Source organism: Pezoporus flaviventris, unplaced genomic scaffold (assembly GCF_033815535.1).
Source record: "Pezoporus flaviventris isolate CSIRO_AGI_PZ_B2104156 unplaced genomic scaffold, CSIRO_AGI_Pfla_v1 ptg000005l, whole genome shotgun sequence".
Taxonomy (NCBI): domain Eukaryota; kingdom Metazoa; phylum Chordata; class Aves; order Psittaciformes; family Psittacidae; genus Pezoporus; species Pezoporus flaviventris.
Genome location: NW_026892553.1, coordinates 3410397 through 3473668, shown reverse-complemented (window position 1 = coordinate 3473668; position 63272 = coordinate 3410397). Strand labels below are relative to the sequence as shown.

The following is a 63272-nucleotide window of genomic DNA, read 5'->3' as shown; positions in this document are numbered from 1 at the left end:
TATGATCTTGGCTTGTTTGAAAGATGGATGCCTGGTGAAATATCCATACATTTGTATTGATTTTTTGTTTTTTTTTTTTGTTCTGTATATAGAAGGGTATTTATAATCTTGTATTAACAGAGTCATCACGAGAAATGCTTATTTCCTTCTTTAGAAGCCTGCTCAGCTATTTTTATATAAAATGTTGGTCTTCGCCTTAATTTTTTTCTTTTGTGAAGAGTTGTGCCATAGAGATTTTAACTTATCCACAGATAGTTTATGGAATTTGCTTTGACTTGTCTGCGGTCAACAACGTTGTCCTCAGATTGTTCCAAACCGTTTTCTCCTCCAGATGTGTGTCAAGGTTGTTTTGCTTTCTTAATTCCTTTTGTTACGTTTCGGAAGATACCTTTATATGCATGCGTTGGTAGATCAGGTTTTTTCCTCTGTAGTTTGGTTACAGTTTAGCGAAACCTTTCATTGAAAAACAACAAAAAAAAAGTTGAAGTACTGCTTGTACAAATGTATCTAGAATGGCCCAAACGGTCAGAGCAAAGGGCTATCGAGCATTGGTAAATTTGTCTACTAGACTCAAGGATATTTTTCTACGTCTGTCAAGTTTGGGGCTATGGAGAAATGAAATAAAGGCTGACTAACTCCTTTTCCTACATGAAGTCCTCAGTTTCTGTATTCATTACTGCCTTGTCAACAACCTTGTCATGGTATCGAGGATGGAGTTGTCGTCAGGGCTCAGCGCTGGGGCGTTCACATCCAGCTTCCCTTGGTCCCCAGTTTCCACTTTATGGAAAGGCAGTGGGAATTCCTGAAATGAAACCATTTTCCAGGTCTCTGGGCAGAACTTGGGAAGAGTCCATGCTTATGGCAGTGGAGGGCAAGGCAAACACGGCCAGGGCCTGGCTGCCGACAGTCACTGCCTTGTGCTGGAGCCATTGGCCAGCCAGTGCCTGGGCTTCACAAAGCCATTGTCACCCAGGTGCTGCTCTCAGCAGCTCACACGGCTCTCTGTGCTGGCAAAAGCAAAGCTGGGAAAGCGGCACAACCTCTGCTGTAGTGTGGGGGCAGCCTGTGAGGCCCTGCGCTTCCTGCAGGCATTCCTCGGAGCGCGTTGTTGGTTTGGAATAGAGCTGGGCCATGCTGGGGAGGGAGGCAGCGCGGTGGGGCCTGTCCATGGGGATCTGGTGGGGGGTGGATGCTCCAGGAGACTGTTCATTGGGAGTGCTTTAATTTAGCTACTGGTTTACGGAGAGGCTTTTCAGAGTTACACATCTTGCAGCCCTCCGTCCCGAAACACTTCTGACATGTCCTCCCTTTCCACACCATGAATTTATGTCTGATGAAAACAGCTCCCATTTAACATGAACAACAGCTCAGCCTAATTCAGGTGAACCATGGAGGTTGCAGTGTTTGGTGGCAGTGTTTAAAGTTATTTCCAAGACAAATACGAGCTCTCTACACTGTTATTCATCATACTGTTTTGTAGCATCACCTACCTTGAAAGTCTCCAGACGTGGCCTCTGACTTCAGCTGGCAATCACAGTCATGGGTTTGCCACACTGATGGAAACCTGACAGTGCTGGTTACTGTTGGCTTTTGGAGCAATGAATGAGTGATGAAAATACAATAACACATCTGTCCTGAAGAGCCGCAGTGTGGTACCGCGGCCCAGGGAAAGAGTACTCAAGACTAGGAGAAGAGAGAGGAAAAACAGCCACAAGAAACCCCATGTAAAAGAGGCTTTAGGACCAGACCCAGGCCACATTTAGGGTGGGTTCCTGCTGGACGTGAGACAGGGATGTGTAAGCAAGGTTCAGCTGAACCAGTGTTATCCAGAGCTGCTTTTGTTCACAAGCGCTGGCAGATGGCAGTGTAGCTTCATCCGTGTGCATCGTATGGGCACACGTGCGCTCACCTGGCTCCTTAAACCGCAGGTGTGAGTGAACCGGTTGCTGATAGGATCCTCAGTGCTCTAAAGTCAACTGAATTCACCCAAAACTTGGAGCCAAAACCACGCCCAACTTCTGAGTGATGGCGGCAGAGGAGGGGGGTAAAAACCAGAGAGAGAAGCGGACAAACGTAAGAGGAGGTGAGTCCGACCCTGAAGATGCAGTAAGGAACGGTAGGTGACTGAACTCGGGTTGAGGGGAAACCCAACCCCGGCTGTACCTGCATTGCCACCTGGTGGCGAAAACCCCAGAAATTGGGGGGGAAATGCCTTAAAGTGTGCCCACATGAAAAATAAATGTCCAAATACGGGACACGGCCCTTGGTGATGGGGAGACGGGGATCGGACTGAACGGGCAGCCTTAGCTCTGTCCGTTTAGTTACGAAAACGACACTACTGTGTGTAAAGGGATAAAGACAGAAAGGTTTGATGCAGAGTTTGGGATCCTCGACCATGCTTTCAGATCTTACTTTGGTTTTCAGTTTTCATAGGATCATCTGCAGAAGCTGGAGCATGGCACTAAAGGAACCAGATCGGTTGTGAGCTTGTTTGGGTGTTTTGTTAATGCATTGTGGACAGAACTAATAAGTAAAGAGGGCTTTCAGGACGGTGTCTGAAGAGTCTCCACGCAGGGGCTTTTGCTCAGCCAATGAAGAACAAGCAAGAATGCATCAGGTACACAAAACCTGGGGGATGTGTTTGAACCTGAAGGAAATCACTCCCAGAAATCCAAATGAAACATCCAGGGACCTGCAGCCTTCCAGCCGTGCTGTGCTCTCTCCTGGCTGAACACGGTGCTTCTGCAAGCGATGCCTGTAAAAGAACCACTCACTGTCAGAAAGAAGGTACAATACCGTCTGCACTCATCGGAGGGGTGCTGCCGGGGTGGATAAAGGGCTGAAAAACTCATGTTGGCTTCACCCAGAGGGAGTTGTTTCCACCAGGAAAGAGGCTGGAGCAGGGGATGCTCTGGTAAAAGGTGATGCAGTGTGTGCCCCTCGACCCTGATGCCAAATACTGCTCCGGGGGGGTAAAACCCCTGTGCACACCCTCGTTTGTGCCTGCTGTGAAGGCAGGATGGCTGCATCATGCCCTGCCAGCCTCGGTGAGATCCCTGCCGGGGATGCGGGTCTGTGAGGCACAGCTCTGACACCGTGTTCTGCACGGTACCATGGGCTGATGGTCATAGCCTGGGTGCACCTTCTGGTTCGGTTTCCTCCCAGAGGAGCAGGTTCGGGGGTACCAATGCTGCTCCATGAGATGAGGTGATTGATGTTTGTCAGGCTGGGGCGGCCACTCCATGCTCCTGCTGAAAAGGATGAGGGGAAATGATGATGGAATGGAAAAGGAACACAGAAAGAAGGTTTTTTTTCTGGTTATTTGCTTGCCGTTGTTTGTGTTATTTTGTTGGGAAGGGGGTTAGGGGGGCTCTGTTTGCCTGCCAGGGAGCTTTGAAATTTTTCAGACTGTCTCTACCATTTTATCTCAGGTTTTGGTTACTTTTCAGTGGAAATCGGGAAAACTCTTGGACTTCTGCTTAATGCAACATTTCCAGTTAATGGTCTGTTACCTCCTCAGAAGGGTTTCAGGCGCAGCTGACCTCCCATGCAGCGAGGGGGAAGAGGAAAGAATCACGCACTGACCCTGGCTGGAGCCTGCCCTGCCTTTCGGTCTGCAAGGCCTGGAGAACAAGACCGCAGTGTTGTTACTTGGGAACAAGGCCAGCGGTGTCATCTGCCTGCTCGCAAGGGAACCGGCCTCACTGGTGAGCGCAGGGGCCCTGTGAAAGCCCGGTCCCAGGCACGAGCACTGCCTGTTCCCTGGAGGGATGCACTGGCTTTCGTCTGTCGTGTCCATGGAATCACACCTCAGGTGATCTTCCTCCTCATCCTGCTGCTTCCTTGTTTCTCCCACGTCACCGGGTTACCCAGCAAACTCCCCCACCACGTGCACACGTCTTGCAGGGAGCAGGCGTTTGCTATTTGCTCAGCGTCTCTGCGTTCTCGTGCCTCTGTCTCTGCCTCCCCCAGCAGCCCCTCACCAGCAGTAGATGGTTTGCAGGCAGGGAGCAGTACAAGGGCAGGGCTGCCCTGTGCCCTTCATAACCACAAACAAAGGTCCCTGCAGCCGGGAAGCAGCGTCCTTTGTGTTTCTGTGCCCAGTGCGGGCCTCTGCCAGGGCTGAGCCTCTCCATGAGTTGGGGCTGGAGTATTACCTGGGATTGGGGTGGAAACCCCAAGAGGAGAGATGGAGAAGGGGAGCTTGGGGGGGAGCCTCCTCCCAGAATGGCTTCTTAATTTCAAATCAGAGGATGTTTCCTGTTTCCTGAAGATGACTTCGTTTCAGAACTGCTGAAGCCCTGTTTGAAAACTTTGTTTCTGGTTTGAGGCTGGTTTGGGTTGAAGGGACCTCAAAGCTCATCCAGCTCCAACTCCCCTGCCACAGACAGGGACACCCTGCACTAGAGCAGGCTGCTCCAAGCCCCACCCAACGTGGCCAACAGCTTGTCTGAAGAGAGGACAGCGGGTGGTGGTAGTTGTGTCTCCTGTGGACTTGCCTCGTCATCCCAAGTGACCACAAGACCAAGGCTGTGGCTGTGTAACAGCGGCTTCTTTCCCTCAGTATCTCACAGGTGATGCTGTGCGAGGTTCTTCCCCAGGAGCATCTTTCCTCCCCCTGCCTGGTGCTGTTTCCAGGCAGCCCTGGGTGCAGATGAGCCACCAGCCCCTTGCCTGGAGCAGCAGCAGCAACCGGGGTCCTGCCTGGGGCAGGTAGGGCAGGAGAGCAAGGCCAGTGGGTAAGAAGGTGATGAATACTGAAAGGAAATGGGATATAGAACAAATAAGGGAAAGTGGGGAAATGGAAGAGAGCGAAAGAGGAGGAAGCCTGTGTTTAATACCCTGTTAATACTTTCACTCTGTAATAGTTGCAAACCCATTGCAATCAAAATCCCTTAGACCTTATTTCCAATAATAGTAAGTAAATGGCTCACTGTGATCTGAACTATAAACAGATTTTATGAATTCTGCCAGAAATTTAATATTGAATTATTTCTTTATGCCCACATGTCTTTCCTGGGTTTCTTAATTCTGCCAATATTTAGCTCAGCAACCTCTCCTCTCAGCAACCCACACGCTCCCAGCCATATAATCCCATTTTTGGACCATTATTTAAGATTTCAGCATTTTTACCGAGCTGGCCAAAGAAGCAAAACTGATCTGAGAGCAATAAAACAAAGGAACACGTTCAGGTCTTGTTTGGGATCAGGTTGTTCACTCTCACATGAAATCCAGGCTGCCAAACAGCAGGGATTGAACCTAACTGTGTAAACCTGAGTGAGCCCCAGCCCCTGTTCCCCCCCGGCTTGCACTGACCCTCAACGCAGGGTCCTTATTTTAACCCTTTGTGGGGCAAATCTCCTCCGAGCCTGCCTTTTGCCTCCCCATTGAGCTCAGGACCATGAGAAAAGGATTGATACCTCTCTGCATGCTCCATGATCACACTTCAGAAATAGATGATTTTCTGAGTTTCATTTCTTTAAAGCATTGCTTCATCCAATATTTCTTCTTCTAAATCCCGGAGTGCTTGGCTGAAGTTGTCATTTCTTGCCATCTCTGCGGGGCTCTGAGATCACTCCACGCCTGCTATGATCAAGAAACAGGATGCGCACACATCACGATTTTCAGAGTATGTGTCTCTTATTGTCTGAATGACACCTAGAAAACAGTGAGAAAATAACCCTTGTTCAACAACCTGCTAGTGAAAACCCCGTTTTGTGCAAACATTCATCGCCATATCACCTTTGTAGATTGTGTTTCAACTCTTTTCCTCCCTTTCAGCTAAAGAAGCTAAGACAACAGATACTAAACCCTCCACTGTAGCTGCTTGCTCCGTGGCCCAGGGCGTCCTGCCATAGTAGGGAGCAGGAGTGGCTGGGGCTGATGGAGCTGTTTCCCCAGGACAGAGATGGGGACAGGGAGAGGGATGGGGACATCGCTGGCTGCTCGCTGCTCCCACGCTGAAGCGATGTGTTGATTCACTCTGTAATTGATTTGGGCAACTCGAGGCAATCGGTTTCCAAGATACCACATCCTTCAGATAGCTAAAAACTCGTAACTCTGGCAGTATATTATATTTAAATGTCGATGTATAATGTGTGTGTATATATATATATACACACACTCATAGGTCTCTGTGTGAATTGAGACTGCACAGACGGGCAGGGAAGCGTGTGTAGCTGTTGCATCTCACCCGAAGAGGCTGCGAGCGGTTGGTTCAGTGGGTGGCCCCTCTCTGAGTCACTGTGCAGTCAATGACTCAGCACGGCCTTAGAGGTGCCCGTTGGCTCTGCTGCGCTGGGGTGTTCGATGGGGCTCCAGTTAACATCCTGACCACGTGCAGTTATTGAAGAGCCATTTCAGGTCTTTATTCCAGGGGCAGTGAGCAGTTCCAGCTCCACAAGTACATTTTGTTTGCTGTTTCTGCGGTCCTCATCATCATCTCCCCACCTCCATGCTACTGAGGGCTGCCACATTTCACACGGGGAACGCTGCCTTTCAGCAGTGAACGCTTGGCTTCCTATGCGAAGGGGATTTCTCAGGAAGAGAGAGGAAACTCTGCTGTGAGGTCCCTTTGGCTTTCCAACAGCAAGCAGGAATGTTTAAGTATTGGTTAAACTGGTTGAATATGACGAGTCCCCAGAGCTGCACACACGGCTTTGTGAGCTGCTTTACAATGCATGAAGAGAAAACTCAGGTACATAGAGGAAGAGAGGAAAGCTCTGAAGCAGGCAGGAGCGGAGGGCATATCCGGGGAAGTGGATGGGGAGAGGGACACACGAGTGACCCCGTCTTGGACTGACTCTGCATTCACAGTGCAGTGCTGAGCAGGAACGAGGGGAAGCGCCCCAAAAGGCAGCGTTCCCAAACTCCCTGCTTTGGGCTTCAAGAGCAAGAACAATGTCTGTTTAAACCCTGAGTTTTGCTTTGTTCTGAGGCCAAGACAAGGTGTAAAATACGTTAAGAATGGAGATAAAACAAAGGCTTGGTTTTGTGTTCTCCCAAGTTTGTGACTATCATGATTTGGGTTTGAATTTGAAGTCAGGATCCATGATCAACTAAATCCTCCTTTTATCCATCTCTTGGGTGTAGATAGGAGGAGCCCGCCACAGAGCAGCTGTAAGGGAACGGAACTGAGATACCTTGGAACTCCAGGCGATAAAAATGGATTAAACTGATCAACAAAATGTGAGTACATGGACATCATGGAGAAAGATGAGCCTGTAAGCAAGGACAGCCCTGTGAGAGAGGGTCACAAATGCAGCAGATGCCAGAGACAGACACACAGGTCCTGGGGGAGAAAGGACTAATGGCAGGGAACTGGGGCCAAACTGTCACAGCCTCCTTGTTGGGGTGTGAGGGGGGCTGATGCCTGTTGATCAGATCAGAAGCAGGGTTGGAGGAGCCTCCTGAAGACGAGCATGTCACCCAGGACGGCTCCGGTTCAGTCTGGGGTGGGTTCAGCAGGAACAGGCTCCTCGGTGCGAGCCCTGGTGTGTGTGCTGCACGCCGCGCTGATGGTGCTGCCTGTAGGTGTATCAGTGGGATGAAATGACGGTTGATTTTTGGCTCAATAAGGGAAAAGAAAATGAAACTCAACCTTTCCTTTTGGTTGGTTTGGTTGGTTACAGCCTCACTGTGAGCTACATACTGTGGAATTTTCATTGACACAAGAAAGCAGTAATTTAGAAGCAGAAATTAAAATACAATCCGTTAGAAAGTCTCCTGCTCAAGGGGTTTTAAAGGCTGTTTTTACCCTTACCTAGTAATAATGTTGAGTTACTTATTGCTTTTCCTATCCTCCCCTAAAATTTTTAGGATATAACAGTTTTTCTATAAAGTATTTCTTAGGTCAAGGAAAGAGATTGTGACCTGGTTCAACTCGCGCTGTCAAGTAAACAGTCACTCCAGCGTTCTCTAGCCAGGATGTGACCTGGTGAGTCATTTACAATATAACTGTAGGCTTACAAGTGTGTGTTTTGTGTTTGTAGCGAGAGTTTTACCCCTAAGGGGCTCTTGCAAGAAGCATCTGGCATTGGTGCTGTGCTGTGGCAGTGGGGAGAAAAGCTGACCTCTTCCAGCGTAGCCCTGGGTGGAGCAGACCTTTCTCAGCGCTGTTTCTGAGGGGTTTCTGAATGTGCTGCCTGTGGATGTGATGTGTCAGAATAACCCACGTGTGCGAGCGGTGCTCCCCGAGGAGCATGAATGTCTCCAGAAACCTGAAGGGTGACGCAAAGTTTTCCCATCTCTCAGTGAAATGGATGCCAGGTGAAAGATGGGATGGACAGTCTGGAGGGAACGCAGCCGGTTCTGTAGCTCTGGGTGAGATCAGTCGTTTCTAGCAGACTTGAGAGGAAGTAAAACCCAAACTGAGAAGCCTGGCACCCTGTGGAGATAAAACAGAAGGAAGATGGTTTTACAAAGAGGGTAAAAACAAAGAAAGAGCCTGGGGCTGTGTTAGAGCTGATAAACCTGCTTGTCATTGGGGGGGGGGGAGCTAAGGATCCCCATAAAAGCTCAAACCATGATTTCCAGCTCAAAAACATTTTGAGGGAGGAAGGGCTGAGGTCCTCAGGGTGTGTGCTGATAGAAAACAACTCGGTACAAGTGGATATTTCCATAATGTTGAAGTGAAATGCACGAGCAGCTGTTCTGTCAGGTGTTTCCTAAAACGAACCACCAACCTGTGCAGATCCATCAGCCACTGTTGAGGCCATGCTTTGGTAAGGAGCTGTTTGGTTGTGCTCAGCAGCCACGGTACTTGGTAGGTGAGCTCTTATTTCCTTCCAACTGCATGGAGTATAATGAAATGTAGGTGTCACTTTGACATGCCAATAGCATTAGAAAGGCACTTCCAGAGTCTCAAAACAACCTTGGGAGAAGGCAGAGCTGTGGGGTGGAAGTTAAACAAACAAGCACACAAACACGGAATGACAATTTCCATTTCCCATGAGGTTTCCACAGCTACCGGCGGGTAAGGCAGAGCCATCAGTGTGACTATGAGGGGAGTCAGAAGGAAACGCTGAGCACTCAGTGTGATGTTTTATGGAGGAGAAATCATTTATAAAGCAAATACTCGGGGCAAATTCTTCTCCCATGCAGAAGAGATGATACAACATGTTTACCCAACTAAAATCATGCTGAACTTTGTCATGGGACTTGGGCACTGCAGAAGCCTTGTGCTGGTTCTGTGCTCAGATAAGCATCATCCTTGCTCCAAATAAAATGCCATCTCTCAATATTAAACAGGTATATGTTTTTGTCTGTAGCTGTTAATTCAGGTAGAATCACCTCTGAGTGAAAACATCTTCCATCAGGTAAGCCAAATAAGCAATACTAATAGCTGGATGGAAAACGTCTGTGGAAACATGAAATACTTCCTAACTGTCTTATAAAAATGCATTAAGCAATGAGGACTTTGTCATAACAGAAGAAATATGTTAGTTCTGTTGCTGCAAGCTTTATAATTGTGCTTAATCACCCATTGTTTGGTGATTCAAAATTTAGAAGGGTGTTTTGATTTAAATCTTTAAGAGTTCTCAGAGTTCATGTGCTTTAGAAAAGCATCATTGGAAGGCAATTGGGGCACTCTAAAATACACAGTTTAGCACTAAATCTGAAGATGCAGAGCTGCTCACCCAGCCACATGCTGCCAAAAGCCCTCACTGCTGAGCTCAGTGACAATTTTAGCTTTCGTTTAACAAGGCTGGCTTCTTTGAGTTGGCTTGAACTTCAGCCCTGTATCATCTGCCTCTGTTTATGTGCATTTATACATACTTTAAAATTTTCAAATTAATATTTCAATGTGAATATTTCAAGTATTTTAATTCTGACTCTTTCAGTGGTTCCTGTAATTACATGGTACGTCATTCATTTTTGATTTAAATATGCTTCCTTCCCACACAAACCCAGCATTATTTCTTTTTTCCTTTATGTTACTGTTAGCATATTTTAAAAGTGAATCTTATAATTTTTTTATCTTAAGAAATGAGATCCTATTCTTTAAGAGTCCTCCCCTGGTGCTTTTTGCTGTCCTTCCAAAGGCGGTACGAGATTGTGTTGGTTGCATGCAAAAAAATAACACGAGCTCCTCCTCCTCCTCCTTTTATGAGATAAAGGTTGATGCTCGGAATTACATGTTTAAAAAAAAACCCCACAGCATTTAATGAAAGCAACCCTTTATTTCCCTGGCCATAAGATAGACTGGTGGTTCTAAACTCCAGGGTATTCAGCATCCATCCATTTATGGGATGCGGTCAGGATCAGATGAGCTACATTTATGGCCCAAAAGAGGGAAGGTGCAAAACCAGCCCCAGAGCACTGTTCAGGGGTCAGCACAGAGCCTCAGACTGATGGGTTTATTGGTGCAAGTTATGTCATTATGGATTGCCTATGCTGCTAGCACAGCACCAAACCTGTATATGAAGTTACCCAAACATTAAAGAGCAACAGCGCTGCCAGGTCATTGCTATGGAATTCCGTTTTGATGCAGCCTCTGCCTTCTCCCCTTTCCCATGAAGAATGTCTGGGCAACAGCAGTATTTCAGCAGCAAGGCTCTAGATCAGCCTCCTTTCTTCTGTACTCTTTAAGTCTTGCCGTATCAGTTGTAGGGCTCAGCTGTAATTTGCTTAAACGTTGTGAAACACCGCTGCTAACTGGTGAAATGATACTCACACCAGGCTGGAGCTGCTCTTTCCTACCTTCATTAAGGTTTTCAAGGTACCCCATTCAAGCATTGTTCTTGCTGTTACTAGATTATTTGTTGCTTACTCAGCAGCGGTCTGCTGATATTCTTGTTTGCTGGGTAATAGCCATTCTTTAGAAGTCTGACCTCATTCTATTAGATGTTTCCTCCGCTGAGTGCTCGCATTTCTCACTGAATCCAATGCACAACATTAGCTATAAAAACCCTCCCATTAAAGGCGGTGTGAACTTGCCTCTCAGATGGTGTGGACTATATTTTCCCCTTATCATTAAGAAATCTGTTCAGCTGTCATTTTTTACTGCTTTCAGCTGTTCTGCCATGGCTACCAATCGATGCCTGTGACGGCTCATCATTAAAAGCAGACGCAGCTTTTTCAGTGTCAAAGTCAACTTGTTGAAAACTCTTCATAATCACTTGTCCTCATACATCTACAGGAAATGAGAAGTACAAAGAACGGGACAGTCACAAGTAAAGTCCTTTCTTAACCCAGCATTCAGCTGCCCCATGGCCCCTGTTGTTTATTAGAGCAGTAGAAGAAACACGATGATGAAATGAACTGTGAAGTGTTTTGTGGCATTCCCCTGTATGAAAGATACTGTTTAAAGATAAATTGCCATTGTAGTTGCTGCTTCAGATTTGTCCTGGGAAAGCACACTGTGACTGGGATGAATAGTTTTGACTTTGCTGGCAGTGCGGTGTTATCAGATAACATTGACAGGAGTGAGCAGTTAACTCTTGCAGAGCAGCACGTTAAATAAGCAAGTTAAGAGTCTGTATTGAATACACCAACTGAACGTAATGTGCCTTAGAGGCATGCTTCAAAGACAAGCTTGCATCTTCCCTTAGTCTTTTAAAGAAAGCAATATATGACTGTAGAGGCTTCTCAGCCTGACATCCAGCCTCGGATAGAGTTTCAAGTAAGTTCTAGTCACTTACCTGCTCATCTGCATATAATACTGTTATTTGTCTAATTGTTTCTATTCTTGTATGTTTGGTATGTAAAAATGCAGTAAAGCTATTATGCAGGAAAAGAAAAGGAAAGTAGTTGAGATGATTATTCTGTTATCAGTCATGACTAAGATGAAGAGAGATATACTAGCAAGACATTGTTCCTAAAATAGGTATCTTGCAAACAAGAAATGTCAGTCAAGTGAGGTTTAAATTAAATTCCCAGTAGCAATTACTTATAGAATGATCATGCTCCCATTGAAATTATTATTAATATTGTCACCATTTTTAATGGAAAAAGAAGTTGGGCTTCAGAAACTGCTTCTGAAACGTATCTCAGAAGGTTCTCAGCTTTTACCATGTGCTGATGTCCCGCTGACTGAACCTAAAGCTGCAAAATGCATACTTGGCTGAACGGTGGCTTTCAGCAAGACTCTTTGCACAGGACAGTATGAAAATGCGTTCAACTGAGAAATGGGCACTTGCAGGAAGTATTGAATGGCCACAAACAAGTGACCTCACTGGGAGGAGAACTGATGAAGTGAAGAAATGTGATGTGTGTTCCAAATAAAGAACTGATGAGTCAAGTTGTGCTCCAACTGGAACATAAGCAAAGTCAAGATGGCTTGAAAATAACCTTGATAATAGTGGAGAAGAAATAGCAATCAATTCAAGTAATGTTGACCCCCAGAAACTACAAGACTAGCAGTGAGCTGGGAAGGTACACTGATTTCTCTTCCTCTAGGAGTGGGGATTCTTTAAGTATTATGCTACAGCAATTATTTGAAGACCTAAACTGATATTACTGCATTCAGCGACCTACTCTCTGTTCCCAGTAATGTATCTATTACTCATGCAGTCAAGTCCTTTTATTCCACTATAAGGAAAAACAATTTCTAAATATATGATCTTAAATCAGTATCTTTATTCTGCAAGGCACAAACAGCTACCGCTGAATTATTTCTGACAGATTTAATCTTCCAGGTTGAGATATTTTTCTAAGCATGGCTCAGTATGAAGTTAATTATAATCTTCCAAAATGGGAAGAATTTTCACCTGAGATGATTAGGATACTGGTTTGAGGCATATGTGGGCTACCAGCTAAAGTTAGGAACTGGCAACATCTTCTGCTCTGTATCACTTCAGAAGTAACACCCTCTGCTGTCACAAAAACTTCCCAGAAGATTGAGATTGCGGTGATTTTGGATGCAATCAATTCCTTAAGTATTCATCATTGTTGATACATTTGCACATTGGAGCATCATGATGGTTTGTTTATTCTGTGCTTCGAGGCACAATTCACTGTGAATTCAAGCGGAATATTTGAGGCTTGGTTTCAGCGTCAAGAATGAAACAGGTTTGAAGAAATATAATGAAGCAAGTTTTGGAAAAATACAAAAGTATGTGAGATTCAGTTAAAAAAAGAAGGGATCAGTTGCTTGTGGTAGATTTGCCATCTGTTGGTGTATGCACACTGCGTAGTAACTTATTTCAGGTTTTAATTATTTTTCCTGAATTGCATTTGGCTCAGCTAACCTTAGGAGTTAATATGAGAAATACAGTTGCTTAAGTTTTCTTCAGTAGTTTTTGGAAAGAGCTGAATTACCAAAGAAATTCTTGTTGATGAGTACTTAGAATGAGGTTTGATAAAGCTGCACCTTCATGGTTTTCACTGTAAGTCATTACGTACAGGCTGGAGTATTTCTATGGCTCTCTGCTGGGCTTTTCTAAGCACAGACTCCAAAACTGTACACAAAGCCCAAGTATCCATACCCGCAGTGTAGCTTGTGGATGTAAAACAAACTCCCTCCTTGCTCGATCACTGCTTGTGCTTGTGTATCCACTCCTTGTGGTAGGCATATAATTTACTTGGAGTTGCTTGTCATTTCCCAGAAGGCTTTGATAACTAATGACTGCTTATTACTTTCCTTTCTCGTTGCAATTCGTGCATGTTATTGGTAGTTATTTTGCATTTACTTCCACATCACTAGTGAAAATGTGTAGAGAGAAACTGGAATTTCCCCACCCTTCATTTACAAGTGAGCAAACAGCCCAGGAATCTCCTGCCTGGGCAAAATAGCAGAGCACAGGAAGACGGTGAAGGTGAGATATATCCCATGCATAAAATCACAGATGATGTGGACAAGGTGATCACTCTTCCTTGCAATAGGACTAGCCTTAAGGCTAGGGAACATAGCTGAAACGAAGCAGTAGGCTCCGAGTGAGATACTTTTCTGGTAAATTTTAGTTGCGGAACTTGTGATGTTATGGTAGCTAAAATTTTAGATATTCAAGAAGGCTTGGGCAAGCCAATGGAAGAAATAGCCATCTATTACATTTAAGATACCATTCTTGGCTCATGAAACCTGAATTGCTGGAGGCTGAAAACAAATTATGGCAAAGTATTCTTAGCTACCACTTTCCCTGTTTGTATTTTCTGTATGTTCTTTGCTTTCTCGGCCAGTAGAATATTGGATCTTTAACCTGATTCTGGACATAGCTTTTCATTTGGTGATATAGAACTTCCGAGATATGTCAGTTGGCTGGTTTGCTGCATTTACTCAGTTTTTCTGGGGGAAATAAATATATAGAATCATAGAATCATAGAATCGTTAGGATTGGAAAGGACCTTAAGATCATCTAGTTCCAACCCCCTGCCGTGGGCGGGGACACCTTATGCTAAATCATATCATATTGTAGGACTTCAGAATTCAAGATGCATTTTGAAATGAACTAAAAAGCTTAGATAAAAAAGTTTAGATAAACATAAGAAATCTAGTAGGAACTTCCTTCACTGTGTCTATCTGAAATTTTTATCCCCTGCTGTCACAGCAATGTGATCAGCAGAGATAAATTCATTGTCTTTTCCATACGGCTGAGATATTTCTTTAGCTCATTTTGGACACACGTGGCAAAATTTGCTGCTAAGTTTGTCCCGTGGCTCTAAAAAAGCCCAAGAGTGTTTGCTTTGATGGTGAGAATGAAATCGTGAATATCAAGGATCTTTCTTAAGGTGTCAATCTAGGAGCATCGTCTCAAATAAGCTTCCTTTTTTATCTCTAAGTAAGCTTTTTAAAACTTGCTACAAAATATGAAAGATGTAGATGGGAAAATATAACCATAAAGCTGAGGCAGGGATGCAGTAAGAGGCTCTTCACTTGCGCTTCATGCATTCAACATGAGTACAAAAGTGATTCTTGCAGTTTCCTCTAGTCAGTGACTTCTCTTGCCTTTGTAGTGTGGGGCAAAGTATACACTAAACTGTTTAACAATATTATAACAAACAACCTTTCTATACTACATTTCTGTAAATACACACACATACACGACCTTAGCTCTATTTACATTTTTTAAATATCAGTATATACAGGATGGGATATGGACTCTCGTGTTTCTATTTCATATTCAGACTAACACAGTGTTGACTGAAGATTTTTTCCATGGTACTTTTCCATAACATAATCTGGATACATAAGTATGTTTGGCATTGTGATACTAGTTTCTAAAGTTGTGAAAATCTTGCTGTAGCATTTACCTTATTAGGACCAGTGCAATTTATTCTGTACATAGAGTATCTCCACAGCTTAACAGCCACAACTGTGCCACTGAACTTCTCTCACATCCATGTGAGAACACACTTTCCAAAGCACCTCACCCTCTGCATAAATCAGTTCCTCCTCTGGAATGATTCTGGCATAAACACAGGCATACAGACACACATTTTCAACACATCAGGACAGTTCTTTTTCCTTCTCATATGAGAACAAGTCATGCTAACAGAAGCATGCTTTGTACCCACGTAAATTCATCCACACAATAGGAAAGAGTTGTACGGGCTCTGACTGCGAAAGTGTTGTTAAATCATATTGTACAAAAGATTAAAAGTGAAATGACAATGAACTTGAATAAACTTGCTCTGAGAAATTAACTGTATCACCTCCAAAACTGCCTTCACAATCAATACTACAGTTCACAGTCTGCCTCCAACTGAATCTACAAATGGTAATTTTGTACCTGTTCCTTCCAGGTGTTTTACCACTGTAGTAAAAACAGAATAAAAAAAGACAGTCTCAGCTTGGGCACCTTCCTCAAGCTTTGCTTTTTGAATAGTTTCCTTCCTGAGATCTCGCTGAACCAGATACTATTCACATATTCCTATATTCACACTGTTGCTTCTGCTCTGCTTTCCAGGGCAGAGCTGCACTGTATTTGCCACAATTGGCATGGCTTGGATTCCAGTGTCATTAACTGTGAGGGGCGAGGGGAACAAAACACTGGTCTGATGTTAACATTTTTGTTTTTCCTTTCTTGAAAAACATTCTGGGTGAATGAACACCAAGTTTGCGGGATTCTTCTGAAAAACTCTTGGTCAGGGACAAGGTTGATACAGATTGACAGAAAACTTCAGAGGCAACACAGTTCGGTAATACACCTCTCTGAGAAATGTCCTGCTAGCAATGACATGAAGGAAATTTGCAGGTTTTTTTTTAACTCATCAATAATCTGTTGCTCTTACTTTCATGTGTATGAAACTTTCAGGGAAATGAAATGAGCAGGATGGATGTTTTCAGTTGCCCACAGCCATGAGGTCCACAAAAGGGACAACTGAGTGGCTGGACACTGAACAAGCTCAATTTTGGCTGCAGATCACATTTAGTATTAGTAGCACTACTAGGCTCGGTAAAAGAACATTCTCGGCAACTTTTCCATGTTGTAGGATTAGTTTTGAAGTGAATAAATACTTAGAAACTGGTTACTTTGAAACCTTCATTAAGTAAAAGTACCTCACAAAGGGAAAAGCGGTTATAATGTCATGTTGATCACAGTGACCTGCTGAGGAACATAATGGACAGAAGCTGCTGAACAAACTAAGGTACTGGAATGTTAAAAATACTCAGCTGAAAACTGCGCACCAGTTGAGACCTGATATCCTCAGCCGAAAACTGCACACCAAACGAGACCTGATATCCATATAGTCATGGACACAGGCTACATTAGATGCTCTAGAAAAAGGCACCAAAAAAATCAAAATATATAATATTTAAATATTCATTTAAATGAATAGGCCTTGGTCCTCCTAATTAATGACTTGCTATTACTTTTCAATGTTTTATTTCCCTATAAAAGACTGTTTGGGTGGGCTCTTGCTAAGCTTTAAATTTCAAAGACATATTGTTGCCTTTTTATGGTATATCTCTTGCTTTTTTGATTGTGAGACCTAGAGTAAAAGAAATTCTAAATTTAGTTTTTCTTATTCAGCCATTGTTATATCTACAGGTATCATAACTTCCCTTTTACAGTCTTTCACATGAATAAAAATCCTAACTTCTTTGATTATTGCTCTTCTCTGAACTTCTCAAATACTGCTGTGTTGAGACTGGGGATGCAGAACACTTGTTTGCAATCTTATTGTTTGAGGCAATGGAGAAAGTCAGACACAGGAAAACAGCATCTGCGACAGAGATTTTAGACGCAAGTTCTTGCTGAGCACTCAAGCACTTTCAAAAAGTCACTTCTCACTTGATTTCTTTTATATTGAAATTTCAGATCTGCCTTATGACATTGCTCAAGTACACACATATTTCATCTCATAGAAAAGATTTGTTTGGCTTCTTGTGGATGCGTGGCAGTGATACCAGCGGAGGCGCAGAAGTAGCTGTGTGTGACCCAAAGGCCCATGGAGCTGAGGTATGTCCCTTTTGTCTCTTGTCATTTAATTGCTCTTAAAGCTCCATCTTTGCACAATCCTATTAAAAGGAAAATAATCTTTAAAAGTGACCTAGCCTAAACAGTTCTGTATTTTAAATGCAAATTCTCTCTCAGTATCGAGTACTGGTAACTTCGGTCCTACTTTCTTCCATGCTCTTTATTTTCTGAAGGATGAACATTCCTCGTACACACTCCCCATTTCAGCCCAAAGCATTCATCTTCTATGGTTGAGTTACAGACCTTTAAAAATAGGATTGCAATGGAAATGCTGACATGCCAGCTGGCTGTTGCTGCAATGACACATTCACAATAGGCAGCTCTCTTCAGCAGGCTCAGCAACAGGGAGCTGGTGACAGTTAGCTTTGTGAAACAGGTTGCTATCATTTAATCAGGGACTACAGCAGCACAGCCTCTTACACTACATATTTGTTTGTACGATGGTTGACTTCTGAGTAGAAAGAAATCAGCATGGGAAAGCTTTCTGGGCCATGGGGTGCACCAGCTTGTTCCCTCAGTCACGCTAATCTCATCAGAATTATTTGGCCATTAAGAAGGGTTTGAGGCTTCCTTTGCTAGCTTTATGTAAAGGACAGAGCTCACTGATAAGTCACGCAGAGTGTTTAAACAGAAACTCAGTGTCATTGAGGCAGTTTTGCATCCCTAAAAATACGTATTTTTGATAGTATCTATCTAGTGTGTTCCATCTCCAAGATCAATCAGTGATGGAGAAATAATAGGGTGGTTTTTTTTTTTCATCCATGGTCTTTTTTCTGCCCCCTCGGGTTTGGAAATACTGTAGTCTTTCTCTCTAAATACATGCTTGGAAACAAAGGAGTCCATCCCCTTGGTGTTTGTAACCACGGTGAAGCAGGCTGCTCCACTCTCCTCCAGCCCTGCACGCAGCTTGCTCGCGCTCCTCACCTCACCGAGCGCACAGGAGGAGCCAGGCTGTAGTTTCCCACTTTCCAGCCGCCTGTGTTTCCTGTCCTGCCGCCTCCAGAGCAAACAGCACCGAAGTTTTGGGGTTTCTTCTCCTCCGTCACCTGAGGAACAGCCGCCCTGCCACAGCCGGGGGGCTGCCGGCGCTCATGACGGGAACCCACAGCGCCCAAGGTAAGGGCCGGCCGTGAAGGGACCCCCTTTGCCCGATCGCTCTTTCCACCCCTTCGCTTTGCTTTGTTTCAAGCCCCCCCCGGAACCCCTCCCTCAGCCTCAGCCGGAACGTCCAGGTGCCGTCACCGCACCAGCGGCCGCTCCCTCCCTGCCCCGCCGCGGCTCCTTCCCCGCTGTCCGCAGCCGGAGCCCACCCCGTGCCTCAGGCCGGGACCCGGCCACCCCCTTCCCGCCCCGACCCTGTCCCCCTCAGTGCGGCGCAGACCGGCCGAGGGGACGCTGACGTCACCGCGCGTCACCGCGCCCCCCCCCCCATGCAGGGGATTCTCCGACCCGCCCTGACGTCACCCCCATGCCGCGCAGGCCCCGCCCCCGGCCGCCGCCATGTTGGGGGGTGTGCGCGGGGGAGCGTAGAGCGGCGCCGCCCCCGCCGGCCGGCAGCAGCAGCGGCGGCAGCGGCAGGAGCAGCAGCAACCGTAGCCGGAGCTCCGCCGCCGCGCTCCATGGGCAGCAGGAGCGGGCCCGCCGCGGCCGCACGCCGCCTCTGAGCCGGGGAATGCGCAGCGGCTGCCCGGCTAGCAGGAGAGCCGGGACATGGTGCCGTTCGCTCCGCTGGAGGAGGCGGAGGAGCCGGAGCCCTGCCACAAAATGGAGCTGTACGTGAGCGGCGGCGAGGTCAGTGTGGGGCCGGGGCGGGCGGGGCTCCCCGCGGGCACCTGCCTCCCCACCGCCGGCCCCTGGGAGCGACCGGGCCGGGGGTGCGGGTGGAGGGTGGGCGGGCGGACCGCAACGCCCCCGGTCCCTCCGCTCCGGCCCCCGCGCCGCGGGTCTCCCCCCGCTTCGCCTCGCCTCGCCGCCCCCGGTCTGTCCGCCTCCCTCCGCCCTCCGGTTCCCGGCGCTCTCGGCGCCGCCGCTTCCCCGCCTCCCTCGGGATCTCCGGCGCTGCCGCTCGGCCTCCGCCCCCTTGGCCTGCTCGCGTCTCGTCCCCCGGAGCTGCCGTGCCGGGACTGGCCGCCTGGGAGCTCGTCCCGTCCCGGGGAGGTGGCGGCCGCCAGGCGCGCCCCGCACGCCGCCGGAGGGCCCGTTCCCGCGGGCCTTCCATGCCGCCCCTCCGCGGCTGTGGCCGGCGGCAACGCCTCACAGCCCGCGCTGCGCCCGGGGCGGCCCCGGGAGTGGGGAGCGACGGCGAAGGGCGCAGCCCGGGGAGAGGGGTTTAGAGCGGGGCGGCCCGGCTGCGGGGGTAACGCGTGGTGGAGGGTTGGCGGCCGGTGTGCTCCCAGTCGCCTCTGCCCGATGTTAACGTCACGGTTAACAACATACAGCTCGGGAGGACGTTTGTAAACTCGGGTCTGTGGCCATAGCTCCCGTGGAAAGTTACTTTAACTTCTTGGGAGAAGCTGGGTGTGCGTGCAGGGAGGTTGTCACTGGGAGAGGTCCCTTCGCTTTTTCATTGGGTAACTCTACGGTAATTATAATACAACTAACAGAAAGAACCCGGAGCATTCTCCAGACGTGTATATCCAGACTGAGTTTTGGATGCTTAAACGTAAAGAACGAGGAATGACTTCGAGAGTGTCTTTGAGGTATTGCTTAGCACTCTAAGTGCATCCATAAGCAAGTACCAAATGCTATTCCAAATACAATAAATGGTTAAACTGGTTATGCCTTAATAGTGTATGTGTCTCGGCAGAATGTGACATTGAGTATTAAAACTTCTGCACTTCTAAATCAGAAGGGTAGGATTGTGTGTCAAGTATCATCAGGTATGACAAATAAAAGATTGTGCCTAGGTGTATTAGGCACATGAAAGATGTTATCTAAATAAAGCTTATTAAAACTGGTCAGACTTGCTCTCCATGATGCACTGGTCTTTCCTTATCATAAATAAAAAGGTCGGTAGCAAATTCATCTCTAAGTACAAAGTGTGCAAAACTGGTGTTGTTAAAATTTTGGGAAAAGTGAAAGGACAAGATCCTTTAAAGGATCTTGTTGAAATGTTATTCTCTGATAAAAAAATGACACCTACAAAGTTAAAAAAACCACCACAGTAGTTCCCAGCAGGAATAAAGCCATGAGGTTTTACATTTCTTTGTTTGGCTTTTAATTTTACTTTCTGTAGCTGTGTCTACAGAGTGCCTCTTCTAAGTACTATAATTACTGGATATGCATTTCCACACCACAACTGCTGCACTTTAACACTTTAAAATTTCCTAATGATCTCATAATACTTGATTCAGTCCCTGTACCTTAATAGTAGAGAAATCCTAATTATGTTAGTGAAGCTGCAGGTAAGGATTAAGAAGTCAGCAGAACATATTAAGGCTTATTTGTTTATCTTATGGTTTGTAAAAATAGTATGCTGTAGTTCCGGTATGAAGCTTATTGAAGGTCTGAGAGCTTTTTTTGGCCCCATTGACCTGTTCTTCAAGAGCGTTGTGATACATCAGTGTTCAGGTAATGAATCTTGCAAGTATCGCAGCTGAAACGCGAACACGTGTGGTTGTTGTGTGTGTCTCAGTGTTTTTTAGCTGGACTAACACCCCTCCACCAAGGCTGATGCTTTTTTTCAGAGTGCAACGTTCAGAGCTGCTTTTGTATGCGGATCTTGTCATAAATATTGTATTGGGAGTTACTGAGAGCGGCTGGAGAACTAGCCCCAACATGGCAAGGCTCAGACAGGTAGTTCTGCCTGTGGTGGTGGCATTTAAGTTACCTTCGAATGTTTGACTGGGCCAGGGCTAACAGAGGAACATGAGCTTGGCAGTGTATTGTGGTAGGAGCCTGGTTCTGAAGTCATGCCTGTCTAGCCCACAGAGCATAGGACAGTGGAGTTCCAGCTGAAAGAGCTCTGTGTTCCTAATCTGAATGCAACTGTTTGCAACAGGCGTTGTTTAAATTGCATTTTCCTCAAGCCTGTACATGAACTACTTACTTAACAGGGTCTGTGTAAAACTATTGCAGTTGTACTCTGACATCGTGTTTATTACGTCTGTGTTGCATTTGGCTAGGAGCATTTGAAACTTCATTTATAGCAAAACCAGTTCCTTAAAGTTGTGTGTGAAGTTCCCAAATTATATTAACAAATACTCGTTGTTATAACACTTTACAGCACATCCCTGGGATGCACTTAATATACTTTCCACTTGCTAGAATTCCACATTCACGTGGTTTGGGGATTTAGCACAGGTTTAATTTACATTAAAATGAATTTTCGTTTGGATTCCTTTAAATTTTATAGAATTGATTATAGCCTTTAATGCTTACTACAACCTTATCTCAGCAGTCTGATAGATCTCTGTGACCTTGGCCTTGCTGGAACTGCAGTCAGCAGTGAAACTGAAATAATCCTATATTGTGAAGACAGACTTACTTGTGTTAACTGGTGCTTTTGTTCATCAGTTGTGGCATAGCAGGAGAAATCTGAGAAAGTTTTCTCCAGAGGAATCTGCTTGTTGACTAAATTTCGGATTATATTATTAGAAATAAGCGCGTTCCCAGTGAAGCAGTGCTTGTGTTGACTTGATGGAGCAAAAACAGTTGGCAAGGGAAGGAGGTGATTTTTAAGGTAGGAAACAAATTTTCATGTTTTGAGGCGTGAAAACAACATGAACCTTTGGAAGAAATTTAGGATTGAATGATTTTTCCCTTTTTTACTTTGAATGTCTTTGAAGTGCTGAGGATTGCATTTTGGACTGTGCCTTGTGCTGTTCTGTCATATTCCTGTGACAGTGTCACTTGTGGAGCAGGTTTAGTGACTCTGGGAATTCTTTAGGTCTAGGTAGGAAGGGTCAGTGCCTAGCAGTCTAAGCTTCAAATACTGAGTGAACTTCTTTCCTCCTAAATATAGGATTAATAAGTATTTTCATGGCAATAAAAATAGTACAACAATCAAATAGGTGTTGATTATAATCAGCCATTGTAGATGACTACAATATGATTGCAGTCTACAAAGGAAGAGGAAAGTAAATGTTAACATTTTATTGACCAAACTGAATGAAATGCAGGAATAACTGGAAATGGGCAGAATACAGTAAATTTTGGATTTTCTGCCTTATTAATGCAAATAGCCTTACATTTGAAAGGAGAAGTGTAATTGACTTCAGTGCATGCAGTTTGCAGTACGCAAATGTTGTGAATTGCGTAAATGTGTCCTGGGACTCAAGTATTTGTTTTTGAAATAGACACTTCAGAAGTGAGTTGCTTAATTGGCTGACAGTGACAAGGAAGACGAGGTTGAAACAACAAAGTGACTGGAAGCTGGGCTGCATTGAGAGCTGCTGCTTGTTCGTGAGTTGAGCTTTGCTGCTGTTGTCTATAAGCTGTTGCCTATGGCAGTTTGAATAAATATATCGTTGATTTTGGCCAGTGTTTGCAGCCCATCCTCTGAAGCATGTTCTGAGCTTGGTCTATCAAAGGCCACTGAATTTTGTCAGTGTTAAGAGTTGCATAACTCCTTTGTGAGTAATTACTGGCAGTGACGTGGATGACTCAGCTACCTCGTTTAGTGCATCTGAAAACCTCCACAATTAGATTGTGTTATGTTAAGAAAAGAAGGTAATAGTATTGCCTGTAACTTGAATTAAGTGCCCTCAGCCATTGCAACAATGTGCAGTTTTTTAGAAAGGCTTCTGAGAACAAGCTGTCTTAAAAAAAAAAGTAAAAAAAAAAAAGTAAGCACATTAGTACACTTAAAAGCAAAACAATGAATGTCTTTATGCATTGAAAAGTGCTGCAGTGTAATAATGATGATAATTCTGTTTTGATATACCACTTTTAAAGATCATTTTGGAAATCTGCAATGTTATTCTGAGTCTCTAAAAGGAGCAGGAGGTTTGTTTGAGGTGGCTCTCCTTGATACCTGCAGGATAACTTTGGAGAGACTTCACAATAACACCGAATCAGAAGAATGGTATGACTTGTTAACTTGCATCAAATTTTAATATTTATGTAGATTAACTTTTTACTATGTTAAGAATAAAATTTGAAGTATGTTGTTTTCATTAAGTGTAAATCTTAACCTTTTCTAGTGTTCTCCTTTCTGCCATTAAACATGATTTGGTGACTGGCTGCTTTATGCCCTTTTATCCCGGAGTTACAGTCATCTCCTAAGCAGGCAGTAGTTAAAAGATCTCAAGTCCTTACTGGTTCAGTGGTCTCTGTGCTTGTGGTTAGGTTTGTGTCTGGTCGCAGCTCTAACTGGTCTGAGGCACATGTAGCTCTCCTCTAATCTCTGGTATTGGGAAGGATCAAAATGTTTTCTTAAAATAGTAATTATATGTTGCTGCAAGTTTGTTATCCGGTCTGAATGTATTACTTATTTGCCACAGGAAAAGAACTTTGTAACTTTCTGTAGTAAGGTAGATGTCTGTTTAAGGTAGATTGCTTTATCTTCCTGTTTTACTTGGTATGTTTAAAGAGAGAGTGAGTTACCTGCCCTCTTCCCTTTGTGAGAGGAACTGAGGGAATGAGGCTAGCGGTGGATGAGAAAACTCGGCATCAACCTGCGGAGTCTCGGGTGGACGCTGCCATCAGCAGTCATTCTTCCTCTGGTCACATTGTGGTAGGGTAGGACTCGGCTGTTGGTGGTGTAACTCAGTATTGGGTAAACCTGAGAACCCTTCTTCACACTCCACTTTGTGGGGCTGGCTGTTGTAGTGGGGAAAACTGTTCCTTCCCAAAAGCATGCCAGCCCAGGCAGTAAAGAGTACTGAATCTTGCTTAGGATGCTCCACGCACTGAGAATATGTACTGTTTAAGAAAAAACAATCAGCAGTTGATTGGAGAAAAGTTGTGAACGTTTTGTAGGAAAACCAGGTGCCTTTAAGCTTCAGTTTTGTTCATGGTGGCTTTTAAGCATTCAAAAAAGAAAAACCCTCTCACCTGTTTGTCTGTTCACAGAATCCCCAGATTTTTCAAACCTATCTCAGGAAATAAGATTCAGTAGTCCAATGTGTTGCTAATCAGTTTAATGATGCAAACTCTGTGCAGATGTAATTTGGAATAAATGAGGAACAAATGTGGTTGTCTTCACAGGACTTTTTTCAAAAGATACTTTATTTTCAAAGCCTTTTTGAAATAATTGGGGTTTCTAGTGTAAGCTTCCACTCTAACATTTTGAAATGCGTATTTGAAGTAATACTTCTGTATGTGGGGAAGCAAACTGGTTATTCCTGTGTTCATTTGGAAGAACTTAGAGGTCTAGGTCTGGTGACTGTAGCTGTGGTAACTTAGCAAATTAAGCACAGTGAAGGAGGAACCACAGAGGATGCAGAAGCCTTTGTTCATCCTTATGTAGAATTTTACCTGTTTGAAGCCAGACAAGATTATATGTGAGTGGTGATGAGTAACACTTTCTACATCTAATAATAGTATGATTATAAAATTCCCTGTTCTGCTTTTCCTCTATTTTTTTAAAATTCTGTTTGAATGCCTAAATGGAGATGTGTAAAAAGCAGAGCAGAGTGAACCAGCTGTACACCTTCTACAGTTTTTCCTTGTAGTTAGGCGTTTTGCTGACCATTTGTTTAGCTTATTTCTGCCAAAACCTATAGACCCACCAAACCATAATGCATTTACTGTATGAACAATTAAAACGTCTTTCACATGGGAGGGAAGATGGTGCAAATCTTTGGTAATACTGGAATTCTTCTGCTGTAATTACCAGAGGGAAAACCTGTGCAACAGTAGTTAAGCCTTTTGCCAGCTCACAAAAGCCCTTTGGACATTCTCCTAAGGCAGTAGGGTATAGTCCCAGCGAGTCATGGGATCTATTGCAGCTATTTAAATCAGGAGGCAGTTTGACATTGGAGGATTGGGTCTCTTAGCCTGCACCTCTGGAAAAGTAAGTCTCTTACCTCTCAGGTTGTCTCATCTTTTATGTAGCTGTTCTAGTTATTTTTATACTAATCAAGAATGGGCAATATTTTCTATCACTTTCTCATTTTGTCTTTGGAAAGCATGAACGTTGTTTGCCTAAATGTCTGAGTTTAGTTTGTGTTCTAATGAGAGTTAATATTTAAAATGTTCGGTTAGTTGCAGAACTTCAGCAGTACTGAACAACAAAATGGTTCCTGGATGAAAATCTCTGTCAGAGTAATGGTACTTGCTTCTTGCCAGCCTGATCTAGTTGATGTCCCTGCTCATGGGGAGGGGGGGGGGGGGTGTTGGACTAAATGACCTTTAAAGGCCCCTTTCAATGGAAACTATTCTGTGGTTCTTTCACCTGCTCTCATGGAAACGTGCTTTCCAGTTCTCCATAATTAAATATGTGTGTTTGTAGATATTTAGTAAAGACTTGGAGGTTGAAATAGTTTGGTATATGTTTGTGCATAAATATTTATGATTATATCACTAAAAGTGGTCCCAGTTGGCTGTGGAAACAGAGTTTTGGATTTGGTTTCCACGGAGGTGGGAATTAAGTGTTAAATTTTTTGCCTTATATGAGAGATAGTGAGCACTTTCATTGCTGAAACTTAGCCAATATAAGTATCTGTACAGAAGAGTAGCGATTTGATTTTTGTCATTGAAATTTGTAACTAAATAACTAAAGAAAGTACTAGATTCTGGGTCACAATTCAACAGGTTGGAGGTGGTTTTGTTTTGTTTTAATGGACAGTGACCAGGATTCACAAACAGAGAAGGTAAAAGCATGGTCGTGACTTTCAGGCACCTGAACAAGGAAGTCTTTGGACTTTGGCAGACATCCCAGTCTTTGTAGAGACTGGACAGGAAAAAAAGCCCCATACGCAACAGTGAAGGGGGAAAGTGTATGATAGGAAGTTGTTAATTAAGATGGCATTTGATTACCCACCATAAAAATCCAATAACTGAATACATTTGTTTTGCCAGAAAGCTGAAAGTATGCTTTATATGGTGTGCTCAGGAACTGTGTAGATCGAATAACATGCTGATTTTTGTTTCAAAACCCTGTTCCAAAGGTGACAGCTTTCTGTATCTGATTGCCTGGAATTTAGCTGCTGTTTTCAGTGTATGAACAATTCTTCTGTCTGGTAGTATTGCTTCCAGAGCTTAAATTATATAGCAATACTTGGAAAATGCTGACCACATTTAAAGAAAGAAAAGGCAAAATGCCCTGTAAGTTCACTTCAAATAAGCCCATGAGTGAAGAATTGTATTTGATTTCTGAGCCCCTGGAACATGGACACCCATTTTACTACTGGGTCCAGATAAGTTTTTTTGGACAACTTTGGTGGGCCTCACATTGATTCACACTTGAATGTAACCTAGTGATACTGTGAAAAGAAAGTACATGACAGTGAAATGTAGACCAGTTTTGGTTGGAAGGCACCTTCAAAGGTTGCCTTGTTCAACCCTCCTGCAACCAGCAGGGACATCCTCAACTAGATGAGGTTGCCCAGAACCACGTTCAGCCTGGCCTTTAGTATCTCCAGGGACGGCACATACCTGGTTCATATCTGGTCTGAGTTTTGGCATTATTTCTCAATATATTCAGTTAATTCGTATAACAACAAGTATATTGCGTGTTTGGTCCATCCCAGTATCTAATTTGGTAAAAATATTAATGCAAAAAAGAGTTGATACTTAGCAAATTAGTTAGTAGCATTGCAGTGTATGTGAGATTTTTGAATCTAGGGTAATGGGTTAGTGGGTTTTGGCCTTGAGAGATTACGGTGGCAGTGCATGATAGGTACAAATAATGAATATGTTGAATATGCCAGTCCTTGGTGAAACTGACAGATTATAGGTAATGTGAAATGTGTGTGTAAACCGTGGTTAAAATAGAAACATAGAGAAGAGTGAAAGTAACCAAAGTCTCATGCTACTTTACTTGATAATCTTTTCTTTAGTGAATCCAAAAATGAGCGCTGATATCTTGCTAGAAAAATTGGAGATACCAGAATCATTCATTTAGCACTTAGCTCCTCAAAGCTGTACTTGAAATCAGGAGTCCTAAAAGAAGCAGTAGAAGTGGTTGAGGGTTTGCTTAGATGATGCAATCATGGTGGTATAAACCTGTCCCTTCAGCCCTACCCGTCTGTCGAGTTTCCTGTTTTGGTTTTAAACAGGGGCATGGTCTACATTTCAAGTTCTTTCTAATCGTGTTTTACCAATTCGCATACTGATAATTATGCCATAGTGCAGTATCTTAGGCATGTATTTTAAGTAAATTTAGAAGTGTAAGAAAAAAAGCGTCGTTATCTGGTCTAAGAGCTTAGTTGGTTTCAGTTCTGTTTTCAGGAAAAAAGTGGTTTGAGTTTCCTTATGTTATTTCTGGTTAGCGTTTTGCTGTGTGAGACTGATGCCACATGAAGGTAGAAATGCTGACAGATTAACATACAAATAAATTAGCAATTATCAGTAGCAAAATCCATAATTGGCTTCACCCATTTTGTCAGGTATTTTCAGTTTTTAATTAATTTTAATTTAATTTGCATGTTTAAATGGAGCACGTCCTTCAGAGTCACTGGGGTTTTGTCAAGTTTCAGTTGTTAAGCACCATCGTTACTTAGAGCTTCAACTAAATAACTTATAAACTTTTTTTACTGTGACTGTGGACTCTTGTCTTCTTTTTACTGCTGTTTGGAGGTGGGGAGGGGGTTGGTAATTGATAGCAAGTATTGTGCTGGTTTAAGAGCATGTCATTAAGAGCATGTCATTTATTTGCTTCTGTCCAGATGCATATCATACTTTACTGCCTGTCAAAGATGTGCTTTTGAAATTGATCCAGAAGTATTTTAATATACGAAGCTAGTTTCTGAAGTACTTAAAATTTGAGTATTCTATTTGCTAGATATTTAAATAACCTCTGAGACAAGCCAATTTTTAGAGGAATCTAAATTTTTAAAGAAATAGGTGATTATTTTGGGCGTAAGAATTCTGTGGTGTGTATTCTCTGTACTACCTGCTCTTGCCCTTCTCGCTCTTGCCCTGAAAAGACTCAAAATCACTTCTGAATCTTTTCTTCTTAAACTGCAGTTAACTGTCAGCAGCAGATTGTAGGTGTCTGAAAAGCATCTGCAACGTAAGTTTTGTGCTTACCAGAAAAGTTTTGCGTTGCTGTCATCTTGTATGGATGGTATCTGTAGCTTTTAAAGAAGGAATTTTAAATTCATTCCAATTAAATAACACTATCCAACAGCATTTACAAAGGGATATGCTAAATCATACATAAGGGAGATGCTAAATATAATGTCTAAGTAGTAGTATTTGTTTGAAACTCCAGTTTTAGAGTGACAAGAGCATCAGTTTCCATTTGTGTGCTCTGAAGTGTGAATTGGGTCAAATGATGAACTCTGCTTATTTAAAATTTTTAGGTCTTAACTTTGTTTTTGTTTTTCTTCTGCATTCCCTTTCTTTCCCCTCTGTAGCTAAATGGCCTTAAAATGGCAGATGAGCCTATGGAAGAAGGTGAACCATATGCCTACCATGTAAGTATATTCGATAGATGTTCATTTGAGACGCTTATTAGCGTGACTTGCTTTTGAAGCAAAAGTCATGCATTTCCTGCTCTTTAATAACTTTTGAGCCTGTCGTTTTATGTGACCAGATCTGAAGAGGCTCCAAGCCTCAAAGGTGATTTTGAAAATTAGTACCTGGGTAGGGGCCTTGTTTGGGAAAGTTTGTCCCATGAGGTTATGGAAAACCGATTCTATGTGCTGGAGAAAACATTGACAGGTCCCTCAACCTTGGGAAATGCTCTGTCCAGCCTTGAACCATTTATCCACAGAGCGCTTAACGTTGCTCTTATTACACTGTCATCTGTTTGTTTGTGTTTTTTTTTTTTGTGATGTAGTTGTGGTACATTTGTCTAGAAGGTGCTTAATTCCTGCTATTTTAAACCAGAATTTTTACACCAGTGTGTTAATTTGACTTGCATAGAAATATCCCAAATAAACTCTGTTGAGTGTGATTTTGACCAGTGATTCGGTGATGTGCATATTTAGGAAATGCTAAAGATCAGTGTTCTGTGTGTTGGCTAAATCTTGGACTGAATTTCAGGCTAATTCTGTACGTAGTGAAATGCCTGAGTTCGCATGGAAAAATTTGCCATCAGTTTTCAGCATGCCCATCCATGTATTTTTGAACAGAATCATGGAAGAAGGTATCAAGTAGATTTTACTGCCAGCTGTAACCACTGCTTTGTGTTGCAATAACTTCTTGAGTAAGTGATTTGGAGAATAAACTCTTGGGGATAGAAACGTGGTAATTGGACTTTTCCTGGTGTGGAGTAAGCAAATAAACAGTCAGTGTTGTAGTCGTATTACATGTAGCAAAGAAAGATGCGCAATGGGTTGTCTCAATCTTTTGCTGTGCTTGAACCAGAAGGATGTTGCTGAGCTTGTTTGTTAGGTGCTTGGAGCTACATACCAGTCAAGCTGCAACAAAGTAAGATGGCACAAAGCCATAAATGATTGTAGAGTTTCTTTCAGTGCTTTGTTCTCTTGAACTACTGAGAATAGTTGCCTCTTGTGCCAGGCAGCTCGGTGGGAGCTGGTACCTGAACCCTGAGATGGATGTGCTGTTCAACCAGCAGAGTACAAAACCAGATAACCAGATTTCCAGTTCATGGAGGCCAAACCAGAAATGGAAGTGAAACAGGCTTATATATCTGTTCTACTTCTTACCTGCTTGTTTCTTGTTGATGATGCAGAGGTCCTCTTATACTTCAGTCATGCCAATTTTTAGTACTTTAATGATTCTTAAGTGAGATCTTTTGCAAAGGTAAAACACTTTATAAAAAATAACTCATTTCATACATCTCAAGTTATTCTTTATTTGCATGGAAAACATTTTCCTTCTCGGTTCACATTTAGAAATACTCTGTCAGTCTCCTCAGCAACCACATGTGATGTCACAGGCTAATGACTCAAGGTGGGTGATAAACAGAAGAGCAGGTGAACTCTTAAAGATCTTTTCTCATGCATAGGTTCACAGCGTTAAGGAATACAAATTAGGATGGTGAAGTAAAAAGGCATTTAAATAGACTATTTACATATTTCATAGAAAGAACCACCCATTAAGTCTCTTGTACAGCTACACAACTCGCTGCTTTCATCTGTTGTCAGATGACTTGAAATGCTGGTGTTCTTACCTGCCTTAAATTCCAGGCACGTGCTTAAAATAAGATATGTGCATCTTTCCGATGAATATTTACATGTACCGTCAGCAAGGTGGAGGGATGAAATGAAGTTGGCATGTGTACACTGTATCGTAAATGTATGTCAGCTGTTTACTTGTTTTAATGTGTGGTCTTCATAGAACTGTTTGGGTTGGAAGGAACCTTAAAGCTCCTCCAGTTCCAACCCCCTGCCATAGGCAGTGACACCTTCCACTAGACCAGGTTGCTCCGAGTCCTCCCTGTCCAGCCTGGCCTTAAACACTCCCCGGTATGCAAGACTTTCTGTATTCAGCCTGACTATAGAATGCTGTTTTTAACTGAAGCCAACCATTTCATTAAGTGGCCAGGTCTTTTTCTGGTGCTGTTTGTACTTGTTGTTGAAGGAGAGCAATGCACTGTGTTAGGGTTAGGGTGTTTTTCTGGTCTCTGCTAAGAGAAGTTTTCAAGATGAAGACCTAAAGAGAGGATAGGAGGATAGTTAATAATAATTTGGATACCCTAAAAGCAACGTACTGCAAATCAGGTGTGATTGGGATGTATTTTTTGTGTACAAGAAGTTTATTGGTATTCTTGGTAGGGCAAAGAGGTGCTGCTCCTTTTCTACATGTAAGCTGAGATTGCTGTTGTAGGCCTTAGCACGTAGTTTTAAGTTTCAAGGGTGCTTATTTTGGCATGTTGCTTGTTTTGGCTCACACAAACTTCTCTTACACCGTGAGAGCTGCAATACATCATCTGATTTGTTTTCATCATGAATGTTTGTCTTTTCACAATTGAGGGCGCTGTGCTCTGCTTTGCTAAAGATGAGAGTAACAGGAAGAAGTGAACAGTTCAGAATTAACCTCAGCTTTCCAAAGGTCGTCTCCATACAAGATAGTCCTTCCATGAACTCTGCACTCCAGAGCTGTTTCTTCTGTTGAATTCAAGAATTCTCAGAGTTCTTAAATGACTCACAAATAGGACATTTGTGCTCTTCAAATGATGCATATTCCTCTAGCTGCAAATGGATGACCATATTTATTATTTGCTGCTGTGAAAAGCAATCATTACTGAAATGATTAAATTCAATTTAGGTTTCATTAAGACTGTTTCAGGAAAGGGGAAGATGAGAAGACTAGCAACTGAGAAAACTAAAGGCTGCTAAACAAAAGTGAAGCACAGAAGGATCATCTTAGACTTAGTTTAAAGATCTGTGCATTTATTCCTTTCATGCAAGAAAATCCATCTTTGCTGTAGCTGTAATTTATGACAAAAGTAAATAAGCATTCTTTGAGAATTTTACTTCAGTTTAGAAATTTCTGTTTATGAAAGGATGGATGGGAAAATTCTTCATTTGAACAGCTTTCTTGTCATACTAGAATTTAAAACATTAAGAAACCCAAAGAAAACAGAACCCACACCCCCCAAAGAAAACCCCAAACAAACAAAACACCAGCAAAGAAAAGAGGAGGCATTTGTGTGCATTTCTAATGATACTTGACTCATTCAGGCCTGTTCATTGCTGCTTTTTGTTTGTCTTGAAATAATAGGATGAAGGAAGTGTGAAAGAAATTCCTATTACACACCATGTGAAAGAAGGCTGTGAGAAAGCAGATCCAGCACAGTTTGAACTCCTTAAGGTTCTTGGACAGGGATCATTTGGAAAGGTAAGATAATTTTTTATTTGATGTTCAGTTTAAACCTGCTTTGTCTTACTCCCCTTATTTCACTAATACTGCAAGGGAAGGTATAAACCTAACACATCTGAGTGCAGATAGATATGCCTGTGGAAATTGCCCTGTTTTGAAGTTTCTACCCTGTTTTGCAGTTGGGTGGGGAGTGGGAGGTGTTACATTTTTTCTATGATAGCATTTCTGTCTTGTTTTTAGAGGAAAAGGAGATGTCTTTTTCCATAGACCTGTCCAGGCATTCCTGAAAGTTACTGCTGAGGCAGAGTTGCTGGGGATGTTTGAAAAGATACTGACAAATTTCATCTTTTTCAATCTTACTCTGGTGCCAAGGCAGCACTTTTTATAGCAGTACACCCAATCATACCAGACACTGAGGGACAGCAGCCTCAGTCTTTAGGCAGGAAGGGTCAGTCAGTAGCAGATTTTGGGAGGGCTGCCATGGAAAGCTGTGGTTTGCTTTCACTGAAAAGAGGCACATCTGTGCTTCACTTGGACTGGCATCTGCAGTTTCATGGGGATAATTGTACCAACAGTACGGAATTTGGCCGGTTGGATTATAGAATCACAGAATACCAGGTTGGAAGGGACCTCAGGGATCATCTGGTCCAACCCTTCTAGGCCAAGCGTGACCTAGGCTAGATGTCCCAGCATTCTCTCAAGGTGAATCTTAAAAGTGTCTGGTGTTGGGGAATCCACCACTTACCTGGGGAGATGATTCCAGTGACTGGTTGTTCTCCTGCGTGCAGTTGGTATCTCCCCAGGACTAACTTGTGCCCATTACCCCTTGTCTTTTTCATGTGAAAAGATTTAGGTGTGGGTTTTATACAACAGCTCTTGTGCTGGCAAGCTCTGTTTGCCTAATGCCATGGCTATCTGAAGCAAATCCATGGTGTTTTCAACTGCCTCAGGATTTTGTTGCACCATCTGCTGTGGAATCAGACTGAACAATAACTCTATTCTGTATAGGTTGCTTTTTATCTTCTGTAGCTTGGGTTCATGCTTGGGAGGCACCAGTGGTGTAATAGACACTTCTGGAGGCTCTTCTGGAGGAGGTAGTGATTTGTCTTTTAATGATGGTACTTCACATGCTGTGAATGTTTGACTTTTTTCAGTATACAAAATTTGTATTGATGTAGATATGGGAGAATGATTGTGGTAGTTTGGAACTTGAATCAGCGTAACAGTAAATAACCTGGGAAATGTATTTCAGGTTTTTTATTTTGCTCTATCTGTCAAGTAATGTGCAGCTAAAAGACACTAAGTGAACAATCAGTCAAATAGCATGTAGAAGAAATATGGCAATTTTTTGGTTACACTGATGTTTTCGTAGTGTACCATTTGGAGTCATGTTGCAGAAATGAAAACAAGACTGTAGTATCTCAGTCACTAGTTTTAAACACGAGTTGAAATACTAATCCCAGTGTATAAGAAGCTAATTTATTGTTTTAAACCAGACTCAAACTAGATCTTTTGCAGCTTCAAGTAAGCAATCTGTTTTATACATGCTTCTGTTTTCCTGTTCTTGTGCTGGTTTTATTTGTCTCATGGCAAGAACAAATCTCTGCATAGAGTTGTATGTGGGGAGGAAGACATTAGGAAGGCATTTTGGAAATGATAGTTCAGAAATAGACTTTAAAGTATTTCTTCATGCTTTACAGCTTAGGAAATATTTGTTTATCTGGTAATGTTGGTTGGCAATTCCCTCATACACATCTTGAGAGCTTAAAAGGCTCTGTGCATTTATTACTCCTGACTTGAGATGTATTAAGCTATCTTAGGTTAGTACATCTGGTACCGACCTTTTAGCCCTGACTCAGATTCTTACTTCCCAGAGTTCAGACTCCGGACAGCCTAAAGAAAGCTCTTGCTCAGAATCCTGCCAGCTTGGTGAGACATCTGTTTTAGGGCTCTCAAAACCTGGCAGTGCTTGGTTGAGGAACTAGCTTTAAGAACTGGATGGTGACTGTTGCAAATCTGAGCAGAGCTCATTTTGTCTACTATTTGTGGCTTTCTATTGAAAAGGGAAAACAAACAACAAAGATCAGTGAGTGGTGCCTTGATGGTGTTTGTGTTAATCCCTCTAGTTCATACTTCCCAGGGATCTCCCTTTGGGTTTAGCAAACACAAGGTTGGTTTTCCCTGATCTATTATAGTGCTACAGCCCATCCTCTACCTGTCTTTTCTGACATCTGTGCAGGATTTAACAATGCTTCACAGAAATAGAGGGTTAAACTTCATGTCCATTACTGAATTTCTCTCTTCAGCCTTTGATAATCTAAAGCTTTAGCACCTGATCTGCTGAAGATGATCTTCGATTAGCTTAGTTGAATCATCTTGCACATGTGGCCACTTTGAATCTGCTTTTCAATTGAATAGCCAGTCATTGCATCTCTGCAAGGTGCAGGCTTTGTCTGCACGTTAAATAGTAGTAGTTTTGAGTACTACTTGAGTAGTACTACAACTATGCTTGAGCAGTTTTGACTATCAACTTTTTTGGTTGTTATTGGCTGAAATTTGTAACTTGTATGTGAATTCCTTACATTCTCACAGGCTGCTAGTTAATAAGCACTAAAATACTTGTACAGGCTTATAAATACTTTTGTAATTGTGAGTGTATTACTCTACAGATGTTTTCTTATTTGCTGGTGTCTGAATTATTCCCTTTACTATTTGAGCGTCAACATCATATAACAGGAGAGCAGTGCTGCAGATCAGTCATTAGGCAAAATTTAAACAAAGAGCCCAATAACCTTGAAACACAATGACATTTTTCTACAAACTAGAGCTTAAAATAAAAACAGCCCCTCTCCCAACCCTGTGGAACGTGGTCAGTGGCAGTGTATGAATTTCTCATTCTAAAATGGAGAATGTTGCCAGCTTGTATGCTTATTTTTTAAAAAGCTAATTTCTAGTTATCTAATAATTTCTAATGAAGTATATGTGTAAACAAATCTGGTGTTAATGAAAACATGAATAAGGTAAGATCACAGAGGCCATTTTGGGTAGCTCTTGGCATTCTCTTGTGATCATACATCATTTTTTTTTTATGGTACAAACATTCCTCATGATAATTGCTATTATAAGAACAGCAGCTTGGAAACAGGAGCGCATACCGAGCCATTTTGTAAATTGAAAGACTACTAGTTAGAATATTACTCACTGGAGATACATGTATTTGTACTGCATGATTTTATCTAATACTATGCTTTTCTTAGTGTCGAGTTATATACCATCTATCTTTAAAACTCCCCTGGAAATAAAAGAGTAGAAAGACCTGTTGGAGTTGCTATTCCAGGGGGAAAGGGTGCTTTGATCTTGAATGGTGAGGTTTCCTTGCTTTCATCTTGGCACTCTTACAGAATTCATTAATACAACCTGTTACATATTTCAGACTTGGGTCTTAAAACTCAAAAAACTCTTAGGAGGTGCCAGACCAGGGGCACCTCCAGAATTGTCCTTCTCCAAGTAAGGAATATAAAGACACAGATTTATACAAGTACTTATCAAATAAGTACTTATTTAAATGGCTTGCTGTAGGAAAGAATGCGTAGTTTATAATGAAGCTTAATACTTCAGAGAGCTTGGTGGTGTACGTACCTCTAATCTGATTAAGGGAATGTAATTTTGTTCTTCCTTTAAAGGTGTATACTTAGGAAAGAACACCGAAAGCTGTCTGAAATAAAAAGGATGTTTGCAAATCCTTTGTGATAGTTGCGTATTTGATTACTAAGCTTGCTGATGCAAAAAGACATTATGAATGTTTGGCATCCTTTTCATTGCATGGACTTTTCGAGGAGTGGGATGGGACTAGGGACATGCTATCTCCTTGTCTGTATTAATGAAGTTTAAGGTAAAGACATAAAATAATGTGTTTTATTTTATTTAAGTCAGCTTAATCTAGTGTTTACGTAAAAGATTTTCAGGAGTAATTTTAAAAATGGGGTTTGTATTACCAGGTCTTCCTTGTACGGAAAATAATTGGCCCTGATGCTGGGCAACTTTATGCAATGAAAGTATTGAAAAAAGCTTCTTTAAAAGGTACGTGTGTGAACCTCTGTCTCTTAAATGACTCATGTAAATATTCTTTTTAAAAGCTTTTTTTTGGGTTTGGTTTGGTTTGTTTTTTTCTGCTACGTATTTTTGAGTGAGTTCATAACTGTTCTCTGATGGTAGCTTTTGTCTGGAGTAACTTGTAAGCTCATGTTTTAGAATTATTTTAAATCTGGCCAAATAGCTTTAGGTATGTGGTTAACAGTGCTCTTTCAAACTTTAAAATTGCATCATTTAATTTCGTTTAGTCTGATCATTATATGAAACCAAATTAATTTCATAAACACTTTTCCTTTTGTCTGAAGTTAGAGCTCTACTGTGGTTAAAATTGGTCAGTCATTCCTTCTTATAGGTGCCATAGCAAGCTAGCTTACTGGTTTGTCATTCGGAAGAAACTGTAATGCATGCAAGTTCACTGTGCATAAAGAGGGATTGTTACTAGTTGGGGAGGAAAAAGTAATCTTAGAAGACAGAAAATATATGTTCAGTCCAGATAGTTAATTCAGAGACTGAAGTTAGCTGCCTAGAAATACAGATGTGAGCTTTTTCTTGAAAGTAATGTAGATTATAAGAAAATATTGGAATGTGTTGGAGGGGAAGGAAATTGAAGACAATAATGAATATCGGTCAAGGAATTAAAAAAACAGAGTTTTGTTATCTGAAAGCATGTGTTTTGTGAGAGACTTTAAAGTTATAAACAAATAACAAGGAAAAGTATTGCTTTAGAAATAACTTCTGTTCAATTTGTATTATACCAGATATTTTTGCTTCATCCTAGTCTTTTCCTTTTTCCCCTCAGTTCGGGATAGAGTTCGTACAAAAATGGAGAGAGATATATTAGTAGAAGTAAATCATCCATTTATCGTCAAACTGCACTATGGTTGGTATTTGGTTTTGCTACATTCTTTGAAAGTTTCTTTCATACTTGAAGGCATATCTGATCTTGTTCTTTCTCAGGTTTATAGTGCCCAAATTAGGTTCTAGCAACTTTAAATAATAGGGCTAGAAAAGAAGGTAAATTTTAGATTGAGTCCTCTTGAAATGAAAGATTTGGAAGATTCTGGCAAATTCTGCAGAGAGGTTTTTTTGGTTTTCATTGAGTAAAGCCAAAACACAATAATTCACATACTTGGTTTTTCCCTGTTTGAGAAAGGAGAAATGTCAGTATTTTAATGATCTCTTATGACTAAGATTGTCTTCTACAAGAAGCAGGTGATCATTCAGGAAGTTACCTCATGTGCTGCTGAGTTATTTTAGATCCATAACAAAAGTATTGCCTTTCATTGGAATTTCCAAGTTGTAAAAGCATTCAGATCTGTTTTGTAAATCATCTTTGTCACACAACCATTGATCTGTGTATTTATTTATTTATTTAAGCCTTTCAGACTGAAGGGAAGCTATATTTAATATTGGATTTTCTCAGGGGAGGAGATGTATTCACACGATTATCCAAAGAGGTAAGTACCTAAAATTTTATCTTCACTTAGTATTAAGAGTTTTTGTCAATATAGTATTGTCTTCTGTAGCTGTTTCCCCCATGTATCTTATCATAATCAAGTTTTTAATAACTTAGTTGGGCTTTCCATACATGTTCTAGAATAAATTCTGTAACCTTAAGTAACATGAGTGTGTATTGATTAGAAGTCTGAGTTTTAATTTGGTATCTGCAAAGTGCAGTTCTTTTGTCTAAAAATGTTTTGTTGCTTAGAAACCTAATTGAAGTAAATTAAAATTTAGCAACGAAGGAAGAGGATGTAGAAGTTCTCATGCTCATAGTCAGCTTAAGTGCTTCTGAAAGCCTGCATCTCTGAGAGATTTCTGCTGCATTGTAAAATTTCAGAATGCTGTAATACAAATCTTAATGCTTAATCTCACAAAGTGTAAATTGAGTATTTTTGAAAGCACTTCCTTTCATCTAACATGGGTGTGCAACTGCACCTTTAATTTTTCCTTTCGTTTTTTGCTTTTTTTTTGGAGTGAGAGCTTCAGAGGAGGGAATAGGATGCAGCCTGGTTTTTGTTGTGGGTTTTTTTTAAACCTTTTTCATTAGGTATTTATTATATGCTACCTTTAAGTATTATGAACATGTTTATGAGACTTTTCTTTCTCCAAACTTGTCAAATTTTCATAAAAGATTTCAATTTTTAATGGCAATTTCTCAACAACTTCTCAGTAAGAGGGCTTTTCAGTGTTTTCACCCATGTAAATACCTTTGTATTGCTAATACATAGGAAATAACACTTTCTTAAATGGGAAAATGGGGTATGTGGCTGGTCCTTCATGACATGAAGGAAGTGGTTGTGTCCCCAGTATGCAAAGCCATGTGCTAGTTTTATTTCCTCATATGGTAAAAACTAAGCTTGGCTTTAAGAACAGGCAAAAGAGAAGGAAGAATTTAAAGGGGAGAGAGGGGTTCTCCTTTTTATAAAAAGCTGACCTTGGTGAAAGAGTGATTATGTCTAAGAATTGAGCTCAAAATTGATTACCGAGACTAAAATGGAGGTCAAAAGGCTTAAACAAGCCAACTGACTTGCAAAGAGTTGTTGGAACAGGATGTAGGAAAGAGGTCAAATTCTGCTTTGATATAAGATGTCTAATTATAGAAGAAATTGTGTTGTAGCAGGAAGAACTTTAGTACTAACACAGCTGGGATTACTCAGTTTGCAATATTCTTAAATAAGGGATGCAAGCCTATCCATAATAATACTAGCTGGGTGGTTGAAAGGTGTATTTATTCCCTTTGGGAATAAAGTAATAATTATCAAGTTTTGTTATTGTTAAACCTCTAATTGTTTTTGGAAGACTTCAGTTATTTTCTTTTAAACGTTTACTGTGTATATAGGTAAGGAAAAAAATCAGGGCTTTTTATTTTATGATGGAAAGATAAAGTATTTTCAAAAGTACATGGAAAAGCAAAAATGGGGACAATATCCTTGAGGGTAAATTCCCCATGGCGTTTCATAGTTGCCACACAAGGATTATTTTAAATTAATTGGGTTTAGTATGAGGTTATTAAAACACTTCTGTTGGTGTTTAAATTCTAATATGCATAGAAGGGTTTAAGCTGTGGAGGTGAAATGAGTATATAATGAAATTTTCATTAGTAACAGTTAATGAAGTTGACTTGCATCATGTTTAATTTAACACAGAAAGCAGTTTTAAGTGAAATGATTATTGGGAGACTGTAGAATACCATTTAGCATCATTGCATTCTGAGGTTTGCATTTTGACTACTCCAAGGATTAGTGATATCCAAAGTTTCTCCTGAATGCAGATAAAAGCCTGTATCAATAATGCTCTTTAAAAAAAATTAGGTAAAACAGTATAGCGTAACAGCTTTATTGTTCACAGAACATTAATACCTATTGTTATGGAAATTAGGAATATTTCTGTTGCCAGTAGAGCAGGTTACATATGTGCAATTCAAAGTATAGATTAGTATACTGCTAAATTGGTACGCCCAGTTACCTTAATTTTAGTGTTGTTAGCTATCTACTGTGCAGTTGAGATGGCTGTTCTCCTTATTCCTGGTGCTTTCAATAAATAAAGGACTAGTTCACTTAAACCTCAGACTCAATTCCAGTAATTTGCAGAACACAACAAGGGGCAAAGCAGGTACAATTCTTGTATGCGAGATGAAAAGCAACCAGTTGAATATAGAGGATAGAAGTGCATCACTCAAATGCTCTGTATGTAATGTCAGTCAGTTTTTCAGTATCTCACTAGGTTTCTTCAAATTTCCTCAGAAGAGCAGGGTGGGTTCTTCATCTCCTACTACAGATTTTCATGTAATTGTTGTTTTCACCAGTTCTATTTTCTGTACTTTTGAAAAAGTATTTCTGCTTTTTCTACATATTGTTAATGTGAATTCAAAGACAGTCACTCAATACAGCAGTCATGTACTAAATTTTACAATGCAGTGGAAAGCAGTCAGTATAGGATTGTGGCAGGGGTGCTGGTGTAACATTTATTACCTTAAAAGTTAGCTAATGCTCTGCAATAATGCTCTGATGGTTTTGTTTAAGTATTGCAGGTAGTTTGACTGTATACTTTATGATTAGCCTGTATTAGTATATAATTTCTGTTAGGTGAATTAATGAATTATGAGCTCATAAAGTACTTCTAAAACTTATTTGAAATTCAGGCAGACAGGAGTATTTTTTTAGATTGCAGTTTTAAAAACTGAAGACAAGATCAGAAGGTAAATCTATACAGTTCTTATTAGGTTATGTTTACAGAGGAAGATGTGAAATTCTACCTCGCAGAACTGGCCCTTGCTTTGGATCACCTTCACAGCTTGGGAATTGTATACAGGGACCTGAAGCCAGAAAAGTAAAGTAAAATGTATTTTACCACTATTACATGTATTTTGCTTGTTGCTTTGCATTTTCTACTATAGTGATGTAAAAAATTACAAATATTATTGTTAGACTATGTAAATGTAAAAAATATATCTGTGATTTTAATGAGATAATATTGACTTATTAAATTAATAACAGCCATTGGAGATCAAAATTGTTAACTTTTATGTGTTAAATGTTTTATGTAAACATTCCCCTTTATGTGTATTGGTGAATGTGAATTTTAATTTTCAGCATTTTGCTTGATGAAGCAGGACATATCAAGTTAACAGGTAGGTAACACTTACTAGTATAGCACTTTCTGAACGTATTCCTGTACAAGCTTTTAGTTACAAGCCTAAGACATGTATAGTGATGGCTAGATTATGTGTGAGCCAGTATTTAGCTGTTTAGAAATTGATTGATTAGACAGACTTCTTAAATCTGTATCACTTCTCTATATGAATATTTATTTTTTTTTATAAAAGTACTTTTATTGAAGTATTTTAGATCACCAGAGACTGTATCTTGCAGTTTTCAGATCCTTATGTCCATGCAGGTTCCCCTGAAGTTAGTTTTCAGGGCTAATATTTGTGTAGATCAGGTTGCAGTACTAAGAGCAATATTGCTAACTGCATATCCTAATTGCTGTATTTAAAATTTAGGAAAAGTAGTTGGAAATAAAAAAAACAGCCATTGAACGTGTTTTTTAAGGGAGCTTTAGTTCAGGAGGTGGTACATTAATAACTCAAACTATCCACCACTCTGGTTAGGAAGTGAGCTGTATCAAGATTTACTACGAAATGCCTTTTAACAGAAGATCAAGAGGTGGTAGAGACAGGCTTAAATTTGCTGACTGAGACTTTTAAAAGGGAGCAGAGGTGCTTTTGGTGTAAAAAGATTTTAGTGTACAGTGAGACTTCTGAAATATTACTTCTTTTTTTGCCTGTCTAGATTATCACTTTGAAATGCATACAAAATTGCAGAACAATGTTCTATGAGGAACAATTAAAATACATATATTCTGGGAAATTACAAATGCGTAAGACTATTTGGAAATCAAATTGCAATCAATTTCTGCAAGCTTTAAATCATGTTTCAGGTTATGCTTTTATGTTCTAGATTTCATTATATATTTTATCTACCGATATTACCTATTAAATTCCAAGATAAAATTAAGCTTTTTAAACTCTCAAAAAATTGTTGGAATAACGATGGAAAGAAATCATGTTTATAAATTGCATAATTTTAAAAATTCTGTATTATATGTTTAAATCCAGTTATCTCCTAAAATTCTCATTTCCTTCTGAGACTGGAAAGAATAATTTATGGGATTATTGATTAGCAGTCATTTCCCCTTTGAAAAAAGGGACTCTTGAGAGTTGGGCAAATATCAAGGACTTGCGTATCATTCAGTGGCATTGTTCAAACTAGTGAAGAAAAAGGAATCTGGGAGGGAAGTGAGCAGATATACAAGATTACTGAGTTTGAGTCAGGTTGCAGAACCACGTTGTCTTATATAACAACAATATTTTTAGTCTGATTTTATTTATTCATCATTCAGTAATACTAGACCCTGCAGACTGAGTTCTCTTTGAACCTGATTTTTACTTCTATCCAATTTTTTATGTGAAAAAAGCAGGTAGTAAACAGAGATGAGACCTTTTGATTTATCTTAAGGCTCTAATCATGTAATATTACAAGTATTTTGAGTAGTAATATTGATGGCTAATCAATTTAATAGGACTTACAGAATGGTATGTAGTAAACTGGTTGTGTGCAGTATTTCTAGATATCTGCAGTTTCTTGTTTCATGAAGAGCTAGGATAGTGACACAGTAATCTGAAAGCAAGCAAGCAAAAGCTGTCAACACTTTGAACTACTGTGTACAGTATTTTGTTTTTTCTAAAGTTCTTTACTGGCTATATTCTTGTAATGCTGTTGTTGTAGACTTTGGACTCAGCAAAGAATCAGTAGATCAAGAGAAGAAGGCCTATTCTTTCTGTGGTACTGTAGAATACATGGCACCTGAAGTGGTAAACAGGCGAGGGCACAACCAGAGTGCTGACTGGTGGTCCTTTGGTGTTCTCATGGTACTGTATGCTTCGTTGCTTACCTTGCTTAAGGTCACAAATACATTGCATATGTCTAAGTGAATGTGAAGTAATGTCATTAGAATAAGCTTGTCCAGATCTAATTACTAATGCTTGGGTAAGGGGAAGAGATAATAACTGGATGTCACCTGAAATAGTAACTAATCTGAATAAAATTCCCTTTTCACCTGCTTAGCCCTATAAGGAGTACTTGTCAGGAACCAAAACAATCACATGTAGTCCATTGGTAGTTTAGAACAATTGTGGTCAGTGTGAGTCTTCAGTTTGTATATTTATTTCAGATATTACTTGATAGTTAAAAAAAACCCCACCCTGAATACTTGGTTTTATGGAATATTAATTGCATTTTTGTAAGAGTAAGCCTGTTGAATGAATACTGGAGTGTTGCAGTGAAATAAACCAGTAACTGCTAGCACACCTATGTCATGATGTGTTAGAGCATCAGGCTGAAATATGCACATTGAAATTAAAAGTAAAGTACTGTTTTAGAATTTATTCTTCTTGTTCTTTTCAGAGTATGGCAACATCTAAGAATTGGTTATGGAGGAGATTTTATTACTTAGAGTAGTTTGTGGATTTCAGATATTCCTACATCATAATTGTGTCTCACTTGCCACTGTTGTTATCATGTAAAGTGCCAGTGACAACCAAATTTTAGATTTGTGAACTTTTTGGATAATCTTTTAAAAGCTCAAGGCAGTATGTCTGATGTAGAGATAGGGAACAGTACATTACTAAACACTTTGAGCAGTTGGGGGAAGAAGTGTTGATTTAGATTAACATTTGTTCTTTTCAGTTTGAAATGCTTACTGGTACACTACCATTTCAAGGTAAAGATCGAAATGAAACTATGAATATGATACTCAAGTAAGTATATCTTCTTACTTTTGGAAAGTCAGAAAATGTCATTTAAATATGTTTTAACAGCTTGTTGTAGCTGCTTGTGCTTGAAGAGTTTTAGGAAGAACAGGAACAAGAAAGCCCAGCCCCCTCCCAGAAAGATTCGGATCCCAGATCACAGAAATACAATGAAGTATATGCAGGAATTAAAAACTTAGGGATTAACTTGTATTTTTATTGTAGGTGTATAATAAAGGTGAAAACAGTACTGTGAATTAGACCACCATTATTTACCGCTCATGATGTTGTTAGGCTGTTACAGCATCCTTTATTTTGTAAGCAGTAGTTAATCAGATGTTGCTTTGTGTATGTAGGTACGGAGAGTGCACATACAGGCTGACATTTTTCATATTAAATTACATCAGTTACACCAGAAGCTGTCTAACAGGACAGACTGGGTAAACTGGTAATTACTAATTGAAGCTGTTGGGCAAATATGTTCTCATCTTTATTTGCACTTAGCTAACAAAGAGTTTGCTTTTGACCACATGTAGAGCCTTGAGCCTTTTGAAGGGGTGACAGGGAAGGGGGTGAGAGAGAAGTTCTCTTCTTACCAACGTACAGCAGTTTGAGCTTACCCTGAGGATGACTTTATAGTGTTATTACCTGTGAAAACAGATCGATCAGATCACTAGCCTTACTTGGAGTTTGAAGTGATACTACAGTTTTGGAGAAGAACTTCTTGCCTTAGCAAGTCAGTAAGCATTTTATATGATGGCTTAATGAGGCTTCTACTTCTTGAGGCTTTTGTTTCAAGAGGAATATTAGTAATCACTTCAGGGGCAAGTAATTTGGGATTTGAGTCTCTTCTGGCATTGATTCTGGTGGAGGTATTTTGGTGATGCTTCCTGGTGACATGAAGATATCTTTGAAAATATGTATTCCTGAGAATGGGTTTTACTCTATTTTAGCATAAAGCTTGTCTGGGGGGCTTAGCTGTGGTCAGGATGTCTTTTTGTTCAGATTTGTTTTGGGCTTTTGTTTATGTTTGGGTTTGGTTTCTTTTATATAATATGAAATTTAAAAGCTGCTGATTTAAATATGTACAGTCTACGAGACTTTGGAATAGATCCTTGATACATCAGATTGTGCAATAAATTCTGTGTAGACAGTTTTTGGCAAGATACATTTCTTCTTACTTGGTCTCTGTTTTCCTCTAGAGCAAAACTTGGAATGCCTCAGTTCCTCAGCCCTGAAGCACAAAGTCTTCTGAGGATGTTGTTTAAAAGGAACCCATCAAATAGATTAGGTTGGTTCATTTATTTGGATCTTGGAAATAAAAGTAGTTGGGTTAAGTTGATTATTTAAAGGAAGTAGTTGCTAGAGACTCTCAAGCTCTGGATGGTCAGTAGCATTTAGGTCTAGCTACCATTTTTTGTTAGTTTGGATCATGACTTCCTGGGGTTGGCTAATGAAAGTTTACTTTCTTCGTAACTGTAGCAGTGAGCCAAGGCTTTGACAGTGTCAGAGCAAAGATAATTGACTGTATTATGGGCTTCTTGTAATCTGTTTGCCTCCCTGATAAGGTGTATGCTTCTTAATTGAGTATTTTAAGTCTTTAGAATATTGCTGTATTTGTAATTCTCTCTGCCATGTCTGTGCAAAGTTTTTAGAAATTAACTAATTTTTTAGTGCAGTCATCTTCAAAACTTTACCCAAAAGTGTTATAAATACAGTATTTCCTTTGCTCAGGAGCTGGTTCAGATGGAGTTGAAGAAATTAAGAGACATCCTTTTTTTTCTACTGTTGACTGGAATGTAAGTACAAAATGAATCAAATTATGCTGGTTTTAATTTTTCTACATGTTGTAGCATTATAAGTACTTGTATCCAAATAAGGCACAGTAAACATTGCAGGACTGCTGACTGTTACGTTCTGGCTTCTATAATTTGGCATGTGGAGCTGTAGTATTTATGGTATAGAGAGTAATAATTATAAAATGTGCATTTACTTTGTAAATAATGAAGAGTTGCAGCATTCAAAAGCTTAAATTGTCTGTTAGAACACTCTAGCTGGGGGAGGATGCTTATGTTGCCTGTGTGCAGGAATCCTTCTCTTCAGTAAATGTCTGTCTAGTGCTTCCATGTGGGGCACAAAAGCTCATTGTGACTGTGATTCTCTTTGACTTCTCTCTAGTTAGCTGCAGCACATTCTGACTTTATCAGTCATACTGTGTTCACAGCTCAAGTATTGACTGCGATGATCTGGAGTCTGTACAAGTTCATGACTGCTTGCTTAAATTTTTAACAAGTGCCTTAAAGCTTTTCCTCTGTAGATGTCTATAATCTTTTGAGATGTGTTTCCAGAAACATTCTCAAACCCCAGATGCTCTATATCAGATAAACCCACGCTGAAAACACTCCTTTGCTATAGTACCTACAAAAGGATACAGACAGGACTACCTGCAATGCCAGCCAATACAGTGCTCAGCTGTTTCTGTAAAGCCTGCTATTGTGATCCTTCTCTTTATCTCTTGTATCTGCTTCTGAGAAGGTGTTTTTTCTAGCTGTGTTTATGCAGTATCCACCATAAAGTCCTGTTTAGCAAGTAGAGTTTTCAGTAACAGCAAAACTTTCATGTTAGAACGCTTCATAAGTCCTGTCATTTTTTTTTTTAAATATCAGTGAGGAAGTTTGAAAGATCTGCAGAGTTTCTGGGGTTTTGTGTTTTTTTTTTTCCCCCCCTTTTTTTAATTTGGCAGTGCTTTATATTTATTTCACTACAGTGTTGATGACCACTCCTGTATTTTACCTCGTTATTTCTTTGGATGAGTTCGGGTCCCTCTTCCTTGGTTGTGTGTTTTATGTGGGTTTTTGTGTTTTATTTATCTTTTTATTGAAATATGTTGCATGTTTCTGTGCAGGAAGATTAAATGAGAAGAACTGCAAAAAAACAGGTCTGAAAGGATGAGAGAAATGCCAAGAAAATGTTCTCAGAACCTCCTGAACTTTGCTTAGGGCTGCAACATTGCTTGACTTTTCCTTAACTGTGAATGGGGCTTATTGCAGATTTGAGATGACCAAGGCAATGCATTTTTTTACAGCATATTGAGTAAAGTAGAAAGAAAGAAGGAGCTTTTTCCTTCCTTCCCCCTAATTTAGTATATTAGACCAGGGAAAAAAATGGAATAGAGCTTTGAGAACTGGCAGTTCCTTGCCAAAAGGTACGTGCCTGTCACTCGTGAGAAGTCTTTGGGACCCAGAAGAGCAAGGTGAAGACTGTGTTCCATGTCTTCCCTTTTGGCATGGGTTTTTCAGGGTTCTGACAAAAGAGCTGTGAACCAGGTCTGAGGTGCTGGCAGAAGGTAAGAGGTGCTATGGCTGTTCCGTGTTTTTCTGGATAAGCCACGGAGGAACTAGTGACAAGTAACAGCCTGTTAGAGTTTTAAAAGTACTGATCTGGTAGATGAGGCGCATTCAGAAGAATAAGGAAAAGTTCTGTATTGTTTGACTTGTTTGGTAACATTTACTGTAGCAATTCAAATCAAAGCTCCATGAAAGTAAAGCAGTCTTTCCATATATATTTGTGGTTTTCTACGTGCTATATATTGTTCACTCTTTCAGAAAACTGTTTTAATTAAATAATAATATTGGAGTTGCTTACCCTCTAGCTTGCAAAATTGTAGCACCTGTGGAAATTTCATTCACTCTTAGTTTTATGATCTTCTCCTCCTCCTACTTTAGAAACTGTTCAGAAGAGAAATTCAACCTCCATTTAAACCTGCTTCTGGAAAGCCAGAAGATACCTTCTGTTTTGATCCAGAATTCACAGCAAAAACACCAAAAGGTAAATTGTGCATGTTTATAAGTTGATGAGGTTTGTGGGACAAGAGGGGTCAGATTAGTGTTACAACAGCAAACAAAGAAGTCAAAGTTAAAAGGAAAGGGTGTAACAGGTTTCCCATACTTTGAAGGAGTATGTTCCCTTGGTGGTTTCTATTCTTTGAAATATTTTGCTATACTTTTATATTCCTTTTTTTTCCTGTTGGTGAATCAGCCGTAGCTTTGAGACCATAATTCAGATGCTAAGCCAGACGTGCAGTGCTTGTGGGGGAAAGCATTTACTGCAATAAGTAAACCAAATTTGATTGCAGCAGTGATTATTTTTAGAGTCAGTATTCCACTGAAAATTACTTGCTTTAAGTAACTTTCTTAAGCCCATTGCTTACTATAATTATTCAAATTAAATCTTAGAACTAGTATTATAATGCCTTTTCATTGAGCTGTTCCCTTCACTACCCATGCTGAACTTGACTTTACTCCTTAGAAAATGGTGACGCAAAGGTATAGAACTGTGGGGAAGATGCAGAGTGGACTGAGTACCTGTACAACTAGATCAGTTGAAAAGCCAGTTTTAAGAAGCTTATGAAAATTTATCTTTAAAATATCCCTTAAGTTATTGAACCACAAAAATTTCCAAGTAACTGAACTTGGAAACAGAGCAAGTGCAAACACTGTTTAGTATGCTTCAGGCTTCATTTCAGGTTTTCTTTTGTGAGTTTTTCTTTACTGCCGCATCTTACTTTTAAAACCACTTGTCATGTTTGGAGAACATCTATGGTTCTAATAGACTACACAGAATTATCAGGCTGTGCTTGCTGTGAAATTTCAGTGGATTCAGAAGTACATATATTTTGAGAAAAACTTGGTTCTAATTATGCAGTAGTATTACTAACTGAATGTCTTGTATTGTCTCATTTCTGCCTTGCCAGCAGCACATATACCACTGAAGTAGCAAAATCTGTGGGCGCTCATCTTTGCTATGCAGTCCTTGATCATAAGACTGTGATCTTTATTTCTTTCTCATAAGTAGTAGTGTTGTTTTAATAAACTTCTTCCTAAGAACATGTATTCTGACACTGGTTCCTGCAGTATCTTGCAGTTTTAGATGAAACCAGGGAATACTTGCTTTGTGTTTGGTATTGAAATAAGAGAAGACAGAAAAACGACTGGAAGTCTTACTCACCATCTGGTGTTATTCTTGTTTGCTCCCCTTGCCTCAAAATGTTTTTTCTAACATACCTCTCCTGAATGTTTAAAAAATAGCCTTGCTGGGATTTAGCCACACTAATCAAATGTGCATGCCACTAGATTCTCCAGGAGTCCCACCTAGTGCGAATGCACATCAGCTCTTCAAAGGATTTAGTTTTGTGGCAACTACTACTGTGGAAGATCATAAAATATCACCACTCACCAATATACTGCCAATAGTACAGGTACGTCCTAGGTATATTTTTGGGGAAACTTTTTTGACATGCCAAAGACCAATATTTAGTGTTTGCAGTCTGTTCTTTTTTGTTGGGGAGACTTAAAATTTGCATTATTAGAATGTTTCCAAGGGATATTTCTAAATTTTAGAGTGTGTTGCTGTTTTTCTGGAGGCAGAATTCATAAGAGACATTGTGGGCAACCAGAAAAAACTTTTGCTGTTGAAAACAGTACTATGGGCGACGAGCGTTTTATTGTTTTAGGTGACAGATTGTATGTGTTTTTTTGTTAAGCAGCTTCATGGAAACGGCGCACAATTTACTGATGTATATGAGCTGAAGGAAGATATTGGTGTTGGTTCCTACTCTGTTTGCAAGCGATGTATCCACATAGCTACGAATATGGAGTTTGCTGTGAAGGTACTTTAAATAAATTTCCTTGTGACAGTTCTGAAACTATTGCATAGTAGTTTTGTAAATTTAAATACCTGAATTTTCTAGGCAGTGGAGATATTTAGATGCTGTGGGAAGTGAAAAATGGTGCTTGCTTCATTTGTTCAAATTTGGTATTGGCTTCTTTAGCTCTTTTTTCTGGGTAAAGTTTTGAAGATCTGGCTTTGCAATTAGTCTGGAAGCCTGAAAGTACTGCATGATGGTAACAGCTGAAATAAAATAAAATCCACAAGGGTGGAACGGGACTGCAGGGAATTAGTGATGCTTCAGACAGTCCACTGCATTTCCTTGTCCATTGGAGCAGAATGGACTGCATTAATGACATAATTTTAATCGCTAGTAAGGATAGAGCAAGAAATGAATAAGCAGTGGGATGTGAAGATGGAAGATTAATTAATTGAGATTAGTAAGAAGTAATGAACTCTAGAAATATTTTTTTTATTCTGTTGTTGAAGTGGGAGTAAACGCTTTGTTTAGCTAAGTTGTTTTTCCTGTTGCTGTATTTTGCAGATAATTGATAAAAGTAAGAGGGACCCCTCAGAAGAAATTGAGATTCTCATGCGTTATGGACAACATCCAAATATTATTACTTTAAAGGATGTATGTACCTCTCTTTCTCTGCTGTCTCTTATTGCACAGTAATCAAATAAATATAGATGTAGAAAGCTTATTGGGATTCATTTAACTTCTTTTACATAATAAAATATACTGGAAGAGCAGTACATATAGTAAGGTGCTGTTTACACAGAGAAATTATGTAAAAGTTAGAAATACTGTGTTTCATCTTATTTTGAGCAAGTAGCTAATGTGTTGGCAATGTGAATCTGAAAAAGCAGCTGCATGTTGTCCGTATATGCGAAGTGCTGGCAGCTGAAAATTGTCCATGGAGGGGAAAAGCAACAGGAGCAGTAGGGCTACACTCCTATTGCAGCAGAAGTTCTTAGTCTGATAAAACTTGATTCATGAATTAACAACTGATTACCTTGATGTCTCACAGAATGCCAATAAGCTGCCCTATACTTCGTGCTTTAAGGCTCCTGCATTGCAGAATTAAATTAGACAGTCCCTGCTGTTTGTGCTTTATGTTCATATGTGAAGAGGTGAACAATCTAGTCTGTAACTTTCATTTATCAGGATACATAATTATAGATGATGGTTTTAAGAGATAATCTGTATTTATATATGCATGCACTTGTTAAATTTCTCCTCAGGTGTATGATGATGGTAGGTTCATATACCTTGTCACAGAGTTGATGAAAGGAGGAGAGCTGCTTGATCGAATTCTCAGACAGAAGTTCTTCTCTGAACGAGAGGCTAGCGCTGTATTATACACTATAGCCAAGACTGTGGACTACCTGCACTGCCAAGGAGTGAGTGATTTCCTCCATGACATAGCTGCTTCCACATTTCTTAGAATTAACATGCCTTTAGTTATGTGCTTTAGTTGGCTTGCTTTTTATGGCAGAAGGGAAGAGGTTTTCTGAGTATTTTATGACAAACGTGAATAATATAAACAACTCATCCTGTTATTCTGGCAAGCCCATAAGACTCTAATTGTACAGTTTATGAAACAGCAGATATTTGTTCTCTTAGGCTCATGGGCAAATGGTTATGTTCCAGTTTCATTATGAGCCAGTAGGCTTTTTTATTACATTCCTTGAACTAGAACTTATTGTTCCTTGGAAGTTACATAATTGTGTAGATCTCTTAATAAGTATGTTAATCTAGAGAATAGTTTTTCTAAATGTAAATTATGTACAAATATACATGCAAATTCTAAGTGATGGATTTTAAAATTTCTTTGTTTGAAGGTAGTGCACCGAGACCTTAAACCTAGTAATATTTTATATACGGATGATTCAAATAATGCTGATTCTATCAGGATTTGTGATTTTGGATTTGCAAAACAACTTCGAGGAGAAAATGGACTACTTCTGACTCCATGCTACACTGCCAACTTTGTGGCGCCAGAGGTACCTTAAGCTGATGCGTGTGTTCTCACTGCTGGTTTTGATGCATCAAGTACTTAAACTTTGTAGCAGTGCTTCAGAAAAAAAAAAAAGAAAAAAATTCTGCTAGTTTTCCTTAAATAGAATTATACATATTTTAATAAACACTGTGCATATGTTTATAATAAACCTGCTTTAAAAATAGCAGAATCCACCCTTAAAAATGAGATGTAAGCCTCCTGAAAACCTTCAGAAATGATGTTCTGGGGACAAGAAGTAGTGTTGGTACTGCTGTACTCTGTATATCAAAAAATAGTCAATCCTGGGATTGACTCACCCTTCCTTAGGCTGTGCAGTGGTATTGGTTTGGGGTGGTCTTTTAATACTGAGAATTTTTTAATGCTTTTTGTTTTATAGGTTCTCATGAGACAGGGATATGATGCTGCCTGTGACATATGGAGCTTGGGTGTTCTTCTTTACACAATGTTGGCAGGGTGAGAACTATTTCTTAGCTTTTCTGTTTACCTAAAATTCCAGCATGCTGTGTGAATCCGTGTTTTTGTTAAAATGGTAAGATATTACCTGACTGATTTTTGAATGCAGAATGTCAAAGACACTGCAATGGAACAGGAATCTTATGTACATGTGTATATAAAGTAGGCTTATCTCATAGGTAGGTTCAAGGTTTCTCTTCTATAGTGCATGACTTAGAGATGCCAAAGTCTGTCCCAGTTTCCAGGAGACAACTTGGTCTGTAAAAGTATGTGGTGTTTTCTTTCTCCTTCTGACCCTTGTCCTCCCGACCCTGGCACCCTTGTAGTCCACCTTGTATCTCCTGTCCCAGGCTTGAGTCCTGGCCCTTTTGTAGAGCACACTGGCTTGTAACCTCTTAAGTTTTCTAAACCTCCATTAAGCACTATGAGGTGCTCAGTGGCCAAATATTTTTTGTCTTACAGATAAACACTATCTGTTGGAAACTGTTCCCCTTGATAAATTTGTAGTTCTTGTAAAATCACTGCCACCACCACAATTCTGTCATAAAAACTAGGATTCCTGTATGATTTGAATGCAAATATGCAGATAGAGACTGGGCAGTATGCTGCCTGCACACTTGAGAAACGTTGTCTGAATAAAAGGTATAGCGGGTTAAAAGTAGGGGGTAGGAGTGGTCCAGCATGTATTCCTGTCTTTCCATTTTGTTCCTTTTAAGCACATCAGCTGGAAGACTAAAACTAACTGTCTGGGATCATTCCTAAACCTCTGTTGATGATGCTGTTGATCTATGCAGTGCTTTCAAAGTACTGAGATAGAATGCATTAAAATTAATTATTATTAAGCTTTATTATTATCATAAGTATTATTATACTTGATTAACCACAATTAAAATAATATAGTTCTGAAGATGAAATGTTAATATAAGAAGTATTTAATAGTATATAGTGTGTTTCTATTGGCAGACTTGTAATGATTCATGAGATTTTACCAGTTTCTTGCAGCTTCTTACCTATAATAAGGCATTTTGGCTTTCCTTTTTTTTTCCTTTCAACAGCTATACTCCATTCGCCAATGGTCCTAATGATACTCCAGAGGAGATCCTGGTACGGATAGGCAGTGGAAAATTTTCCTTAAGTGGAGGCAACTGGGACACAGTTTCAGATGCAGCAAAGGTGTAAATGTGTTTTGTTCTCATTTTTTTGTATAATTTGAATGAACATCTGCTGAACTTCATAAAAGACTAACACAGTAGTGTGCCATTATTGCCTGCAGACTTTATTGTAGTGAAGGTCATGTGGCCAAACCTCCAGTTTATAGCAGGGTCAACTGTGACATCTGACCAGGTAGCTCAGGGCTTTACTCAGTCAGACTTTAAAAACCTCCAAGGGTGGTGTCTGAACAGCTTGTCTGGGAAGCCTTTTCCAATGCTCGCCTGTTGTCATGGGGAAGCAGCTTTGCCATCCTGCCTATGTCCCTTTGGATGGCTGCCCTGCCGTTGTACTCATCGGCCCATTCTCCACACCTCCAGCTTGGTGTCCCACTGCAAACTCAATGAGAGCGTACTCTCTTCCTTCCCCAGTCACTTAAAGAAGATAGGTCCCAGTATAGGCTTTTCTAATAGTCAGTTGGGTTTATTTCTTGTTTTTACTTGAATCAAAATCAGAATGGAAGGATGACTTTTTGCAATTATTGTTAGTTCTAATAGCTAATTAGTCTTGCTTGAATAGGTTAATATTTCAATGCTGAATTCATCAGCATGTTAGTATTTCCAGCAATTAAACTAGTACTTTAACAACCAAACATATTTGGCTGTCTTGCCAAAAACTCTTGAGCAGCTTGATTATACATCTGCCCCTATTATTTAAAGACAGCATCACTCATCAGTTGCTGTATGTGTTGTCTGGGCTTGGTGTTAGCGTGGTCTGTAGGTATCTTAGTCACCAGCGTTACCTTTTATAAAGCTTGGCATTAATATTAAATCTTTTCTTGATCCCTCTAGAACTGCACTACTTGTTCATTTTGATAAGAGTGATTCAGAATGCTTATTGGGCGATGCTGTCTTAGCACAAGTAATTCACTTCAGTATATGGAAGAGTGCTTAATGTTTTGTACCTAGCAAAGGGAACATTCTGTCAGCTTGTTCGTGTTTTGTTTTCTTTCAAGCTATTCTGTATCTGCTCTGTGCCCTTCCCACCCAGCTCTTCCTTTGACCAACATTGTAATTAGTAGCTTATTGCTAATGCTTCTAAACAGGCAAACACAAGTGTCCATTTTTGTTGCTTTTACTCTTTGTATGGTTCCTTGAAGGAAAAATTCATTAATAGTATATCCCTGTATATGAATTCAGTTGTAATACATAGACCCCTAATATGTAGTACAAATGAAGTTTGCAAATAATAGCTTTCTTCTGTAAAATGTTTGCTAAATTTTAGTATTATTTCTAGTCCTTTAAAAGATTATATTAATAAGCAACTGAAATATGAAACAAACAAGAGTAGGTTTCTTTACAATAAAGGCTTGCTCTGTTGAACTGTTTAAATAGTACAACACATTGTTTTCAGACTTCTGCAGTGTCAAGGCACAGAATGATCCAATTTATCTGCAGACTTTTGTGTGTGTATATTTGCATTGTGTTAATCCCTGCTGTATAGGGTACTCTTTTCTTCACTGCTGCCTTAGTTAATGCTTTAAAGTCTGCATAAGATTATTTTAACTAAATAATGCGTGTGGTTTTCATTTTTATCTAGGACTTGTTATCACATATGCTTCACGTAGATCCACATCAGCGGTATACAGCAGAGCAAGTATTGAAACATTCATGGATAGCCTGTAGAGACCAGTTGCCACATTATCAGCTAAACAGGCAAGATGCACCACATCTAGTAAAGGTAAAACAACCGAAAGGCTGGCTGTTGCCTGAGCTGGTAGATGCACAATGAATTGGGTTGCTTTTAGAGCTACAGGCAGAACTTTTTTTTTCCTTTTGTTTTCCTGTTGTTTTTCCTGGTACCGAGATATTTGAGCTACATATGCAGATAAATTATGGATAAACACATTTTATTAACCTGTGTATAAAGGAAGAGGTTTTCCTGGGTGTTTTGTTTTCAGAGATTAAGATAACTTTGGCCCTACAGAAACCTGGTAAGAAAGTTACTGGAGACAGATTGCCATATGTCTACTAGCATTCTTATTCAAGTAATCCTTTGGGATTTGTTTCTATGGCTGGCTCATATTGTGCTTTCCTAGCATAAGTTAATAAACTATGTTACAGGCTTTTTCCACTGGTATTTTATCTGTTCTCTATCAGTGTTTCTGACTTGACACAAAAACATTCTACTGTATGCAGGCAGATTTTAGGTTGGCTTCATTAGTTTTGTTGGATTCAAAACCAGCAACATGTGATGGCCAGTCTTAATTGTGTTGTCTTCATAAGTCAGGACCTGAATAATCACTTTCGTGGCTGTATTTGTTAAATTGATGCTCATGTTCTTGGAAGGTACTAATTCTGACCCATACTAAAGGGTGACTTCTACATCTGAGGTATGTAAAAGCAATATGCAGGAAAGAATAAGAAATGTCAGACACCTGCGCTTAGACACCTGAAGGATGCAGCAATAAATGTTTTTGTTTGTTTTTCAAAACAAACTTTAGAGACCATGCATGACCTGCCTTAAGTCTTGTGGGGTTTTTTTACAGAGTTAATTAAGAATTTATTTTCTTTATTTTTTGATGAAAATGACCTTTACAGGCTTTCCTGTATTTCATTGTTCTCTAGGGAGCCATGGCTGCTACATATTCTGCACTGAATCACAAGACATTTCAGCCAGTGTTAGAGCCTGTTGCAGCCTCCAGTTTAGCTCAGCGACGGAGCATGAAAAAGCTAACATCAACAGACTTATAGATCCACTGGGACACCTTAGCAAACAGAAGCAAGGGGAAAATCCAATAAGTGGCTCTATTTTGCCTGACCTGTGATCAAAAAAGGCATCTATGGTTTCCTGCTACACTACTTGAATTCTGTAAAAGTCCTTTTTTTAAAAAGAAAAAAAAAAAAAGAAATCCACAGGTTCATACTGTGTTGTTTTACAGGCCGTATCTGTTAAATTAATTTAAACATCAGGTACACCATGATGAATTTCTCTACACTGTCCTTTAAGAGATCTGTTGCAAATATTCTTTCACGTTCTGTATAGTTTTGCTGGGTTCATTTAAAAAATGGTTTAGGGGACCGTTGCCAATGACCAAGTTGTACATAAAGTGTCAGTGTAAGTTTTCTTCTCTTCACACCGTTAGACCCTGTTGTGAAGGACAAATTCTTTGTAATTGGGCACTTACTCATTTAACTTAATTAACTTGTTCACTGCTATTACAAAAAGCTGACTAATGTATCGTGCCAGTGTTAAATGCATTAGTGTTAATTTGGAGGGTCTGTTTTTGCATGGTGCCAGTAACTGATAAGTTTATGTGAAAATACAAACAAAAGGGATGTGTAAGATTCTGCACTTTTACCCATAAGCTTAATTGGATCACTTGTGACCCAAACGAAGTGGGGGTTAACAAATGGCCTCTTACAGGAAAATTAACATTTCTAGTTGTTACTATGAATGGTAGTGTGTCCTGCACTGAGCTGGAGAAAGTAAGTATGTGTATAAACTGCCAGAATTAAGGATCTCAGTAACATTGGTACCGCTTTAAGACATCATTCAATCCGATGCTTTTATTTATTTTGTCTATCCATTAGTACAACGACTATATTACTGTTTCCTTGGCAGTTGTTTCCACTGAATATACACAATATAAAGTTTGTTTGGTATATAAGACAAACTGACACTTTATTCTAACAAACTTGGCACATGGATTTTATTTTTTATTTATTTGATTTTTATAGGACATTGCTTCTATCTGAATCTCTTGCCGCATGTACAAATATTACAGGACATAAATGCAAAATTCTAATTGCCTAACTGTAGGGGTAGCTCGGGAAAATAAATAAGCCTTGCAGTGTGCCCAGGTAAGGGAATTCTCACCAAGACATTTCACAGTTATGGACAAGTTATTGACCATATCCTGTCGCCAGCAGTTCTTCACCCTCTCTGTCTTGATGTTAGAACTTCAGCTGTTTCTGGGTGCTGTGATGTGAAGGAAATGAATTTCAGGGCCAGAATTATCTTGGGGTTTTCTGCCTCGAAATCAGTGCTAACTGCTTTTAGACTGGGAACGAGTGCATTCAATGATGATGAGCTTAAAAGTATTTTCAAAAGTTGTAGCCACTACTGTGCAGTTGTAGTGTCACGGTAGAATGGGACACATTTTAGATACTAAGTATGTGTGACCACAGTTAGACTATGAGCAGAGAATCCAAGTGACCAAAAAATCAAATGTAGTTCAGACTGCTTTGCCATCATTGAATTTCGTGTCCCAAGTACCTTTGGTAGCCAATTACAAGACACCAGTGATGGCAGAACTTGGCATCCTGAGACAGGAAAAAAATAGCTTTCAGGAGAGTTCTGGCCCTACTGTCCAGAGTGGGAGTAGTAACTTGGATCTTAAAAGGCAGAGGGTGCTGGCTGGTTTTTGCTTGTACCTGTGAAGTACTTGGTGACATTGGAAGTACTATTAGATAAACTGCTTTCTTCTGTTGTGGTGGGGGAAGATGGAAGTTATCTGGCCAAATAGTTAGGTAAGAATATGTGTAGATTTGAGACTTAATGAATATAGCAAACATAGGTGTGCTATTTGTATCATGCAGAACATACCCCATACTAAATTTCTTGAGTGTTTGATAGATGTTGGAAGCTTTAGGGGCCATTTGTGCCTAGTTTTGAGGTGCCTGTTTGAAATGCTTGAAAGCTTATCAAAGAGCACAACTGCTGCCTGGAAAGCTTATTGTTTAGTACAAAATCTGCCCCTTATGCAGCTGGTTCATCCTTCTACTCATTACTGAAGACCTTTGGCAGCAGGAATGCCTGTAAGCCTCTTCAGGCTATTGGTATAAATTTTTTTGTAAATTCACAATTGACTGCCAGAAGAATATGGATTCACTCTAACAAAAAAAAAGGACAAAACACAATAAAGTGGTGGAAATAAAGCCCCCTGAGCTGAGGCCAAGGTATAGTGTGGGTTGAATTGTAGTAGTAAAAACTGTTAGGGATAGAGGGTAATGCAAGGTGCAGAACACAACTAAAATGTCAAACCTGAGCTGTCTTCACCTTTCCCATAAGGCAGCAGCTGGTCTTTAATGGCTTTATTCATGAATCATTTAACAGTGTTTATATTGGTATTTTCTTTTAGCTTACTTAGAAGCACCGCATTATAAGCACCTTAAAAGCATTTTGCACAAAAGGAGTTGTAAGCAGCTGAAGGTACGCAAGTTCTTGGTGTGCAACAGACAGGTGTAAGAGGAAAAGTACACAAACAAGATGGATGTTCTCTATTCCTAGCAAAGAATTTAAAGCATCTTCTATAAAGTAGTCCCTGCTGTTTTTCTGTCATTACTAGCCTTTAGTGCAGGTGGTACTCCTGGGGTGAAAGCAAGGTTTCAGTGACTGCAGCATTACAAAGTTGTCTCATCACAAGGCAAATATGTAGAAAAACACTTTTGTTCTATCTGACAGACCAGTGTACCCTGGTATTCCAGTTGTAATTGTTAATTGGAGGGGGAAGTTCACTTGCTATGAATAATTCAGCATATCAGTTTTTGAAACATTTTGGATATGCAGGGATGCAAAAGAGTTCCCTTGCAGTTTACTGAGCGCCGTAGTATTTAATGATCCTCTCCTGTGTGATACTTCTTTTTTTTAATTTCTTGCATACCTCTCAAACTTTTTTTTTTTTCCCAAACATGGGTTTTGTTCAGCTAAGTAATTGTATAAAAGTAGCTTGGTCTGCATTATCACTTCAATGTTCAAATTCAGTGTTCTTTCAATTCAAACATGCTCTTGGCTAGAGGAAGAGGTTAGCGTAAATTGTTTCCTTTTTGTATCATCTCTGCACTGTTCAAGATTACAAAGTAGTTACAGTCTTTCTTACTGATTTACTTTTTAAAAAGAAAAAGTATGGTTTTTTTTTAATAAAGATTTGCCATTACAAAGAAATGGCCATATATATTAAGTATTCAAAGGGATTTCCAGAGAACTAAGTATTCAGTGATATAATGCTTTGTCTGTTACTGACAGCAAAAGAGCTTCTGCTCTGATGTTTGGTGATGGCAATTATAAATAAATGCTAGTTCTCAAGAGCATGTAGAGCCTGATAAGTTCTCTCTGAAGAGAGATTTCTAGATACATCAGCTATAGCTGGAGCAGGCTTATGACATACTGTGCTGTTCTTTCACCTCTCGGATATCGTGGTTTCTGTCTTCATTTATCCTTTTGATTAAAAAGTGGGGAACTCTTTTGTATTCCTGTTACGTATCCAAATTCTATGCAGTGGCATCAATGTCAGCCAGTGGTGTGTAACAAAGAGAGCCTATACTCATTGCCACAAGGGGTTCATTTAAGCCACTCCTTTGTGGCTTGTGTTGTCTCAATGCTGTTACCATATTGTGTGGGGCTTCTTTTCTACTATGCTTATAACTGGTATATTTACTTTGACCGTGTGAAGAGCCTGAGGTGTATGGGGTCTAAGGGATAGGGACCGTTTGAGACCTGTCTTGTAGTGTGATTTAAACGTTTTCCTTGCATCCAGAGAAGGCATCCAAAACCTGACCCAAGTGAGTCGTGTTAAGCTTGAATTCCATCTTCCATGGTTTAATTCATTTTTCCAAAGCTGATCTTTATATGTCCAACAGTTAAAATTATCTGTAGCAGTCCTGAACAGCTAGAAGTTACTTGCAGTATACTTACAAACTGGCCATTTTGCAGTGATAGATTTCTGCATCCAGTGCTTTGCACTCTGTCCTCAAATTTTGCAGTTAAAAAGTTGGGATAGCTTGTAAGAATTGAGCTAAAAGAATTACACAATTCTGTAGTAAGTATCCTGACTTGTATCAATGAAATCAGGCTCAAACATCAATGCAGACATGGGGATTTATGTGTTTCTGTAGCACTTACGTGGTTTTCTTTAGGCCTGTCCAGAATGAGAAGTTCACACGTATCTGTGGGAGGGAAGGGAGGAGCAGATTTTTCTCTCTCAAAGTTTTCAGAAGGCTGTGATAAAAGCCCATATATAATCTTATGGGAGCTCTAGGTGATGAAAAAGTAAAAGATCTCCTTGAAAGTTCATCCTAAAGCTTTCTTGGGTGTGTGTTGATACCTGTTGTTAGCATGCCTGCGCTGTCGTTCATACCGTACCATCCTTTTGCATTAACACCCATGTAGTTAAGAATGCTGTTTGTCAGTGTGCTTTTTAAAACTTTATTCCCCCAAATTATGTTAGTGTTAAGCCTACATTTTCTTTTGGGATTAGAAGAATGAATACAGATTTTAAACCCCCTACTCTTAATATATAGATAAAGCTGACTTGAATTACCATAATTTATGTCATTAGGAGTGTCCCCCCCAAATAATCGGTGACTGGTTTTCTTGAGATTTTTCCTGTGTAATGAAAGCAAACTTTCTTTGAAAGCTTTAAAAGATACTTAATAGATTATGTATCTTCAGTAAGATTTGGGCAGTTGCTTATTCCCAGTAGTAAGTTTGAATAACATTGAATCTTCTTTTGGGTTCTTTGTTGGTTGGGTTTTTTTTCTCATGTGAGAACTGAAAAGATGCTCAAGGTGGATCTCCTTTGCAGGACAAAGTGTTCCTATTTTGTGTGGTTTGCATTAGGCTTATGAGCAGCGTTTGCATTGTCATAATATCCCAAGCACTTTGGCATCTTGCACTGATACTCCGATTAGAGCTAAAAGTCTTCTGGCACGTGACTGGCTATAAATCTCAGTATACGAAAGGGCATTAATTGAAGACGGTGTGCAATGAATTACATGCTCTCTGAGGTACTTCAAAGATGAAACTATACAAAAAGGTCCCCGTTATCAGATATTGTAACTGTCATTTCTTTCTCTGAGCATATTGTGGATTTTGTATCATACTGTATTTATTTCATTTAATTTTAAAAACAAATGTTTTCTTTAAAGCTCTGTATATATTGACATTAAAGTTTGCATTGTACTACGTTCTCTTGTTGTAAGGCTGACTCTGGTAGGGCATTGTATGGTATGTTGTTTTTCTTTGCACTGTTGCCTTGAATTACGACATGCCAAAGACAACCTCAAAATTGTATTTATTTTTGTTAAACTTTGTGAATAATGATAAAGGTGCAGTTTTAAATAGCTGGCAGTTCCTTGAGTACTAGAATAAAAAGATTGCAAATTCATAATATTTTATAATTGAGAAAAATACATCATTTATGATTTGGAAGTTCACCAACTCCTTTTTTCTAAATTGATATCAAAAGCAAGGAGCAGACATTTCTAAATTAACTGTACTGTGAATTGCATTATTTGGGAAACCTTGCCAAAAATCTCCCATACATCAAGAGCTGCTTATAAATTTATACTCAGTGAAGTGTTTCATGCCACACTTTCAATAAAACATCCATTCACCGGTAGGATTGAAGTATTACTTTAGGGTGGGATGATCTACCGTGATGTTTTTCAAGTATCTATTCAGATTTTACTTAATCTATCAAGAGGAAATAGTTTTCTGCAGAGATCTGGTCCTTGGGACACAGGTGCTTGTGTTAGGAATGAATACATTAAAGCCATTGCCCTGCACACTGCTCAGATTTGAGCATGTGTGTCAGCGTTCACCATGCAAGGTCTCAGGAGCTGCAGGAGGTGGCTCTGCTTCCCGACACCGCTTTGGCTTTGTGTTTAAGCTGCTGAAGTGCTGCAGATCATTGAACACTTCTGTCCTGTACCCCAGCTGTTGCTGTGAAACTGAATGTTGCTGGCATCCCTTCTACACGGTGATGGAACAGCTCAGTATGCAGTTGGTAATCCTCTTCATGGGACAATAAGGTGAGATTTTGATACAACAGTTGATGTTAAAATGCTTCCAAGGTATTTCATAGAATCATAGAATTTGGTCACTAATGTTGCTGTTTGCACTCAGGATGGGTTACAGATGCCTTATTTTTCAGTTACACTCCTAGTCCAAAAACACAGAATATTTTTTTCCACAGTTTGCCTGAATTAAGTCTATCTCCTTATACTTGCTCCTGTTTGCTGACACAAGGCACTTCTAAAAGCGCTTTGGGGCCTGTCAGTGGTGGAGCTGCCCGCACACAAACCCCTCAGCAATTTGGGGGAGGATCAAGTGCTTCAGCTTTTTCTTTGCTGTTTTAATTAACTGGTAAGTGAAGAAGGAAAGGGAAGGCAGGAGCTAAACAAGCACTGAGCTCTTTGTCAGTCACATCCTGCTCATTCTGCTTTCCTGCAAACATGGTTCTTGGAAGCCGTTTTCCCCATGATTCATCCCTGAAGCTTTATGATTGTAAGAGGCACTTCCCACATCTGTGTTTTGTGCTCTTATGGGGTAGGAAATGTTTTAAGGTGAAGAAAATGCTGTCACAGATACTAAAAATACGCTTATTCAGCTGAGTAGCGTTCTGGAGGTAGTCACCAGGTCGAGCTCACATCATCACCAGCAGCATAGGCTTACTGTGCCGGACACTGAGGAGCTGGGACTTTAAGGAGAGCAACTGTTTTAATTCTTGAGTGTAAGCTGTTCAGTGATGGACCTCAAGGATGGGGAGCAGGAGGTAAGGATGGGCAGTTAAATGATACACTGGTCTTAGCTGAAATCCAGAATTAAGAGCGCTCTTTTCATATTGCTCCCTAGTGAAGTGAAGATTGAGTCTTATTACTGAATGTGGTGCCTTCTTAGTGGGGCAGAATATGTGTCATGCCATTTCCACCTCGACATGTCTGCCCAAGCCCTAACTTGTAGCAGGAAGAGATAGCCAGTGTGTGCCGATGTGTTTGCCTAACACATGGATTTAACTGTATTTGTATTAATTTTTGTTTCAGTTTCTCCCCCAGAGCTTCTGGAGAATTTATCTTAAAGAAAGAAGAAAGAGGCTGGGGCTATTTGCAGGCCTCTTGAAAGACACAAGAAAGCTTTGCCAGCTGTGCAGGTCACATTTCTCCCTCGCCGTTCTGCTGTTTCTTAAGGACAGTTTACAACAGTGCTCTGGCAAGGGCTGCCTCGCAGCTCCCCCTTGGGTCTGTTACTCTGCAGCTCCATCCTCCGATCAAATCCTTAACTCCATAACCAGTTTGGTGCCTGCTCTTTTGGTTTCTAGCATCCAAAGCACCCCATAATAGTGCTATGCCAAGTCCCCAACATCTGAACAAAGTTTGATGTACTAATGCTGGCTAAGTGTGAATTGCTTTATTCCTGGACAGATACAGGGTTTTTTTTGGCAGTCAGCATCCCAGTTTGTGTCCTGGTCTCTGCTGAGATGGCTGGGATTCGTGGCTATAAAGGGCTACGTGCTTCTTAATTTAGGAGGGTTATATTACTTTTACTTCTACAAGTTTTGAGGGGAATTAAAACTGTTTGTGGAGCACTGGCTCG

General features: G+C 40.3%; 1 protein-coding gene across 4 annotated transcripts; it reads left to right on the top strand.

Annotated features, from left to right (window-relative positions):
* The first annotated feature begins 18949 nt into the window (after positions 1-18949).
* On the top strand, positions 18950-60864 carry RPS6KA6 (ribosomal protein S6 kinase A6). Of its 4 annotated transcripts, none has more exons than XM_061445702.1 (22): positions 18950-19151; positions 28826-28885; positions 32103-32219; positions 36200-36281; positions 37093-37173; positions 37671-37750; positions 40519-40625; positions 40889-40926; positions 42584-42726; positions 43544-43614; positions 44808-44896; positions 45340-45404; positions 47331-47433; positions 48738-48862; positions 49151-49273; positions 49817-49906; positions 50518-50676; positions 51118-51279; positions 51673-51749; positions 52805-52922; positions 54498-54638; positions 55526-60864. In XM_061445702.1, exons 1-22 carry the CDS (start codon positions 19071-19073, stop codon positions 55649-55651), a joined length of 2238 nt encoding a protein of 745 aa, XP_061301686.1. In that variant the 5' UTR covers positions 18950-19070; the 3' UTR covers positions 55652-60864. The 4 variants fall into 4 exon arrangements, with proteins under 4 accessions (XP_061301686.1, XP_061301685.1, XP_061301687.1 ...); XM_061445701.1 differs by having other exon boundaries at positions 49148-49273; XM_061445703.1 differs by lacking the exon at positions 49151-49273.
* The last annotated feature ends 2408 nt before the right edge of the window (positions 60865-63272 follow it).

Bases quoted from the DNA above. Each gene is read 5' to 3' on its own strand.
- RPS6KA6 (XM_061445701.1), top strand. From the start codon at position 19,071: ATGGTGCCGTTCGCTCCGCTGGAGGAGGCGGAGGAGCCGGAGCCCTGC. The intron at 19,152-28,825 runs GTCAGTGTGGGG...TCCCCTCTGTAG, and splicing joins TGTACGTGAGCGGCGGCGAG to CTAAATGGCCTTAAAATGGC. The intron at 32,220-36,199 runs GTAAGATAATTT...TTGTATTACCAG, and splicing joins GACAGGGATCATTTGGAAAG to GTCTTCCTTGTACGGAAAAT.